General features: G+C 40.7%; 2 protein-coding genes across 2 annotated transcripts; both read right to left on the reverse strand.

Annotated features, from left to right (window-relative positions):
• Positions 1-10,021: 10,021 nt before the first annotated feature.
• Positions 10,022-33,370, reverse strand: ERP27 (endoplasmic reticulum protein 27). Its single transcript, XM_030321810.1, has 7 exons — positions 32,994-33,370; positions 32,517-32,617; positions 30,503-30,640; positions 17,573-17,689; positions 13,436-13,561; positions 11,125-11,322; positions 10,022-10,734 (listed from the first exon to the last, which is right to left on the reverse strand). The coding sequence occupies exons 1-7, from the start codon at positions 33,085-33,087 to the stop codon at positions 10,687-10,689; spliced, it is 822 nt and encodes a 273-aa protein (XP_030177670.1). The 5' UTR covers positions 33,088-33,370; the 3' UTR covers positions 10,022-10,686.
• Positions 33,371-34,346: 976 nt separating this feature from the next.
• Positions 34,347-54,096, reverse strand: ARHGDIB (Rho GDP dissociation inhibitor beta). Its single transcript, XM_030321815.1, has 6 exons — positions 53,997-54,096; positions 43,599-43,782; positions 42,862-42,945; positions 39,985-40,061; positions 36,804-36,867; positions 34,347-35,054 (listed from the first exon to the last, which is right to left on the reverse strand). The coding sequence occupies exons 2-6, from the start codon at positions 43,774-43,776 to the stop codon at positions 34,855-34,857; spliced, it is 603 nt and encodes a 200-aa protein (XP_030177675.1). The 5' UTR covers positions 43,777-43,782; positions 53,997-54,096; the 3' UTR covers positions 34,347-34,854.
• Positions 54,097-72,089: the final 17,993 nt, after the last annotated feature.

The raw sequence follows: 72,089 nt of genomic DNA on the forward strand, positions 1-72,089 counted from the left end.
TTAATAAGTTGTAGAATCAGACTGTCTGACCCCAGAGCCCATGTGCCTAACTGTCATGATACATTGCCTTCCACCAGGCTCTTCCAGATATTTGTTCCAAATGAAGAACTAGAAATAATTATTAGTGTGGTTTCTTTGGCAAGTCCCTTGTGAACTTCACTAATCACAAACCCCTACATTTTAATAGCACTTCACATAATCTCCTGAGGAGAAAAGGAAGAGGCAGATTCGAGAGGAAAGGAAAATCTCTAAAAGGTGGAAGAGAGAGAACTGAAGGCAATCTCAATCCTGGCTCGCGTTACAGAATTGAGTGCCCTGTTGGAACAGGAAGTGATGAAGACCATCATCCTTAATTAAAGCTAGAAGGGCAGTGAGTGCCAAAAAATAGACTGCAAGATGCAGATAAAAATGGGTCTCCCTCACTGGGATTCATGTGCTAACTTTTATAAATGGAAGATCAAAGATCCTACCAGGGTTCAGGTAATTCATCTTTTATCGTGTCCAAATTGTATTATTGTTAGCTTCTGTTAAGAATTCCTTGTATTGGGGCGCCTGGGTGGCTCAGTTGGTTAAGCGTCCGACTTCGGCTCAGGTTGTGATCTCGCAGTCCATGAGTTCGAGCCCCGCGTCGGGCTCTGTGCTGACAGCTCAGAGCCTGGAGCCTGATTCAGATTCTGTGTCTCCCTCTCTCTCTGCCCCTCCCCTATTCACGCTCTGTTTCTCTCTGTCTCAAAAGTAAATAAACGTTAAAAAAAAAAAAGAATTCCTTGTATTGTTGGTGATATTATTCATGAAGGGGTTGAAATGTTCTTCAAGGATCTGGGGCAATAATCAGATAGTGGAGCCCCAGATTCTGAGGGCTTTGGGGAACAGATTTGTGAGAAAAGAGTGAAAAGGAAGAAAGAGGGAGGATGTTTATTTTTAATAAAGAGACCCTGCCCAAACTTCCTGAAGTCAAACCAGTCTAGACTTGTTTTTTCCATTTTACACAATGTCCGCAACAACAGAATAAATTTATTAAAACCAAACAAACTAGGGGTTGAGCTTTGGCACTGCAAGCCAGACAGAAATAGAATCAGCCGCTTTTGAGTTGAGTCTAATGGCTGATTTACAAACCAGTGGGAGATGTAGGCTGTGTTGGCCTTAACTGAACCAAAGTTATTTTCATTATGAGGAGACAATGGGGAGGTAGAATGTCTGGCCTGGCGCCCAGGACGTGAGCTAGTCAGTTCTGCCCTCCTTTTCCTTCAATTTTCAAAACCCAAAATGTCGGAGTTGAAAAGAACCTTTACAGTCATTTCCTTCATCCCCTTATTTTGTGTGGAGGAAATTGAGACTTGGAGAAGTCAGATGTCCTCCTGTGCCCATGACAGAAGTACATTCGAACCACGTATGCCTGTGCTGTCGGGTGGCACCTACAGATGAGGAGGTTCCATTCTTGGCTCTTCTGGGCTGGGAAAATAAATGTGGAGACATTTCAGTCTGCACACCCTTGACCACAAACTCACAGAGCCAAGTCTATCAATTAGATTAACTGTGTGTTGGAGGATTGCACAGCTCTCTCCCTTTCTTAGCCATTGAGGCTGAAGTGTTTCAGCATCAGGGATGTGTGTGTGTGTGTGTGTGTGTGTGTGTGTGTGTGTATTTGTAGAGCGCTTGTTCAGAGGAGTTTCTGGGTCCAGGCCAAAATCAGTGTGTGTTTTTACATCTCAGAGTGCTTTCCATTCCTCATTTCATTTTATCTTTGCTATGTATTTGTGAGGAGATAGAAAGTTAAAATTAACTCAATTTCACATGTTAATGGAGTGGGAAAGTGATGGGAATGGGAAAATAAGACAGTCACATTCCCAGGGGGACGTGCTAAACTTAATGGAGAAGTCGGAACTGTTTCAGCTTTCCTAATGGCAGGGCCACACTGTCCCCGCTCCTTCCATTAGTATGAATTAGACCAGTTGTACAATAAATGGATGCTGGAAAGTGCAGGTGCTCCTACCTTTGTTAGTTAATTTGCTTCAACACGTTGGGTCAATTTTGAAGAGATGTATGGCATTTGGAATCCTAAGAGTCACTTTTTTCTGGATGCCATTATTTTAAAATCTAAATCTTCACATCTAAAGAGGCAGATCCTTTGACAGTCCTCTTTGTGATGAACAGTACTCCATACCTTTCTCCTCTTATGGACAATCATTTTACTATGACAGATTATAAAAGACGAGATGCCTTAAATAAATGAAACCTCATAATAGTCTCTTAAGTGCAGAGCAGAGAAATAACAGATGGAAAAGATAGTTGCTTGGAGAAGTGACTTTTTCCTTAGATTTCCCATTCACTTAAAATTTTTTCACTTTCCTACAACTATGGCCACTTCTCTCCGATCTTAGAGGCTTGATCTCTCTAGAGGGAGAAAAAAATGAAATCTTTTATCTTGATGGATTTCTTAGTATCTGTTTATTTAAGGGATGTGTCCTTTACAGAATCGCGGTCAAGAATTCTTAGAAGTGCGTGAGAAATTAATATTAGCTTCACAAACACAACAGCCTTTGCTGTGGTTTGGGTTCTGTTGTTTTTGGTGACTAATAACTGTAACTGATATATGGCCTATTCCAAATGCATCTCTTTTAAGATCCTGCTTGATGGTTATCACAGCTTTCCTCATTGACTCATTAGTCATCTAGCGACAAAGTCCTTTTAAGTTTATTCTTAAAATGTCTATCTCTTACTGGAAATTGAAAACGTGCTTAAAAACAGACATTTGAGAACTATGTGGAAATTGTGTTTCGTGACTTGAGCTTTTCAGAAATTGTTATGCTAAGATACTGATATATACTTAAAATCACACAGATTGGAAAATGGTGAATTTCTCCTTCAGGAAACCCTGATGAACTTGAATATTCTATAATTTAGCAAATTGGAAAATAAGAAGGTGGAAGGAGAACTAGAAGGTCATAAGCTGATGACAGTTCTAAAACTGTAGCCCTAAGTAAATTGCCATTTTAACACTTGGTGTGGCTTCCATAATTATATCCAGCCTTAACCTCACTGGCTACCATTCTTTCCCAAACACGAGCTGACCCCAAGGGAGCAGTGGTTCTTTGACCCTTGGCCCTCACCTTACAGATCAACATCACATTATTGGCCACTACCATTCTTGCATTTCACAGTCATGTAAATACGTACCTTACCACAAACTACCTGCCTGCTGTGAACACCTAATATTTCCCTTTATTGACTGACTAGCTTCTTCCATCTCCAGCCCTGGCATATCATTTGTGGTGTGAAAGGAAAGAAGCATGTGGAGTGAACAGAATGAGTCAGTCCAAGAGAGGCTGCAGGTCTAAGGAATTAGATCACAAGTAATTATTTCCTACCTTCATTCTGTGGCATATTTGCCAAAGTGTGGTGGAGTGAGGGTTACTCTTTCTGTGGTATATTTGCCAAAGTGTGGGGGAGTGCCCTTTGAGAGCAGTGAGATTCTTATGATCCTGATGTAGAGTGTAGAGATTTCCGGACAGGGCCAAAACTTTCGATATACTGTTCAGTGTATACCACTTCCCTCCAGATACTTCCTTCCCTGGCCACACTCCTTTGTACTCAGCCTTGATACTATAACTCAACCTGATTCAATCTCTGCCCCATCCAGTGACCTGGAGCAACACCCTAGGATGAGGTGAAGATAGAGGAAGGAGTAAAGACAGAGGCCATGAGTTTGTAGGAAAACAATAAAGGATGGACTACTGGGTGGTAATTATTAGCAAGAAGGTTGATGTGCCAGAGGAAGTGAGCAGCAGGAAGTGGAGATAGCAAGATAAGGTACTAACAACTTTGGATAAAAAAGGAAAAGATATGTAGCAAGAAATATGATTGGGTGCACAAAATTTAGTTGGTCCAAATAAGCATCACGGTCACTATTTAGAGTTAAGCCTAACATCAATTTTTGCACAGTCACTAATTACTGTTCAAGTTTTCACTTTCTCTTTGTTGATATGTGTTATGACCACCATCACCAAAATATTTGAATATCTACTAAGTATATTAGAAATTCAGACCACTTCTCAAATTCCCAGTGAACTTCGTGTTTGTCCTGTAACCCATCTGGGGAACCAGATGGTGAGGATGGGAAGAGGTGAAGTTAACATTATGCTTTGGGTGTCTCATCTGTTTTCTGGTCCATCTTCATCTCATGGTAGAGGTACTCAATCAATATTTGATGAAGGGATGAATGAGTGATCATGTTGTACTGCCGCTGGAAGCCTACTCTAATCCTTTTAGTGAAGACAACATGGTCATATGTTCTGCCCCAACCCTGATTCAGTGAAGGTACTACGTATTTTATTTGATAAATAAATCCATTCTTTTGCATTGCATTGGTTCAGTGATTACGGTAATCTGAAAGAAAACACTGTTCCATCTGCTACAGTAGATACTATGGTGAGCCACATAGATCACCCCCAACTTCTTTAGATCAGATACACTCTTCACCTATGTCTTAGTCTGTTTGGGATGCCATAATAAAATATCACAGACTGAGTGACTTATAAACAAGTGAAATTTATTTCTCACAGTTCTGTAGACTGTAAGTTCAAGACCAGGGAGCCATCATGGTCGCGTGAGGTCCCTTTTCTGGGTTGCAGACTTCTAATTGTATTTTCACATGGGAGAAAAGGAAAGAATCTCTCTGGAGTCTCTTTTATAAAACACTCATCCCGTTCATGAGGGCTTCACTGTCCTGACCTAATTACTTCTCAAAGACCCCCCATCTCCTACTAACATCATATTAGGCATTATGATTTAATAAATGCATTTTGGGGACACACAAACATTCAGACCATGACCCCCCAGCTGCTGGTTGTATCGATTCAGCTCTTAGCTGAATCCCACTCACCGACCTCCAACACAGAGATTTCCCTCTGCTAAGGTGAGCTGCCTTTCCTGTGATCACACACCTTTCCTGTGTGCGGCCTGCATCAAACGATCACTGTGAGGGTATAAAGGCCTGGCCCCATTCTCCAGTTTTAGACAACTCTGCAAGTACATCCCAGCACTAAATATGCCCATGAGTTAATCTGAGCCCTTGTTGTGACTGTGTCATAGCCCAACTTTTCCTTCTGCCCAATCCTACATTCCTCATTTCCCCACAGGTCTCTAGGGTACTCTCCAATAAACTTCCTGCAAGGAAATTTAGTCTCAGAGTCTTCTTCTTGGGAAACATAACCTCTAACACAACATGTTTTTTAATTTCAAAGTTCTTACGTCACCACTGCTAGAATTATGTCAGATCTTTTCTATTTTTTCTTCTTCAAGCCTAGGCTAACACCATATGTTCCCATATTAAGACCAGTGGGCCTAATGTAGAATTGTATCCTGCTATTAAGACTTAGTGGAACCAAAATAACAACTGGATGTGGATGAGGATGTGGAGAAAAAAGAATGCTCTTGCACTGTCAGTGGGAATGTGAATTGGTGTGGTCACTAAGGAAAACAGTATGGAGGTTCCTCAAAAAATTAAAAATAGAACTACCATACAATCTAGCAATTCCACTTTTAGGTATTAATCTGAAGAAAACCAAAACACTGATTTGAAAAGACAAATGAACCCCTATGTTCACTGCAGCATTATTTGCAATAGCCATGATATGGAAGCAACCCAAGTGTCCATTGGTAGGTAAATGCATAAAGAAGATGTGATATATATAAAATGGAATATTACTCAGCCATGAAAAAGAAAGAAATATTGCCATTTACAACAGCATGGTTGGACCTAACGACTATTAATTACATAAGTGAAATAGACAGAAAAACAAATACCATTCAACTTCACTTATCTACATATAAAGGATGGAGTAGATTGGGAGACAAGGTAGGTGAAGGAGATTACGAGGTACAGTCTTTCAGTTATAAAATAAATAAGACATGGGATGTAAGGTACAGCACAGGGAATGCAGTTAATAATATTGTAATGTGACAAATGATAACTAGACTTCTTGCAGTGACCATAATGTATATAAAGATCAAATCATTATGTCTTATACCCAAAACGAATACAATATTTTATGTCAATTGTTCTTCAATTAAAAAAAAGACTAGTGTAACTAACTGTTTGCATAATGAAGCATTCAAGTTTGGATTCCACACTTTTCATAACCTATAGAAGTAACTTAACTCCTTCGCCCTTCACTGTCCCCTCCTTACCTTCACTCCTGGTGTAACTCAGGCGTTTCATTGTCAAGCCCATGGAAACAATGACAGAATGGAAAGAAAAGAGGGAGACACTGGGCTATTGTGGAAATGATTTGAAGGGTGGGGACTCCCCTTCAAATTTACAGGGGTAGAATTTTAAAATTCATTTGTTTGATTTCTAGAGTACTTTTTCTCCAAAGGTTCAAAACTCAAAACAGGTTTTTAATTAAGTTCTTCCTTTTTCTAAGCTCTAGAAATGTAAAAGTACTGTAATTAGGAGCATGGGTCAGATACATCCCACTCCCTGTTTTATTTTTCTTTGCTTAGAAAACCAGATACTTTCAGAAAGGTAGAATAAATAAATAGGGCTGGTTCCAAACGCATTGTGAAATAGTTTGTCCATGATGAGCCTCTTCCCTTTTGCGGCAGACTATTTTTCTTTGTGGCTACTCTTCCCCTAACATTGAGACTTCTTGGTTTATTGCCAGTCTCCTGTCCTCCTTCTCCTCCCTCTCCTGGCCATGACCTACAGTCAGTCTGATGGCCTCCCTGCTACCTGTTGTTACTATAACTGAAACGTCCCTATTGTACAGCTAACTTTTCTCTCTTAGGAAGCAATTTTGCTTGGCACGCTTATACTTGGTTAGTAAGTATTTAAATAGCTGGATGAGACTATGAATCAATAAACTGCTCCCTCACAATACACCACTTAGCACCCACCCTGCCCCCATCCACTCAAGGTAAACATGTATAAACAGGGGCCTGAAAGAAAACAACATGCCTTCCCTTGTAGCAGGACCAAACTATTTGAGTTGGGAGAGGAGTCCTATGACAGATGAATGTGAGAGTATTGTGTTAACCATGTGCTTCTGATGTTTTGATGTGACGTCTGGGGCCTTGCTGACCCTGGAGAGACTGCCCCTCATAAGGCTAGCTAATTCGCAGAGATGGTGAACAACTCACCCAGGGCTGTCTTTCATATGCAAACCAACCAAGCCAGAGACCATACCCTCCCAAACCTGCTTTAACTGAGCTCTCACTGGGCTCTCACACTCTGATCCACTATTCACCTGCTCTCATCACCTCAGGACCAGGTTCCGGACAGCTAGGGACAGATGACATTATTCAAAGCAGCCAATCTTAAGCCTGCTTACCTGGCCTTGACTGTTCCTTCCCACACAAAGCACAATAAAGGCTATTGCTTATATTTTCCCCTTGGTCCCTCTGCCTCCTGACCAACCCTGGTCCTTCCCCATGGTATGGCATGTCCCCCCCCCCCTCTTGGAAACCATAACAAACTACCTTTTCAATGTCAATTGCCTCCTGGTCTGTTGGCTTCACCATGCCTGAGCAACAATAAAACCTACATTTTATTATTTATTTATTTATTTAATTAATTTTATTTATTTAAAAAAAATTTTTTTTTCAACGTTTATTTATTTTTGGGACAGAGAGAGACAGAGCATGAACGGGGGAGGGGCAGAGAGAGAGGGAGACACAGAATCGGAAACAGGCTCCAGGCTCCGAACCATCAGCCCAGAGCCTGACGCGGGGCTCGAACTCACGGACCGCGAGATCGTGACCTGGTTGAAGTCGGACGCTTAACCGACTGCGCCACCCAGGCGCCCCTAATTTTATTTATTTATTTTTTTTTGAGACAGAGAGGGAGGGAGAAAGAATCCCAAGCAGGTTCCACACTGTCAGTACAGAACCCGATGTGGGGTTCGAACTCAAGGAACCGTGAGATCATGACCTGAGCTGGAACTAAGAGTCGGATGCTTAACTGACTGAGCCACCCAGGTGCTCCCCAAATCTATATTTTAAAATAGTTATTTCAAATACTTCTCTAATCTCAAGTGTGAGGCCTCCCGTGCTAATTCTTTTAAGACTCCGAAGGAAGTCTCTCCTTTTTTAAAAGTTCGGACGATTGGAGAAATAGCTGTTATCCAGAGAAGGCAGCATAGCATTCTGTTAAAAAACAAAAGCAATGACACACTTTACCTCATACGTATTATCAGCTTGGGGTCTCAAAAAATCCTGTGAATTATTGTATTGCCCTCAATGAACTGAAATTTAAAGATAGGGTTTTCCAAGGTCACAGAGTCCCATACACAGAAGACATGAGACTCACACACCAATTTTCCTGGCATTCCTTCCATCATGCCCTGTTTCTCTACTTCTTCTATCAAAGTCTTCTATCTTCTAGTATCCTTTTACAAAGTTCTATTGTATGACATCACCACTTCCTTCAAACTTTAAACGAAAGTATGGCAATTTCTTGCCAGCTAGGGCTAAAGAATGAGTCCATCGTGAAAAGTAGCTAACATATATCTAGATGTTTCAACAATAACATGACCTTGGGGAAAGAATGCAGAGTCTTAGGAAGATATTATCCAAAGACAGAGAAGATCTAGAAACTGTAGAACTTTATAATACTAAGTCTGATATTTAATGAAGAATGAGAAATTTTAGAAATTTCTTCTTTCTGAAAGAGTTCCCTTCTTTGGTCATGGGTTGCCAGAGCTACAAAAACCAGATTGGCTGTGAAACAGACAGGCAAAAATCTCTCCCAGTTCTGGAAAACCATAAACTGAAGGAACAATTCAATACAATAAAGATAAAAGATAAGCATTAAAAGACAATATATAATAAAATTTCTGTCGCATGTCATCAAGCAGCAAAATGCACTATAAAGATGCGGTCAGTGTTGACCAGTGTGGAATATTGGGTGAATTCATGGGAATTTATCTTTTGACATTCACCAAATTCTCACAGTGGTTTGGAATCTGCTATTTTTTAAGCAAAAAAAAGAAGGAAATTTGAGAAAGAGGGAAGAGGGAAAAATAATAAAGCCAATTAAGTGACTTGGAAATAAAGCAAATTAGCTGAAGAGTTGGATTGTAGGTAGGAAGAAAACAAGACTGGATAAGGAGGTTAAGAACACCCAATAAGAATTGGAGGTGCCACTTGGAGATGGTGATTGGCAGCTATTAAGAATTTCCATGGACTGCAGGTAAGAAGAAACGGGTTTGTGTGGCCAGAGGATTTCAGCTGAATATCAGGAAGAATTTCCTGACTGTAGACGTCAAGAGCTCTGGTTTACAGGATCAAAGAGAGGCTTCTGGGATGTGCCTACCCTAGGAATATATTTTAGCCTCGAGAGAGAAGACGGGGTGGTTTCCTCCCCATGGCTGAACTGGACGGCCTCCTCACAATCCTTCAGTCTCATGTTGCTGAGGGAGCATGCCATACACTGCTGCTTTCATAGTGTCCTTGCCAGCTGTCCACTCCCAGCTCAGAGGCTGTGGAGTTTTCCCCACAGAAAGAAACAACTAAGTCTTTCACTCCCTGTTCCGCACTTGGACCAATCCTTAAGGTGCACACTGTGGTTTTTCAACTCTTCGGCACTTAGGCCCTTTCCTTCTGAGCCAAGGGCCTCCTGGGAACAATGCAGCATCTGTGTGTTGACAGAAACAGCCTGTAGGCCAGAGACACTCAGCCAAACTCTCCCTCTGTTTCACATGGGCTGGATTGAACACCTTACCTGCAATAATCCGCTCCTAGTCAGCCCCAACCCCCCCCCCCCCCAGAGCCAAGTGCCCCCCTCCCTACCTATTCCCCAACCTTTTACATAATTCGACTCCTAGCTCTTTTGCCACATTTATACCAATCCTCATGGAGGATGGTCTCTACCCACTTTCCATCCCACCCACCAAGTTAACAATAACACATTAGTGGCTCATGGCCGGACGCTAAACAGTGGACACCGAAGGGTGAGGTGCCTACTGCTTAATTGGGCATCTGGGTATTTACAAAAGGTTTGGCCTGCAAAGAGATGCCAGTCTTTTCCTATAACATTATTGCTTTTTATTTATTATGCGGTTGTTGATTTACATGGGGAGTTAGGAACGCTACACAAGCATAGAGTTTTTACATAGTCTGTTTCTGCTGAGTTTAGAGACTTGGAAACACCGGTTCACCCCGGCAAAAATGCAGTTCTGCAAAGGTGTTTAAACCTTCCTTTTGTTCTCGGCTGGGAGTTAGAGAGGGACATGTGCTCATGAGGAAGGTAGAGTTTCAACCCTTAAACAACCACTAAAGAGCAGAAACTATGTTGCATGTACGTCCTGTGCAGTGTAAAGATTCAATATTAAATGACAAATCAGAATATCCTCCCTCCAGGAATGCCTCTCCTTCAAAGAAATATCACAATATTTCTCTTAAAGGCTCCATTCAGTGATGTGTGTTGCCGTGTATGGGACTACACAGTACGAATGTGTAGAAGAAGATCGGATGGGTAGTGAGAGAGTGTAGACAATTTAAAAGAAAGGATAAGGAGAGTAAATGAGATTTTAAGGAACAAAATGGAGGGGTGTGTGTGTGTGTGTGTGTGTGTGTGTGTGTGTGTTTAAGGCCTGTTCATCCTGTTGGTTAGCATCTCGAAGTTTGAGTTGCCCTTTTGTTATATCGTGTAAATTCTTAGTAGTATGCGGGAGTATCAGGGAGAGCTCAGAGTTCCACCTTTGGAGTCTTTTCTTCTGATTCATGATTTTCTCTCTGAAAAACATCACAACACTATTATTTAGATTTGGGGCTCTTGGTTTTGAGAGATTAGCAAAATGAGTTATGTAATTACTCCTGGAAGACCTAAATCCATCTTTAATTTTTATTTCACGACCTCTTATATATGGGAATCTTATTTATTTCCCATTAATAATGCAAACAGAATGGTAAAACCCCAAATTCAGCTCCTTTGCATGTGCAAGACATCTTCCAAAGATGCATGTGTAGTTCTATTCTCACGATTCTATCCTAACAAGCCTCCTGATCTTGTCCACCATATCCTCATGTACTTTTGCTCTTAGTCAAATCCAGTAGAGCTTAAAGAATTTTTATTCAACAGGAAATGAGAAGACACAGAGAGTAACACTCAACTCTCCCACTTACCAGCCGTTTCCCTCCTAGGAATCCATCACAAAAGTTCTGCACATTCTCCACTGAAACTTCCGCTCTGGGTAGTGTATCCCACTCCTCATCTAGAGTCCGGTAAATTGCCAAAGCGGGCAGTTGAGACTCCTTTAGTTTGAAAAATGAGATCACCTTCCCATTGGCCTTCACACCACTGTCCACCAGAATAAAAAGAATCTGCAGTTGGAGAGGTTTGAAAGGGAAACATCTATCTGAGGTCCGGAAGAGAAAGAGACTTTTCACGATTGTTGCAGGTTATACTGATTGAACTTATGGTCTGTGCCATCCAATTGAATGGATTGCTTCTTATTTTTCACTGCTTTGGTATTTTACTCCTTTGATCAAGTTTATTTAATTTTAAGAACAGAGAATTGGAAGCAACTTTAGTGATTAGCTAAATAAGCAAGGATAGCCTAATGGTTAAAAGCAGATGATACATTTTAAGTTTTGTGTCTGGTACTTTCTAGCTGTGTGACTTTGACACATTACTCAGCCTTTCTGAGGCTCAGTGTTCTCATCGGCAAAATAGGCTTTTGTTGGGGGAGATTAAATGAGAGGATCCATCTAGTATTTTCAGTACAGTTTTTAGCATATGATAAATGCTTGATAAATGTCAACTATTTTATATTATTAAATCAAACCTTCTACCCAAAGTAGAAATATTTAGAATATTCTTGTTAGAGGATCGTCTACATTTAGAAACACTGAAAACTGCCAGTGTTAGGGAAACAACCACCAGAAAGTCAACTTATGTTACTACCAGACAGATGTCAGTATTGAAAATGTCTCTAGTTTAATGCAGTAGCCTTGAAGTGGTTGAAGTTTTACTATTTCAGTCATACCAAACAGAACTGTACAAAGTAGAGAGGGGACAGAAATAAACATTTATGGGACATCTAGTAGGCCCCAGGTATGATAGGTGCTTTATATGGGAAATAAGTCCTGAGTTTAAAACTTTAAGAGGCAATGGCAGAGAATAAATAAATTGTGACTAAAAAGTGATTTTTATTTTCAGCATCTTTGGGTCTCTATTTTCTTCACTTTTCAATACAGAAAAAAAATAGACTTACCACCAAGGGAAGATATGGTTATATAGGTCTTTAATAGTATGAAATACATCTTTAACTTAATTTAATTTATTTTTGTTGAATTTGCAAGCAAAAAAGTTTATCTTTATTGCTTCATTTTATTCATATTGAAAATATTTGTACCTTTTTTAAGTTTTAATTTTTTTATTTTTAGGAAACTCATTCATCAGCCTTCTTTGTTTGTTTGTTGTTTGTTTGTTTTTGTTTTTCAGGAGTAGAATTCAGTGATTCACCACTTACATACAACACCCAGTGCTCATCACAAATGCCCTCTTTAGTACTCACCACCCATCTAGCCCACCTCCCACCCACCTCACTCTGGCAACCCATAGTTTGTTCTCTATCATTAAGAGTCTTTTGTGGTTTGTTTCCCTGTCGTCTCTTTTATTCCCTCCTTCCCATATATCCATCTGTTTTGTTTCTTAAATTCCACATATGAGTGAAATCATATGGTATTTGTCTTTTTTTGACTGACTTATTTCACTTAGCATAATACATTCTAGCTCCATCCACATCATTGCAAGTGACAAGATTTCATTCTTTTTGATGACTAACATTCCATTATACACACACACACACACACACACACACATATATATATATATATATATATATATATATAAATTCACATTTCCTTTATCCATTGATCAGTCGATGGACATTTGGGCTCTCTCCATAGGTTGGTTATTGTAGATAATGCTGCTATAAACATTAGGGTGCATGTACCCCTATTAATCTGTATTTTTGTATCTTTTGGGTAAATACCTAATACAGCAATCGCAACATCTTTATTTTTATTTATTTATTAAAAAAAATTTTTTTTAACGTTTATTTATTTTTGAGACAGAGAGAGACAGAGCATGAACGGGGGAGGGTCAGAGAGAGAGACACACAGAATCTGAAACAGGCTCCAGGCTCTGAGCTGTCAGCACAGAGCCCGACGCGGGGCTCGAACTCACGGACCGCAAGATCATGACCTGAGCCAAAGTCGGATGCTTAACCGACCCAGCCACCCAGGTGCCCCAATCGCAACATCTTTAATTTTAAAAAGGAGTAATGTGACTTATTATGTCCCAGTTCTTAATTCATGATCTCTTAATCATACTCACTTTCCCTATTTATCTAACCTCCCTGGACCCATCTCCTTTTTTTAGTGTCCTAGTACTGAGTATTCAAAAGGGTATCTGCCATTCCAGACTTACCTTCCCCTGGAAGAGCTTGGCAGCATTTTGGTATCTGTGCATGCTTTCCTCATACTCTGGGGAGGCCTTGTTCATCATCAGTAGAAGATGAATCTGAATCATGCTATTAAATAGGCCAATCGCAGTCTGGCAAATTGAAGTGTATTATAGTTAAATGGAATAGACAAGGAACAACAACAACAAACCATTAGTGGCAACCCAGTAAATAGGTAGGCTGAAATATAAATGAGAACTGTACACCCATAACACAAATGATAACTAGCCTCCATCTCGGCCCTCCATAAGTCTCCCCTTGGGCAGTCATGCAACTGTGTAGATCCCTATCATCCATGATGAAAAAGGCTGAACTGAGCAACCATTGGGATATTGCAGAAATGACAGAGTGTGACTTCCAAGGTTAAGTCATCAAAAACATAGGGGCATCTGCCTTCTCTCTTCTATCACTCATGCTGGGGAAAGCCAGTCCCAGTGTTGGACACACAAGTAGCCTTATGAAGAGATTCACACAGCACAAAATGAAGGTCTTCTAATAGCCAGCACTGACTTGCCAGGTATGTGAAGCAGATCCTATAGCCCTAGTCCAACCCTCAGATGACTGACTACCTCTCTGACCAATGACTACAACCTCACAAGAACCCCCAGATCAAAAGCACCTCGCCTAGCCTCTCCCAAATTGTTAACCCACAGAAACCGTGTGAGATAATCAAACTTTACTGTTTAAAAAAGCTGATAAATTTTGGGATAATCTGTTATACATCAATAGACAATGAATATATCATGTAACTTATCAGTTACTTCTTCTCAGTCCCTTTCCATGTCGCAAGAGCAGTCAGATACACTTTTGAATGCTTATTATGTGCTGGACACTGTTTCCAGGTCTTTACATATAATAACCAACTTGATCCTCAAAGTTTCAGTTTTATACATGAGGGAATTAAGGCATAAACTCTCCCAAAGTTACATAAATTGTGGACTGGGATTCACACCAGGCAGTCTGGCTCCAGAGTCCATGCTCTTTTTTTTTTTTTTTTTAATTTTTAGAGAGATAGAAAGCAAGAGGAGAGGAGAGGGGCAGTGGGAGGGGGAGTTGGGGAGAGAGCTTAAGCAGCTGCATGCTCAGTGTGGAGCCCGAACACAGGGCTTCCTCCCACGACTCTGGGATCATAACCTGAGCCAAAATCAAGAGTCAGAAGCTCAACCAACTGAGCCACTCAGGCACCCCAGAGTCCATGCTCTTAACCGTCAGGTTGTCCTGCCTTATACATAGTTAATTGCAAAACCCCATCTAAACCAACTCAAATGAAAGCCATTTGCCTGAAACCTCAGCAATAAGATAAGCTCTTCAGGAGGCCAGAAGCATTGGCCCTCTTTTGCTGATTAGAGATGGTGATTTCCCATGAAGTTATCAGTGCCGGAGGGGAGTGGTACAGCCATGAGCCAGAGTGAGGAGAAGAGAGAGCATGAAAATATGGCACTGGCTCTCTTCACTTTTTTTTTCTTTCTTTTCCTGAAACCGTGCTCCAGAGTCTCTTTTAAATAAATCCTATCCCTTTTCACCTCTCCTGCTTAAATACAGAAAGCATTTCTATAGAACTAGCATGTGTACAGGAAGCGAGAGTATGGTGGATGAATGAACTGCAAGACAGAGTCCCAGGATGCTGAGAAGGGGAGCCAGCTAGGTCGGATTCTTCTGGAAGCTACACACTACTCCGTAGAGATTTTCCAGCAGTATTGGCCAAGTAGGCAAGGAGTGTTCAATGAGCTCTTTTCCAAACCTTTCTTCCTGGAATTAATTAATTTATATTTTAGAGAGAGAGAGAGAATGAGCAGGGGAAAGGGGCAGAAGGAGAGAGAGAGAATCTTAAGCAGGCTTCACACTTAGGATGGAACCTGACACAGGGCTTAATCCCATGACCCTGGGATCTTGACCTGAAGGTTGCTCGACCAGCTGAGCCACCCAGGCGCCCCTCTACCTGGAGTTTAAAGCCAGTTCTTAGATTTTAAATTTGGGAGATTGGATGTTAAATAAGAGTCTCTTGTTTTACTAGATCCTGCTACCTAAACTTAAAGCATGCATGTATCCTCCTAGAGCTGAGCTGGAGAATAATTTTGGGGAAGTCAAGAAATCAAAGCTAAAGAGTCAAAAAGTACAGCTGTCTTACTTTTTGGGTATACCCAGCTGTCTTGGGTGTATCAGAAGTGATTAATTTAATCTTAACAGACAGTCTGATTTTCCACCTTGAAGCTAAGTATCAAGTGCGGGCATTAAACGTATACAGCTGGCTTAATACATGATTGTGAGTTTCTGCCTCCTCATTGTTACTGGTGCAAACCTCTGCATCAACAGCAGATGAGAAATAGCTATAGTAGAGGAGGCAGGTCTCCAAATAAGAAAAATATCACCTTTGGGAAATGTAGAAGTCACAACAAAAGGTGAACTTGCTTTTCTAAAGAAATTCTTACCTAATTTCTTCTTGATGTGATTTGCCTTCACTACTAATGTGGAGTGAAAGTAATTAAAGTACTTGTCATTAAAGTAATATGTCATTACTTTATAAGATAAGAGATGAACTAGGCACAAGAACTCAGGAAGGCCAGTCCTTGTTTAGTTAGCCTGCAGAACTCCAGGACCCTGGGGCCATAAACCTAGGGACTCTAAGATCATCTTTTCTTTTCCCACAAGCACTCCTGACCTCTACAAATATAATCATGAGAATGATGATGTCTAGGAGAAAACTGCCTTTTTGATTATTGCTGCCAATACCCCTGGGGTGCGTGTGTTTGGAATCTTAACAGAGGTGGAAATGGAGTCACCACTCTATGAAGACAAACGTGGTGTGAAAGATGGACAGGAATTTAGTCAACAGGAAAAGGGGTGTTTCCTATTGAAGGCTGTGTGGGGCAATGGAAAAACCACAGGATTCTGTCAGACTAGTCATGAAAAAAAAGCAGGGACAAGTGCAGAGAGCTGTTTCGGAAGCTCAAATTGCTAGTCATATGGCCTTGAGGAACTTCCCTTTTCTGAACTCTCTTTTCTTTCCTGTGAAATGGGAGTAGACAATATGAGCTAATCCATCTGGAGTTAAAATTTCTGCCTTCAGTTCTACCTTTCTGACTTAGTGACCTTGAATAAGTCACTTGGATCTTAAATGTGCTCCTTGATAAAATGGGCATAGTAATTTTCTCTCTTTGGCCTCAAAAAATCAATGTGAACATTAAGTGAGAAAATGGGTGTGAATTGGCTTTGTGAGTTCTAAAAACCATGATGTGCTCTAAAGTACCGTTATTAGAGAATGCACAGCATTTCAGAACTGATGAGATCACTGGAAATTAATACGCTATCACCTTATGTTCTACACCAGGGAAAAGAAAAGACAGGACATAGAAGGTAATTAATTCACTGTGTACGCTGTAGAATGTTAGACGACCAGAAGATGATCGGAATGGGTGGGCTGATGCCTTCACCCAGGTGGCATGCAGTGTGCAACACCATAAGAAGATAAACCTAGAAAGAAAGCTACGTCACCATGAGGGTCTAGGCATGTGTAGGGGGTGCCAGACCAAGAATTGTTAGTTACAGGTCCACAAGGAGGTAGGACGAAGTTTTAAAAACTTTTGTAGAAATTTTACATTGCTGTAACATCCAAGTATGTGATCAGTGGGCTTTATTTTTTAATATTTAATTTTTCTATTAAATTGTATTTTGCAAGTGGATTGGTCCCTGATGCCTTTGGAAAAGTGGATCTTCAGCATCGATTACAATTTTGTTTGAGAAGTGTGGTCTAGAGTGTTGCTTAGATGAGTTGCTTTTAGCGAACACTCTCAGACAGCAAAGCTCAGAAGTGTTTGACTCGGTCACCTTGACTCTACATTTTGGCTCTCTTCCTTACTAGTCGTCTGATGAGTGTTTAAGTTTTCTAACTCTGTTTCTTTCTTTGTTGAGGAGGGACAAGTCTATCAAACTTAAAGGGTTGGAGTAAAGTTTGCAACATAAACAGCTGAGTGTTCAGTTAATATCAGTTACTGTTATTATTGGTCAAAGGATTACAACTCCTGGAAGGAGAGATCTCTGTATGGAGACAAGTACCCTCCCTGACATAGGGACTTAAGGGTCTGGAGCCAAGGACTATTGTTTACCGCAGGGTTGTACTCTGTCACCAAGTGGAGGCTGTTGATCTCAATGAAGCGGCTTAATTTGGTGGCATCAATGCTTTCAATGTCTTTGCTCTCTAAATCCAATTGTTCGTTATCCACCTGGGTAACACAAAAAGGATAAAATTGTCACTGTTCTGATTTTATTTATTCATTGATAAATATTTCTGGACTATCTACCACGTGTCAGGCACTAAAACTCAAAAGACATAAAGGGAAATAAGAAATATTCTCCACTTTCAAAGAACACACTGTCCTGTGGGATACAGAAATGTCACCACAGGGGAATCATGGGCCCATATATCACCTAAAGGAAGAGCAGAGAAGTTTCCAGGAGGAAGTAAGTCTTGAAAAATAGCTAAAATTTGGTTAGATGAATGAGGATGGGGAGAGAGTTTTAATCCGAAAAACAGTATTTACAATGGACAAAAAGATGAGAGATCCTATGTTCTGGAAGCTGCAGTTAGTTTGTCATAACTATAACAGTAATTCTAGTTAAGTATGAGTAGCAGAGGGACAAGGTTAGTGGGGTAGGCTGGGGCAAACTTCTGAAGGGCCTTGAAGTCAAGCTAAATAGATTACACTCTAAGAACCTGAAGTCAAGGGTTTACATTTACATAATCAGATTTATGTATGTACCCTTTTAATGTGAAATAATATGCACATACAGAGAAAAGCATGAAACATAAAATGTAAAACTCAGTGTTTAAAAAATTATCACAGAGCAAACAACTGTGGAGCCACCACTTGGGTAAAGAAGTAGAATATTGCCAGAACTCCTGATGCCTTCTGTCTTCCCTTCTAATCCATAATTTGCCCTTTTCTTTTTTCTGCCAAAGTTGACCATTACCTGACTTTTATGGTGGGCATTTTCATCATTTTCTTTATAGCTTTAGATGCACTTAAAGATGCACTTTTTAATCCTATGGTTTAGTTTTCTTTTTTAAAACTTCATGAAAATAGAAATTAACAGTATATTTTATGTACACATATCTCATTTCTTTGCTTAACATTCTGTATATAGTCATTCATGTCATCACATGTAGCTGAAATTTGCTCATTTTCCTTGGCATATAATACTCCATTGTATAAATATGCAAAACTTACTCATTTTACACTGATGGATATTTAGGTTATTTCCAGTTTCTGATTATTAAAATAATGCTGCAGTGAACATTCTTGTTCATGGGACATAACCGTTGTCCATGTACCTTGGATTGGGATTTTTCATTAGAGAGTGTGTGTATTTTCAACTAACAACAACTGCCAAGCTATTGGGGCATCTGGGTGGCTCAGTTGGTTAAGCATCAAACTCTTGATTTTGGCTCAGTCATGATCTCATGGTCATAGATCCAGCCCCATTTTGGGCTCTGTGCTTGGGATACTTCTTCTCCCCCTCTCTCTGCCCTTCCCATACTCACACACACACACACACTCTCTCTCTCAAAATGGATAAATAAACTTAAAAAAATGCCAAACTATTTTCTAAAGTAGATAATAATTTCTGCTTACACCTATATTGTTTGAAAGCTCCCATTGGTCCAACACTTGGTATTACCAGCCTTTATAATTTTATTCATTCTGGTGAATGTGTGGTAATGTCTTATTGTGGCTTTAATTGCATTTCCCTGAGTAACCTCTCGTATGTCCTCTTTTACGAAGTGTCAATTCAAATCATTTGCTTATTGTTCTATTGAGCTGTCTATCTTTCTTTCACTGGTTTGAAGATGCTTCTATACACTTTGTTATGTGAGGCTTTTGTTGCTTCTGTATGGCATATCTTCCTTCACAGGGACCTTCCCTTTTGTTGGCTATTGCTCATGAACGGAAGGTAATTTCAATGTAGTTGAGGTTATCAATATTTTCCTTGGTAACTAGTGTGTATTTTTGTTTTGTTTTGTTTTTTCAACGTTTATTTATTTTTTTGGGACAGAGAGAGACAGAGCATGAACGGGGGAGGGGCAGAGAGAGAGGGAGACACAGAATCGGAGACAGGCTCCAGGCTCTGAGCCATCAGCCCAGAGCCTGACGCGGGGCTCGAACTCCCGGACCGCGAGATCGTGACCTGGCTGAAGTCGGACGCTTAACCGACTGCGCCACTCAGGCGCCCCTGTTTTGTTTTGTTTAAAAATCTTTGCACCAAAGTCATGAAGAAATTCCCTTATCTCCCATAAACATTACTATTTTATCTTTCACAATAGATCTAAGATCTACCTGGAACTTATTTCTCTCACTTTAAAATGGATGCTTAGATCCTTGATTTTTATCATCATCCTTCTCTAAAATATATATTAAAATCTACACATTTCCTCCTTACAGGGCTATAAATGTATCCATAAATTTTATATGTAGATTTCACTATCATTCAATCCAAATGTTTTCCAATTTCTGTTCTTATTTCTTCTCTAACCTATTGGCTCTTAAGAACTTAATTTAATCTTGTATTGATATGAATCAATATTAATCTTGTAATCAGTATTAACCTTGTAGCTTAATTTCTACATTTTATTTATAGCATTTGTCAACTTCTGCATGTGTTATATATGTCCTTAAAATTATGCATAATCTGCAGTTTTTTAACATAGTATTCTGTATAAACTAATGACTCATTTGGTTAATTTTATAATTCAAATTTTCTATATTCTTATTGAATTGTTTAACCAATTTATTTCATCAAGAGAGTAATATTAAAATCTCTGGGGTGCCTGGGTGGCTCAGTCTGTTAAGCGACTGACTTTTGTTTTGGCTCAGGTCGTGATCTCACAGTTCCTGAGTTCGAGCCCTGCGTCAGGCTCTGAAAGCCAATTCGCAGGCTGCTTAATATTCTTTCTCTTCCCCTCTCTCTTTGTCCTTCCCCCACCCCCAAATAAATAAATTAACTTTAGGGAAAAAAAAGTATTAAAATCTCCCAACATGATTGTGAATTTAACCATTTTTTCTTATAACCCTGTTAGATTTGCTTATATATTCTTAGGCCATGTATTAGACTCTATCCTTTTACTTTCAATCTATCTTTCTATTTTACATGTGTCCCTATGTTTTAAAATATGTCCTTTGTAAAAAGCTCAGAGTTGTATTTTTTAATCCAGTCTGCCAATCCTTGTCTTTGCATTGCATTATTTTTTATAGAATGTAATTACTAATATATTTATTTCCATATGCATTTCCCATTGTTTCTGCTTGTTCCAAATCCCACTTTCTTCCATTTCTGGACTACTTTGAATTGATTGAGCACTTTATATTATTCCTTCCTTCCCTTGATTGGCTTAGAAGTTACACAAGCTACGATCATTCTTTTGAAGATAACCAGCATGCACTACACAACATGCATTCTTTAGTTGTCAGAGTCTAATTTTAGCTGGCAATTTTGTCTCTTCCTGGACAATGTAGAGATTAGAACAATTTAATACAGTTTTCCTCCATCCAACTATATACCCTGACCCCACACTCAAGGCTTACAGATGATTATTATTGTGTATTATAATTTTAAATCTCATATTTTTTTGTGAGATTTCTTCATTTCTTCCTGTACTTTTGAGCTTCTGTCTGGGATGTTTTGCCCTCTGTCTAGAAAGCACCTTTTAGTATGAGTCAGATCTCTTGGGCGACATAATCTCTCAGTTTGGTTTCTGAAAATATCTTTATTTCAGCTTTATTTTTCAAGCCTATTTTTGCTGGAGGTAGAAGTCTATGTTCACAATTATTTTCTTTCTGTTTTTGCAAGATATAATTCTTTATATGTAACATTCCACTCTTTCCACTGAGAAGTCATCAGTGAAATTTAGTATTGCCTTTTGGATATTGCTTTGAGGGTAATCTCTTTTCTCTGATTTAAAATTATTCTCTTTTTTGGGGGGCCTGGGTGGCTCAGTCGGTTGAGCGTCCGACTTCAGCTCAGGTCATGATCTCACGGTCCGTGGGTTCGAGCCCCGCGTCGGGCTCTGTGCTGACAGCTCAGAGCCTGGAGCCTGCTTCAGATTCTGTGTCTCCCTCTTTCTCTGACCCTCCCCCATTCATGCTCTGTCTCTCTCTGTTTCAAAAATAAATAAACATTAAAAAAAATAAAATAAAATTATTCTCTTTTTCTTTGAGTCAGCTATTATACTATGGCATGGCTAAGGGTAGATTATATATATGATACATATGTATAATTATATATGTGTAGAGGTATATGTGTGTATATCTATGTGCATGGGTATGTGTATATATATTATATTCATATACGATCATCCTAATCCAATTTCAGGGATTGAGATGATTTGTTGTAGTCCTTGGGAAGGATGATTTACTTATGGTAAATCCTTGTTCTTAGGGTACTGTTCTTTAGGGTTCAAAGTGGGGCAAAGGCTGTTTTACTAAATCTACCTCCTACTTCCTCATCTGGGCCCTGGATTTCAACATTTACTTTTCAGGTTCCTTGAGTGTCACAAAAAAGCTATTACACTTCTCAGACTCTTGACTGCTTCTTCAAAAACTGTAAGAAGAGCCCCCTAGACAAAAAGCAGTACCAATACAGGGTTTTCCTTTTGGGGTTTTATCTTCTAGATCTTAGTCTAGTTATTTCTCTCTCTCTCTCACTCTCTCTCTCTTGCTAGTTCTCCAAAGACTCTTGCCCCCTTTACTATTTGCTTGGATTTTAAAATAAATTGTTATTGGTGAAAGGGATTATTTGGTTACCTAGTCTGTAATCCCAGATTAGCATTTTAGAGCTACCTTTCCACCATACTCAGATACATTAAAAGATAGGACTTCATTCACTCTGTCAATTCTTATCCCCAGAGTTTTCCATTCCCCTCCCCCAATCTACTCCTGTCCATAAAGCACAAGATAATACTTCCATCACCCAGAGCAACTATGCCTACAGACAAATGCTAGCTTCTGAACAGTTCTGTTTCTTAAAATAGTTTGAATCACTTTTGAGATCCTTGAGCTACCAACCCTTGGACATCTCAACCCCTTTCCCTTATGTCTGCTTTCTCATATTGGTCCTACCCAATCTGCTCTTGGTCTGGATCAGAACTATCCTTTTACCCCCCAAGCTCCTTTCTCTGAGTCAACCCAGCAAAGTCAGAGATAAGTGTCGTTTTAGTTTATGCAGGAAGGAATTCATTTAAAGGTAAATTAAAGGTAAATTAAACACTAGGAATCCAAGATTGCTCATTATGCCCTTCGCATGATGACTCCCAGTTGCATATTTTTCTCTTCTTTTGTTCAAGGCGGTTTCCCATTGGTTAGTTAAAAGTAATATGCACCTTTAAGAAGTCCAAGGCACGGTATGGTTAATATTATTAATTCTGTAATCTATTATTAATTCTGTAATCCTGTAATACATTTGCAAATGAATCATTTGTTGAATGCCTGTTGTATATTAGGCACTGAGGCACAGGAGTGCTGACATTCACTCAGATAGCGATTTCATTATTTTATGACTGTTTTGCACAACTCAAATTTAAGAAATAAATAAATGCTGAGGTACAAAAATATGTATTTCAAAATAAGAGTTTTGAAAAAAAATTCATCAAAACCATAGGATATTTTAATTTTTTTTTTTTTAGACGGAGAGAGACAGAGCATGAGCAGGGGAGGGGCAGAGAGAGAGGGAGACACAGAATCCAAAGCAGGCTCCAGGCTCTGAGCTGTCAGCACAGAGTCCGACCTGGGGCTTGAACTCATGGACCCTGAGATCATAACCCGAGCTGAGGTCAACCGCTTAACCGACTGAGCCACCCAGGCGCCCCCAAACCATAGGATATTTTAAAATGTGAAGTCGCGGGGCACCTGCGTGCTCAGTCGGTTAAGCATCTGCCTCTTGGTTTTGGCTCAGGTCACGATGTCATGGTTTGTGAGTTTGAGCCCGGAGTTGGGCTCTGCGCTGCTGCTGGTGCACAGCCTGCTGGGATTCTCTCTTCTTCTCTCTCTCTCTGCCCCTCCCCCCTGCGCATGCTCTATCTCTCTCAAAATAAATAAAAATAAAATGTGAACTCTCTCTCTCTCTGTATATTTAATTGTTTTAATATTCACAATGTGGAACCGAGGGGAAGGTTTGGGGCAGAAATATAAAAGCAAAAGGAAAAGTCTTCCTAGGGGGAGTCCTGGCCCAGCCTCTCTTATCCTCCTTCCCAGGGCACTAAGAGTGACGAAAGAAAGAAAATGAGCCCACGGGATCTTTGAGGCTGCTTAAGGCCTGCTTTGCCAGCTGGCATGTGTCCTTCGAACTTAAGCCTTTGCTAATTGCAAACATCAAACTCATCATTATTATAATCACAATCAGGGTCCTTTTACTATTTCATATGTCTGACTACTTCCTGATTATTTGTCTAGGAACTCTAGCGGCTGGGCCTCACCAACAGAGCTGTGCTGCGGTAAGGAAGCCCCTCCCTCTCTGCTCTTTTCCAGGCAGTCCTTCCCATTTCCCAGAACAGGGAGAGCAGGAAGCCCAGTTATTCCAGGTGTTTCTGGGCTTAAGGAATGCAGCATACTGGAGGCGGAGGATGTTAAGTGGTGATAACATTCTCGAAGTAGCAAAGAGTTTTAATAAAAACCACTCTCCTGAAGTCTCTCCAGTTTGTAGTGCTTCTTTTAATAAAACATGGCCGACTGGGTCACTCTTTCTTAAGCTAATAAACTCTGGAACGTCATGTGTAGGGCTCCTGGAAACAATATTCGAACAGGAAATCTCCCTCTGTAAAGGGAAGTATTTGCATAATGCCCTGGACAGAAAATCTGATCCTGAAACCAAGAGCTGGGGAAAGATTTTTTAATATATTTTTTTCCCCAGTGTTTGGAAAGAATTTTACTTGAGATATCATATTATTTTTCTTCCCCAAGAAAGAAGCACCAGAAGAAAAACAGAAACCGTAAACCAGAAGAGTTTCCACCTTACAATATAATTTTGAGACTCCCCAAAGAATATTTGAAGTGGATTATTTTGTTTTAGATACTACTATCATACCAAAAGATTAATCAGGTTTTTTTTTTCTGTTCATTAGTACTTCAGCAATATTCTTTTGAATTTCTATGTATTTCTTTAATTAACAACCCAGCACTTTTACAGCACAGTTACAGTATTAAATATCTTGAATAACACTGAGAAATCATTTGTTAAACAAAATCCCTCATGTCCCTGGGTTTGTTTTTATGAACCATTTAGCTTGCCATATAGTTCATAAAACTATACTTTAGAAAAAAAAAACTTAATAATTTGACATACCTTACTTCCTGCATTTATTAGTTTATTTTTATGCACTCATTCCTTTTGATTCTCTTTGTTTGGAAAGGTGCATTCCTTTTTTTTTCCTTCATTTCCTTCTTTCTTTCTTTCCTTCCTCCTTTTTCTTTCTTTCTTTCTTTCTTTCTTTCTTTCTTTCTTTCTTTCTTTCCTTCTTTCTTTCTCTCTGAGAGAGAAGAGGAGGGGCAGAGAGAGAGAATCCCCAGTAGGCTCTGCAGTGTCAGCATGGAACCCAACATGGAACTCAATCCTATGAACTGTGAGATCATGACCTGATCCAAATTCAAGTCAGAAGCTTAACTGACCTAAGCCACCCAGTGCCCCAAGGTGCTTTTTGTATAATAAGCAGCCAGCACATAACCATGTAAGGAATGGAAGAATGCTTTTACTGTGTTTCCATTACTATCCTATTGGGTCAAAGTTAGGCTAATTATATTTCTTAAAATAGAGGTGATTGAAGAAACCCAAAGCGGGATAAACATTCAAATAATATCTGAAATTCCATTTTAGAACAGGCTCATGGTTTATTCAACCCAGGATTATACCTCCATTAGGGCAACAATGAGAGCACTTGAGAGAGTGTAGAGGGTCTCCCTACAGTCACCCTCACAAAAGACAAGCTGTCGTACACACTAAACAAGTTGTCATACACAACTTATTATTGTTCCACTTAGTTCAATTCTTCCTGATCACGTTCGTATAGTTGTCCTGCCTGTTTTTGGAGAGTGGTGTATTCCATGAATATAACAGTTGCTGGCTTCTTATTGCTCAAACATTTCAAAGCACCCAGTCCTGTCAACTCATTGCAGTCTTACTGTGTTTTCACCTATCATTATTCCAGTTTATCTCCAAATATGTTCTTACCATTGAAAACTCTGTGTCTAAATCCTGAGATTTCTTTATCAAAATGTGTAATGCCTAGAGTAAATCTGGAGAAATGATGCTAGGGTTTAAGTAGTGCAAAGGCAAGGGTGGGGGTGGGGTTGAGGAATCGTTTAGGAGCAAGTGCTCTAAATAAGTAGGCTTTAGCATGAGAGGCATTAGAATAGATAGAATCTAGGAGTAAAAACAAAGGTTTTTGTCAGGGTTAAGTACTTTGGAAAGTCACTCTAGTATCACAGAAATGGCATGATTTGGAGACAGCTATGCTGGGTATGAATCAGATGTCTGTTTACTCTATAGACTTTTTCTTAATTATTTAAAAAAAATTTAACGTTTATTTATTTTTGAGAGACAGAGAGAGAGGGAGCATAAGCAGGGGAGAAGCAGAGAGAGAGGGAGACACAGAATCTGAAGCAGGATCCTGGCTCTGAGCAGTTGGCATAGAGCCTGACGTGGGGCTCAAACTCAGGAACTGTGAGATCATGATCTGAGCTGAAGTGGACGCTTAACCGACTGAGCCACCCAGGTGCCCCTACTCTATACACTTTTGACAACTGAATTGATCTCATGGAACTTTAGCTTCCTTCTTGATAATGCAGGGACCATAATAATGATTGCGTCAGATTTGTGCGAGAATTAAATGGTAGAACACTGAAAAACACCGCGCATAGTGTCTATGATAAATTAGGTACTAAAAACAAACATAAAAACAAACAGAATGAACTATACATTTAAGATGAAGGTAGGTACCAAGAAATTTGCAACAGGTTCCCATTTCCTCATTGAAAAATGCATGGTCTTGATGTTCTTTAAAAAAAAAAAAAAAGTCATCCCAAACTCCTGAATAATAATCCTGTTAAAATATGGACCAAATTTTTGAAAGTATAAACTGAGAAAAATATGTTTATCTAAAAGTTGGCGCAGCACAAGCCGAACCTCTCCCAGACCTGCCAGTGGAGTAGGGCGGAACCGGTGTGTTTGTTTTTGGTATGGTACAGCAATAATCTCATCCACAGGGTTCCCAGGAGTTCATTCAGAGTGGGGCTGCCCTTCGCGGTAAACAACAAGCAGATGCTAAGGGAGCATGAACAGCTCTGGGAAGTCATCTACGGGGCTTCACAAAGGATAGATTGTAAGCAAAGCTAATGTGCCTATTAGGGGTTATAAAATCTGTAGAGACATTGGAAGCAACAGCACTTGTTTTTTTCTTTCCCACATGTGTATCTTGGTAGTACTAAGACATTTACTTACTTATTTATTTATTTATTTATTTTAGTACCAAGACTTTTAAAATCAGTTCTTTATGAGGGGCACCTGGGTGGCTCAGTCGGTTAAGTGTCCAGCTTCGGCTCAGGTCATGATCTCACAGTTTGTGGGTTCGAGCCTGGAGTCAGGCTCTGTGCTGACAGCTCAGAGCCTGGAGCCTGCTTCGGATTCTGTGTCTCCCTCTCTCTCTGCTCCTCCCCCCACTCCCTCTCTCTCTCAAATAAATAAACATTAAAAACAAATAAAAAAATCAGTTCTTTATGAGACTTAAAATAACAAACTGGGAGAGAAGTACTTGTGGAGATGTAGCTGATTGGAATTTTTTTATTGTAGGGTTACTACCAGTGGTCCAACAGTCACGCAAAAGGCATTAGCCTAACTTTCCCTCTTTCCTACCAAAGCTTTTCATTGGAAGAGCTTCATTTAATCCAATTTCATAATGGTGAAATGCACACCTGCAACTACTGTCCAGGGGGGAAAGAACTGGTGAAGGGACTCCGATGTGCTTTTGGAGGTGAGTCAGTTTCTCAAGTACTTCTGAGGGTCTTTGTGACCAGAGGCATATTGTGGGCTTTGGAAAACAAATGTGAACAATTCGTGGTTCCTACCCTTGAACTGCTCATGGTCTAATGGAGTAGTAGGTGAGACAGACACAAAGATACATGACATGCACTATAAAGTGATAAATATAAATAGGGATATCAAAGTATAGAGGAATAGGCAGGCCAATTTGAAGATTCCTTGGAGGCTTTGTGTAGGATACAATGTCTGAACTCATTTACTGGAATCTGAGGAGTTAGCTGGGTGAGGCTAGGTGAAAGGGGGCATTGAGGGTGGTGGCCTTTTAGGCAGAGGAACAGCCTGTGTGAGTGAAATCATGGAGTTGTATCATCAAACTGTGTATACTTGGGAAGTGAGAGGATAAAGCCTATGGTAGGAGCATGTTGGAAAAGGGACTAGAGAAGCAGATAGTGGCCAGGTCATAAAAGACTATATGTAACATTAAATATGTCAGTTTTTCATCTTGTAAGAAATGGGGAATGTTGAAGAGGTTTTAAGAAGGCAATACCATGGCCCAATTTCCATTTGAAATACAGCATTGTGATACCAATCTAGAAACTGGATATGAAGTAACAAAGGGAGAGTAAGAAGCTATCGAAATTGTTTATGTCAAAGATGCTAAGAGACTAGGAAATAAAGTAGAAAAAGTAAAGGGGAATATAGATTCAATAAGATTGGAGGTGCAATGGGCAAAAATTAGACCAAATGAACATAACCATTCAATACAGTTGTTTTAGAGGAACAAATAAAATTTAGCAGGTGCAGATGATAAATCCAGTTTTGAACATGTTGGGATGGTAGTGCTTATGAGTGTATCCAAATAGTTATATACAACAAGCATTCGAATCATGAGAGAGGTCCAGGCTAGAGATAAAGCACTTCAAATCCTCAGCAGACCCATGATAGTCAACAATAAGAATTGTATTACCTAAGGAAAACTCATTCATTCATTCATTCATTCATTCAACAAACACTTAATGAGCACCTGCTATATGACAGACACTTTTTTTGGGCTCTGTGGTTGAAGTAATGGACAAAATAGTCTCTGCTTCTACAGAATGTGAATTCTATAAACCAGATTAGAAAGAGCACTGGGTCAGAAAGCAGTGTAGATGGAGGCAGAGAAGGTCTCAAGGAGACTAAGAAAAGCAGAAGAGGACCAGAAGTAGGCTCCTAGAAGTAATGGAAAGAAAGAATGTTAAAGAGACAGTCAACAATGTCAAACATGGCAGAGATGTTTACTTAAGTAAGACCTAAAGAATGTTCATTGGGTTTGGAAATATGGAAGCAATGCTGACATCATTAAAAGCAGTTTTGAGGGGGTGTGGGGCATAGATAAGATAGCAGTGTATTTAAGAGCTTAAAGAAAATTGGAGACACTGAATATAAAACACATTTAAAAGACACTGAATAAAAAACACATCCTATATGGATGGAGGCTGGAGGGAGAAGGCCATTTGTGCAGAAGTCTTGAAAACTTTATCTTTTGTCCCAATTTTGCATTTCCAGTGGATTCTGAACATCTTTATCTTGATATGCCACCAACAATACAAACTCAACAACTAACTAAAGCATCAGAAAACCCAATTTTTTGTGTATGCCCTCACTATTTCTACATACCCTGCCTTTAAACTGCCTCCTTTCCACAATTTTTATATTTAATCAGCAGCAGGACCTGCCTTTTCTTCATTTTCTATTGCTACCTCTCTACTGCAGACCCTCAGTACATGATTGATTTTGTCAACCTAACCAAAGTCCTCTCTAACTCTTGTGTTTTTGCTTAACAATCCATCCCAGCCATCACTGCCAAAATCATCTTGCTAAAAACACATTCCTGTTCATGTTACTCTCCTGATCTCAAGGCTTTAAGGGTTTTCTAGTGCCAACCCAGTTAAATGCAAACCCACTAAATTGGTATTCAAGTTTCTCCATAATATGGTTTCAATCAAACTTCTCTGTCTTATATTTTTTTTCTCCAAACTTGTACCCTGAGATCCAGTCAAAGTGGCTTGATCATTGTTTCTTAAGTTTAATTTTTTCCCCACCTTGGACGTGAATGCTCCTCTACTTCGTCCAAATTTTATCTACCCTTTAAATTCTAGTTCAGTCCAGTTCCTCATTAAAAAGTTTTTTTTAATGTTTATTTATTATTTTTGAGAGAGAGAGACAGAGACAGAGAGAGAGAGACAGAGACAGAGCAAGCGGAGAAGGGGCAGAGAGAAAAGGAGACACAGAATCTGAAGTAGGCTCCAAGATCTGAGCTGTCAGCACAGAGCCTAATGTGGGGTTTGAATTTGTGAATGCGAGATCATGACCTCAGCTGAAATTGGATGCTTAACTGACTGAGCCACCCAGGTGCCCCTCCTTCCTCATTTTTTTTTTTTTTGTCAGAATTCCTGCATTGCATTTATCCTTTTAACCATTATAATACTTTATCCACAGTGATGTTTTTTGCATTGTAGATACTTAGAAATTATGATTACATTCTCTACTATGTTTTAAGATCTATTGAGAGCAGGGGACATATTTAACATGTTTTTATTATCCGTATCTTGCAGATGACACAGATATTGTTTAATGCATGTTTGGTAAATGTAAGTGAACTCCCAGTGATATATAAAATTTTAGAGCTCAAAATGACCTTAGAGATGATATGGTCAAACTCTTTTATTTTACAGATGAAGGAATTGAAACTAAAAACTGCTAAGTGACTTGCCCATGTCGCATGGCTGGGCGATTAAAGCAGTGCTATAATCCTACCTCTTGACTCTCAGTCCAGTCTTCTTTCCAACTCATGACAGCACCTGTTTGGGAAGCTTGAGTTGATCCACCATCTTTGTCATTATCGTCCCTGACTTAATGGTCCCTGGCACCATCATTAGTGTTAAAGTCATAGAGCCCTTCCTAGTTGCACAAATTTGTGAATCCACAACCAAAGGAAAAACTGGAAGAAGGCTCGAGCAGCCCACCCAACTTACCAGGCGAAAGAGGGAAATGGTGTTCCCAGTGATGTTGTAGTGGGCCAGAACCTCAGAATGCGTGCTGATTCCAAATGACACGGCTTGGAATTTTTGCACCATACTGTGGAATAGGGACACTGCTGGGATTTCTAAATCCTGAAAACAAGAGGGGGAAAAAACCCACAGAGATTATTTTGGAGAGGAGACACATAGAAATAGAATAGGGAGTAGAAACGTGCTCACTCATATAAAAAAATAATAGACTTGATTTAGTGTCAAGTGAAACAACATTTACCTCTAAATTTGCAGTGGTATTGTTGAATTTTCCAGGCTTGGTGGGCTAATAGGTAACTACAAAATTGTAGCTAAGCCTGAAACTCCTGTCTGGCCTTACCATAAAACTTGCAGTTTATTAGCAGAGAAGGGCCTCAAAATCATAGATGCCTGTGGAGTTTGGCTGCACTGTCATGATATACCCGAGGAGGCAAATGTCTTGGGAACAATTTGTGGAGGAAAGAAGGAATGCAGAAATAAATAGGTACTGTCAAAGGTCCTGAAAGGAAAAAAAAATAATAATAAAGGAAATTAAAATGGAACTTAGAGGTTTTATTAACAAAAGTTTGTGCCGGATGTGGAAGAACAATCCTCTTCCCCTGCATTGAGCCTGAGGTATTGCCCATGAAGATACTGTTTCTGTGTTGTTCCAACTCTAGAACTCAGGCCTGCAGCAGAAAGCAGGGAAACCACATCTAAGTGATGATCCAGTCCTTCTATAGCAAGCTGGCATCATTTTCCCTGCTGTCACAGGACCTTTGCCTATAGCAGCTCCAGGCAATAAACAGGAGGGAGCATATTCTTTTCTGACATCTTTCTGGGCTGGAGGAAGAGATGTGCAAAAAGAAAGAAGCTGACTAACCTTGCATCTGGGGTAATTGGACAGGGTGTGTGGAGTTCATCCGAGGCTATGAACAATTGCTAATCTAGGCTTGCCCTTTTTTAATTCCCCTTAGAGTGGAATTACTCATGGATCAAATGACGGACGGCATCTGGTGGCTGTTTAAGTTATTGCAAATTCCTCTATTCCCACTTTGCCTCTCCCTGCCTTTCTGAAGGTGGCCGTTTCTGTCTACCGCTCAGATCTCTCATCACTGAGAAACATGCTCCCCTGTCTTCCTTCCCCACATGCATCTCACTGAAGCTATTTCCAGCTGTGTACACAGAATTGACAGGGTGATGGTGACTAATTAGTGGAAATAGATAAGAAGGTCTGCAATAAGAGTAGGGGCTTGATCTGTGAGAATAACCAGATGTTACCTTCAAAGAAAGATAAAAATGCTGGAATGGTGCCCTTTCATTTATGGCTGCTTTCATTAGTCAGGCAGCCAATCTGGAAGATGGAGGCTAATACCTCAAATATTCAAAATGTCATCCTTTTTCAACATTTCGGAACAAACAAAGAGAAAGACAAGTGAGGGACTACCTACTTGGTAAGGCTTTAGAAAGAGATTAACTATTGACTTATGTGTTCCCTGGATGATAGAGGTTGGGTTTACTCTGGTCTCTGCCTCAGCAATCCAGACACTGACTTAACATTGAAAGCATTTATAGATGAGAAGATCCAGAACTCTTTTTTGGGGGGGATGGGGGGAAGAGAGGGACAGAGGGAAAGAGAGAGAGAGAGAGGGAGAGAGAGAGAATCCCAAGAAGACTCCACACTCAGTGATGAAGCCCAATGAGGGGCTTGATCCCATGACCCTGGGATCATGACTTGAGCCAAAACTAACAGTTGGATGCTCAACTGACTGAGCCACGCAGGCACCCCAAGACTGAGAAGTCTTGAATCAAGTGTGAGAAAGACATAATTCAGAGACTGGGAATGTCTTGAAATTGAGAGGTCTAGATTGATAAGCTGAAAGTGAAGTCTGTGCCCCTTGACTTCTAGTGCAGTGGCCAGCAGGTGACTCTCATGTCTGCTCTGAGGTAGAATGTTTCCGGTTCTTTGGGGGAACAGAAATGGGGTCACTGGACAAACCTGGAAGAAACCTATGACAGCCACCTCAGCAGCAGCAATGAATTCCATGGTAGCTGGGACATCTGTGAGCTGCACAGTTTCCTGGGAAGCACCAGGATCATCTACAGAGAGAGAGAGAGAGAGAGAGAGGGAGAAGCAGAAGGTTTTGGGGTATCACATGCAGAAGAAACAGTTCTAAATGCTGAGGGTATCCATACTTTTTCTCTCCATACTAAGGCCAAGGAGATCACAGTCTCTAGGGGCACTGTCATCATCCCAAGGCTTTATTGTTTTATAAGGAAGGTGACTTCACCTCATGGTCTCTCTCTGAAGAATAATGCTAGGCTTCTCTTGTCTCTACTATGGAACACAAATCTTTATCCAGCCTTTCCTAGAAGATGTTCTACATTGGGAGGAACAACACCCAGATCACTACCATATTCCCTTTCCTTCACAATACTTTTGCCCTATGGTCACCCAAGTGCTTTTTTCTTTTACCTGAGGATTCCTGAACGTCTGCAGCAACTTCTGGAGATAGTTGGCACATGAAAAGAAATAATAGAAACAGGAATCTGCATTGGTCAGCTTCCATCCTTCTTTTTCTGCTCCTGCTCCAAGCCCTGGACCTGTTATGGGAGGCCAATTCACAGCAGCCTACTCCAGTTAACTGGCCATAGTGTTGTTAGTGTCCTGGGAACTTTGCAGCTGGTTCTATGGGAACCTTCAACTTCTGAGATTAAAGACCAGGTTCAGTGACAAGATCTCAGAACATAACCGGCCAGAAGAAAGTCAAGTCTGTTCATTTATAAATTTTTTTTTTTTTTTTACATTTTAAATTTATTTTTGAGAAACAGAGTGAGACAAAGAGTGAGCGGGGAAGGGGCAGAGAGAGAAGGAGACACAGAATCTGAAGCAGGCTCCAGGCTCTGAGCAAGCAGTCAGCACAGAGCCTGACGGGGGGCTAGAACCCACAAACTGTGAGATCATGACCTGAGCCGAAGTCTGACGCTCAACCGACTGAGCCACCCAGGCGCCCCAAGTCTGTTCATTTAGATTAAATAAAAAGGAAATATTCTCTGCAGGTATTGACCTAAGTACTAGGGATACGAAGATAAGTATGATCTGATCCAGCCTTTCCCAGATTGTTAGTGTGAAAGATGAACAAATAAACAGATCATTTAAATATAAAATGGGAGGTGATTAAAAATTGAGAAACTCATAGGATACTATGAAAATACAGACTTAAGGACACTTAGCACAATGGTGGAGTTCGGTGAAGGTTTTCTTCCTACAAGGGATGCCTAAGCAGAGTCCCCTGTAAATAGGATTTTTCCAGGCAACAGAGGTGGAAGGAGAGTTTCATGTAAAGAGCCCATTCATGTAAAGAGCCCAAACACGGAGATGCAAATGTAATGTGTGAGAGAATTATTAGTAATTGAATTTAGGCCAGATTGTAGGGGGCATTATACAATAAGTGTAGGATCTTATTCTCTAAGCAACTGGGATTATATTGGACGGTCGTAAGCAGGAGAGAAGCAGTGGCTGATTTGGCCCACATGTGCCCTCTGAAATCCAAGATAGGATTCCCATAGGTAGTAGGATATATGGGTCTCAAGCTCAGGAGAAAGTTCCATATGGTACTACTATAAAATAAAATATCTCAGGATTTCTACTATTCACATTCTGAATATTCATTGCTCATTGCACTAGAACAGGGAGACTAAACATTTCCTCGTGATGTAAATACTGTCTCTACTGTGTCCAGCCCACACATATGCTCTGAGGAAACTCACAAATGTAAACAATGTAGTTATCATATTTGTTCAAAGAAAGAAGGCAGGGAAATGAGGGTCTCAGTCAGATCATACAACTGTTTTATTTATTCTCTTGTGTTGTTTACAGTGTCTCCCATAAAAGAAGAACCCCAACTGGTAGGCAACGTGATTAGGGACCTTCACTGAGCCAGCAGCAACCACAGAAGAATGCAGGGATGGGAATGAGCTACTGGAACCCAAGGCAAAGGGCTGTTAGTGATAGTTTGCCTATTTCTTGGCCTCTAGTTGCTCACATGGGAAAAATAGAAGGAAATACTAAATGACCATGTATTGAAATGAAGAATTTTGAAGATCTGGCCATGATGAGGATTGGAAGGAATGGGCAGGATTAAAGTCTGGGTGTTAAGCATCTTGTGCCAGGGACCACTTTGAGAGACATTGCGGGACAAGAAGCATTGATAACAGAATGTGGGGAGTATTGGGGAAAGGACCTAGCTCCGAACAGGGAGGAGGGACAGGGTGATGAATATGACAGAGAGGGTACTTCTGAGTGGCAAGGTGGGGAAAAGGAAGGGCAGATGCACTCATTCTGTCCATTCCTTCTTAATAGACAGGTTCCACTCCCAGGTAAGGTGGTCATGCTTGTCATCGTCGGTGAAGAAGGACTTGTTGTGGTAAGTGCCTCGGGCCAGCATACCCTTGGGAGCCTCCTCAATCGGAGTCAGGAACTCATACTCCTCTGGCCGAGGCCCGTAGCTGCCAACCATAAATGTCGCTTTATCCACTAGGAAGAAAGGAAAGTTCATTAGGGTAAGAGTCTGAAAGAGAAAACAAACACAGCAAACTGGAAATTTCGGAGCACAGCTCACAGTGATCAACGCCAAGAGCCACAGTTTCCAATACTGGCAAAATGTCAGATTTACATGGGGCACCTTTTTATTTTCTTTAAAATACTTTTTTTTATCGGAGTACCTTTTAATAATACAGTTTTCTTTGACCCACTCTTAGATACTATGGACAAGTAATCTTCCATGGGTGGTCCCAAGAATCAGTGTTTTAAAAAGCATCACAGCTGATACTATCAGGAGAGTTGGGAAATCTGTGCCTTAAAGCTATGGGGATCAAGACTTTTTTATGGTAGATGTAGCAGATTATACCATAAAAAAAAACTCCACATTAACGGAAACCTGAGTTCTGATCTTAGCTCTGCAACTATTTAAGTCACATAACATTTCTGGGCCTCTGTTTCTTCCTATATGCAATTAACTTCTTCTAATCTACAAACTATCATTCTATGAACATATCAGTTGGGGGAGGCAAGGTAACAGAGGGTGATCAGAATGAACAATACTCATGGATGGAATCGTTGGATGGATGGGGAAAATCAATAATTTGGTAAAAAAAAAAAAAAAGTCTTCACAAATGTTGAAAATAGCCAACCCAAATTATTAACAGGTGAATAACTGGGATATATATTAAGTAGAGCATTAGAAACTGTAACTAAGGCTAGGTAGATAGACAGGCAGGCAAAGTGTAGTTAGCTGTAAAGTGTTGTGAAGAAGCTTAGAGGAACAGCTACAGACATATCATCGTCCTCTTGCCTAATTGAGGCAACATAGTCTCTATACCCAAGGAAAATAGGAAACAGAACTATTTTTTCATGAGACTTGGTATTGGGAAGACCAGTTAAGATCTTCCAGGTCAATAATCTTCTGTGGGGTTTGAGTCATTGAGTGGTTGTCTGTGTCCTGCAAATTTATCAGACAATTCTCTCCTAATCCTTTGTGTATTAATTCGATGGAACTGATCTGGGCAGTACTGTCTCACACCCCTGGAAGGAGACAGTCCCCAAGGTAAGATGGAACAGTAAAAGTACTTCTGTCATCTTTCCAAGTGTCATTTCTCCCTGCCCACAATAATGGAAGGAAACTGGAAGCAGTTCCCCAAGGCATGTACAGGTTAGGTACAATTTGTCAAGAGCAGCTGCAGATCAAGTAGTGTCACATTATGTCTCAAACACAGCTTTTCTCAACTCTAGAAAGATTCTATTTCTTCGTTTAAAAAATTCAGTGCCGCTCCCTGCTCCCCTACCTCCACTCCACAACTGCCCACATGCTACTTCCGTCTCCCATTTCCAAAAGACACACATACCACTAGATAGATCTTTCTGGTCTTGGATTTCTCTGACATATGTATACCTGTGAACTTTTTTTTTTTATTGAGAGTATTTTAATATACTCCATCTTTATTCAAACTTATCTTGGTTACTCTTCCCCTTTATGAATAATAAGCTTAAATTCCAGAAACTGAATGCTGAAGGTTAGTGGTGGACCCAGTCTAAACTGGATCTCTGGACGTAGGCCTTACCATTGGTGTCGAGGTCAGAGGTACATATGTGCTTTTTCCTAGGGGGAGCGCCCATAGCTTTTAATCAGATTCTTACATGAGCCTATGATTAAAATTGTTAATAAGCAGAAGATTAAGTATCAGTGGGGAGCAGAGTTTGGGACAATGTAAAGTGTGGGTCCCTTACCTTTCACCCCAGTCCGGTAGGTATGCTGAACATATTTCAGGCCTGACACAATATCTCTGTTCACCTGTAGGTGGGAAGGATCCAAGCAATTCAGATTAAAATAGGTCTTTCATTTTCCCTCATCTTTCATGCTTATCCTACCTAGCAGTCTTCTCTGAGGACGGAAGAAGATTGAGATTTAATTCAGAATAAGTGTTACTATTATCATTTCATGTGATGGTGAGGCAGAGATTGGAGAGATCACAAGACTCAACGTTGCCAATCTGGTTCTAATCATGGAATACTGTGCTGTTTGGTTTGGGGGAGGGGGGTGCTTAATTAAAACATTGTCTCAGTGTTCTTCATTACATTTATCCTTCCTCCAAAGGTCCTAAGAACAGTCTTGAGCTTCCCCTCCCTGATACTACTGGCCAGAAGACTGTCCTTGTCTTAGGAAAGGCTACAAAGGTACCAATGGAAAATATTATGTGAATACCTGAAAACCCTAACCTCAGAAATGATCTATCTAGCATGAAAAACAAACAACAAGGAGAAAAGCCGTAATGGAAAATCAGATTTAAAAGATGGTTGTGCCTGTAATGTCACTGAGACTGGAGTCTAAAGATGGGGAGATAGGCCTCATGGAAACATAGGCTTACTAAACTGATAAATAATGGGTGAAATCCACTCGTGTTTGGCAAGCATTTTGGATGTCTGTTATTTTCACATGTTGTCTGAGATGTCACCACTTTCCCAAGCCTTTCAGAGAAAGTTCACTAAAGTAGGATGAAAATATATATAGCCCAAGCACTTTGTTTTTCCATGATTCATTTTGCCTAGGACTGAACTGCATTGCCCATTAATTTTATACTGTGCTCATGTTCATACAAACAAATAAAGTGGACATTGCGTCATTAGCTGGAGGGCTTGGTTAATTGTTCACCAAGATGAAGAAGGAAAGCATCTTCAAATAATTTCTTCCAACAGTAATTATGGCTGCCTTCCTGTTTTGGACAGAATAATTAAACCAATTTATCAGTGCTATGTTTTGTTTTATTGGCAATGAGGTAGCTCAGCCATGAACCCTAGCTTAGGTTTTAGATGGTCACTCAGTAAAATCTGTCATACAAATCTATCAAAAGCATACAGAATGAAAACAACTCCATGGAAGAAATTGTGACAAAGTGATGCCCTAACTTTCTGATCACTCTGCCAGATGTGGCTCATACAAATAGAAAAAAGTGAATGCATTTTTCTAGAAGTCTCTAAGCTAGTCCTTTGGTCTTTGTAGGAGATATGGTCTGGTGGTAAAAAGACTGAAAAACAGGAATGGTGATTGCTACTCACCAATAAGGACTTCAAAACGGAGCCTCCTGTTTTTCTACTGCTCCATAGAGGGTTCATTTAATATAAATATGTTTGAGATGGGTAATAGAGAAGTACGAATATTCATAGAACTCTCTTGCTCTGTCTGCACGCCTTCCCATTGTTCCTCTCCACTTCCAGAGGAAGAAGCCTTGGTGACCAGAGGACTGTGAAAGTCAGAGACACTACATGTCCTTGGGAGCAGAAGGAAAAGGGGGAGAAACTAGAAGAACCATGCCCCCCAGGCCAGGTTTTGGGGGGAAGAAAGAGAAGAACACTGAACACCATTGAAAGACAGATAATGCAAGAGGACTTTTGGAATGTGTTGCTGGTGTTATAAATGCAAACTTTCTTGGATACTTTTCAGCAGATGTCAGTAAAGACTTAAAACGCTTCTCAGTTATTTCCAGTTTTGACCTGTTATTTCTTCTAACTGGAGCCCCTCGCTGGGACAGGCCACAGGTTGGTTAACATTGTGTGGGTTGCACACAGAGAATGGTTTTCTCTTGCTTGAGACAATGCTAAGTATCTGAAGCGGGTGGGACCTGAAAACTCCTTTCTGTGCCCTCCTCCTGCATCACCCTCATGTGTAACCCCGACCACTGCATCCTCTTCGGCTTTCCCACCACAGCAGAGGCCTATGCTCCAGACCTTTCCTTCTCATCTTACTCCCATCAAAATTTACCTTACCTCCTTCATTTGGTACAAATGGGCTTACTAAACTGACAAATTAAGGCAATAGCATTAATGATTAAAAATTCAACCGATGTGTAACCCCTTCTAAGCATATTCGGATGCAATGCCTTAGATATAATTCTAGGCATATTTAGATACAATACCAAACTCTCGGGTGCTTTGATAATGAATAATACTACACGAAACAAGCAAGTGAACCATGGCTCAGTGCATATTGTAGAGTAGGTATCAACAAGTATTTTCAGAATCAAATTATTTTGAGGCATAATTATACGTGGTACAGAGTGATTGTCCACAGACCCTGAATCAACCCTGCATTGAGGGGAAAGAAGAGCCCAGTGTGCAAACACAGAGGGCAGACGGGGTCTTCCTTGGTGGCCCTAAAGGTCCCTGAAGGATATGGCTGAGAAGGGCAACCAAGGCAAATATAAGCAACTGAGAGCAAACAGTACATCTCTGACTTATTTGTTTTCAGTCAAGATTATTTTTCTTCTTGCTTTTGGCTGTTCAATGGGGTATGCGTTCATTCTTTATATGTCAATTCCTGTTCAGTTTTTGCTGTTACCTGTTTGCTTGCTCCACAACTATAATTGTAGTTTCCAGTTATTTTCCGAGGTCCATACTCCTGGATTTATACAACCATTGAGCAATTAGAACTGTGGCTCCATCTGTTCCATTGTTTACTAATAATTGATTCATTCATTTATCGATTTCTCAATAAGTATTCACTAAATATCATTTACAAAGTTTCGGGTAAGATATTGGAAACAAGAGATAAATAATCTCTCCCTTTCTCAGGGCGCTTGGGCTGTACAGGGAAGAAATGCCACAAATGGTACAATACAAAATAGGGTGTGCTTCATAGACGGGAGCGTTGGGAGTTCACGGAACGGTCCTGTTGGTTGAGTTATCAATGGAGAATTCAAGGTGAGGGCTCTGGTTGGGAAAAGGCATGAAGCAAGGGTGGGCCTCAGCAGGTAGAGCTCAGAGTTGGGGAGAGGACAGTCTAGAGAGGGGAGGTCAAGGGGAAGGAAACACAAAAACTATGACAGCATGTTAATGCAAGACATTTGGGTTTTTTCCTTCTCTGATTATAGGAAGAATTTAAGCTTTATAAAAACATTCAGGGAAAGATACTCACTTTGAAGTTAATTTTGACTCTGTATTCAACACCTTCCTTTAGCACAAAAGTTTCTTTTTTGAGAGCTTCAAGATCCCCTGTAGAAGTAGATTTAGAAAGAGATTATTCTCCTCAGAAGGAGAAACACAAGAAGATGAATGATTTAAACTCCGGAGCTGTTTGCTGGGCTCATCAGAGCAACACAGTCCTCATGGCCTTCAATTCAAAGAATATTTGAGACTAGTTGCTACACACACACACACACACACACACACGCACACACACTTGAAAAGCTGAAATCTTATAGCTAGATATGGAAGAAATGTGATAGTACTTTTCCCCCAAGTTTGATGACAACCCTAAAATATATAAGGTATTAACAACAGTGAGTTGTGTGTGACGATGTCTTTTCTTTTTCTTTTTTAATGTTTATTTATTTTTGAGAGAGAGAGAGAGAGAAAGAGAAAGAGAAAGTATTAGTGGGGGAGGGGCAGAGAGAGAGAGAGGGAGATCCAGAATCTGAAGCGGGCTCCAGGCTCCGAGCTGCCAGCAGAAAGCCTGATGCAGGGCTCAAACCCACAAACTGTGAGATCATGACCTGAGCTGAAGTCGGACGCTTAACCGACTGAGCCACCCAGGCGCCCCTGACCATGTCTTTTCTAATTGTCAATAATAAAAACAAGCTTTAATCAGTGATCCTAGAGGAACATCTGAATGATCTTGCTATTTTCTCTATTGAAAATGATATCACACATGTGGCCAAACAAAAAGATGATTAAAGAATATGCCCTTACCTCTCAAATAGATAAATATAAGAAAAATATTATATGGTAGTACCACCTAATTGTTTTTGTAGATTTGGTGATGTTTATGGCATTTTCTAGCTTTAAAAAAATTTACTTCTCTTGGTTTCCCTTTTATCATTCTAGATATATATTCACTTTGTACTTAATTTTGCTTTTGCATTTGTAATTTCATATTATTTTCCTTAAGGAGAGTCCCTTAAGTAATAAAAGCTTCAGGACCCATAAAACCAGGATTTGACTCTAATTCCTGTACTTTAGGTATGGAGATAATCACTCTCTGTTCTTCTCCCAATGTGATCCTGTGTCATCTGACCTTCAGGGGTAAGTGTGTGTTTGTGTGTGTGTGTTTTGCTGTTTTGCATAGCTCTGTGCATGTGCTTCACACCATGTAGTATATATACTACAATACTACATAGTATATATACCATATACATATACCATATAGTATATATATGTGTGTGTGTGTGTGCATTTATATAGTATATATATATATACACACACAGTTTTGTATATATACTATATATATATATATAATGTATATTGTACATATGTACACATATATACACACACACACTGTTTTCTATATATACTCTATATTATGGGTATTATATATACGTATGTGTGTGTGTGTGTGTGTGTGTGTGTGTGTGTTTATACTGGGATTCACCTCAATAGCCTTTTTGTGACAGAAAACCAAACTTAGACATCCCAGTGCTAGGAAAGTAAAAGAAACTGAGTTTTCCCTGCAATACCATCAGGCCCTTAGATTTCCTCAGAGCTAATTCAGACCCCATCTAACAAATTGACAGTTGCACCTGGTAACATTACCCAATTTCACACAGGAAGAGGCCTGAGTCCTGGTGAGAAAGAAAGAGAAAGAGAGATTCTCCTAGAGAGATGCTAGAATGTGGGGGTAGCTGCACTTGTGTCTGCTGTAATGATTTCAGTTGAAGGGGAAGTGTGTCTTCTCAGCCTCTGATTTCCTCCCTCAGACAAGCCCATATAAGGCAAAGAGTGGATGTGTCCTGTGAGAAGGGAGCCACCTGGCCGCTGAGCCTACTGCTAGAATCATGCTTTGCTCTGTCTCATGAGTCCACCTTTTGAATCTGGTAATTTTATTTTTTGCTGAAGATCTACCTTGGACACCCTCAACCTCCTGGCTCTTCCCTCTCTACCCTGGGATGCACACATCACCCATAATACCTGACTTCTCAGCCTGTCTTTATCTCCTCAAGATTTAAGTTCCAGGAAAGGACTTGACCCTTGTCACAATAAGGGGAAAAGAAATAACATCTGAATTGGTACATCTTTAGTGGGGGAGGTTGCTTATACAAGAATCAGAGCTTTAGGCTAAAATAGTATGTATTTAACAGTAGAATTTCCAGCACTATTTTAAAGATTTTAGGGGTGCCTGGGTGGCTCAGTTGGGTAAGCGTCTGACTTCAGCTCAAGTCATGATCTCGTGATTCGTGGGTTTGAGCCCTGCATCAGGCTCTGTGTTGGCAGTTCAGAGCCTGGAGCCTGCTTTGGATTCTGTGTCTCCCTCTCTCTCTGTCTGCCCATCTCTTGCTTTTGCTCTGTCTGTCTGTCTGTCTCTCTCTCAAAAATAAAGATTAAACATTTTTAAAAAATTAATAAAAGATTTTAGATTGCTTCTTGCCTTCAAGTAAGGTCTCTAGGTGATGTAAGATGAATATTTTCTCTGATGTTTACAGTGTATAAATATTACATTTCAGAAGCATACATATTAAGAAGCTTGCTTCTTAATATTTCCATCATCAGTCGCTTTATATGGGTAGTAATTCCCCTGGTACTGTGTAGAGATAAAATTCTGAAGTAATTATGATACAAGTAAATACATCCAATGCTTATGACTGCAGTCCCTCCAATTAATTAGAGACAGAGATTGAGCTTTTCATTAAGCATGGTAAATACTGCACTCTGAGAGCAATGATTTGTGAACCGATGCCAGCATACATGTGTCTGGCATTCACCTTGCCGGCATTTCCTTTTGCTGGGAGAGGGGGCGGAGACTAAGTTTTCCCTGCGATATCGCTAGACGCCTTTGAACAGAACAGATGTGTCCACTTACCAGTGAGGTCCATGGTGATTGGTCCTGGGGCACTGTCACAAACCAGGCTAAGCCGGGTGACCTTGACATTGGGGGCTGTTGGGTCTGCAGGATTCAGAAAAGAATGTAATTTTAGGGAAGAGAACATGCGGGTGCAGTGTGTGTACATTTCAAGTAGGAGAGAAGGAATATAAAAAGAAAAGTGATATCTCTAATGTGGAGCGAATATACAGATGAAAGTGGCAGGTTCACTATGTTGGCCTTAATGGCCTCAGAAACTCGAGCAGGACTATTTCTGTGTCAAGCTTTTGGAGGCCCATCTTAGTTATCAACAGCAAACATTTCCTGAGTGGCTGTGGGTAAGTTCCTCTGCTAGATGGGCAGTGCCCATCTATATCCAATTCTGCTGTTGTGTATGTGGAAGAGAGGAACGGTTAAGTAAGGAGTAAGGAAGAGAAAGAGAAGAAGGAAAGAAAATGTGAGAGAATGGAGAGAATGCCATCTGAGTGGTAGTCTGAAGTTCTTTCTAAATCTTCCTTATGTGTAATTTTTGCCTATTTCAATGCCAGCTTGCACTTTATCTCCAAAAAGGACTTAATCCTGCAGTTGTCACTTTATGCAGCATATATAGATCGTGCCTCACTCACTGAGCCCTGGAAACACTTGGTATTCTTTCTTTTGCACCTGCTCCTGTGTTGCCAAAATGTATGCCTGATCGGGGCCCTCCCACCTCCCCCCATCCCCCTGTACACACACACCTGCCACCACAGGGCCATCCCCCAGGAGTGTTTTCTTGTACTTGATTAGGCTTTCGTCATCCTTGTCCATCTCCTGGAGCTCTTTCAGCGACTTCTGAGGTGGAGGCTTGTAATTGAGCTTGCTGTCCAGCTCATCAACATCTTCCTCCAGGTGTGCTTCTGGGTCCTTTTCAGTCATTTCGATCTATTTTAGAGACAGAGAGGATGATAGTCCATTAGCCAAAAGTTCACAGATATGGAAAATGTTTGTGGGGCTACTGGTAACACCATCCTTGCCCTAATGGACTTTTGTCATTGTCAGGGATTTTCCAGGATATTTTTTCCTAATTTAATCTCATATTTTTATGCAATGAGAATATAATGCATTTGGTCTTTTCTCGGATCTTCCTGAATTTCTCTGCACTGTGACAAATGTCTCCTGTTCACCGAATAAAACTGACAAGAAAGAAATAGCTCATTTGTGAGTAATGTGTAAGCGAAGCAACATAACACAGGCAGCCCCAAATAATGAGCAGAGAGCCCCAGTTCAAATAATTATAGAAATAACCACAGTTCTCTAAATCCAGCCACCACCCCTCCAGTGTCAAGGCTCTTAACGTTGTACAGTCTCGGTTATGATGGTTTCAAAACACAGGGAGCCAAAGAAAGAGTTGGCATCTTCCCATTAATTGAATCTTTCCCTGAACTCCTGCAATACTTCAAAGGTAAGTCATGCAACGTTGTAGACCCCTATGATACCTGCCTGACGTGTAGGAATGGTTCCCATCCAACACTCCTTGAGGGCGGGTACCAGGTTCTGTGTTTCTCTTGAATCTCCCATAATAATTGAATAGTGGAGGCATTTTATAAACATCCATTGTTTGATTTGTTTGGTTCTATAGCTAAAGATCTTCTGTTCTTTTGAAATGACATAAAATAACAAAATTAAATTCCTCCAGATGAAATGGTAAGGATTAGTATGTCTTTACTTTTACCTTCCACTGATCTCCCCTTTCTGGATCCCCTTCCCTTTTAGTACCTCCCCTACCCAGATTTCTAGTGACTTTATGCCCTAAGGCCTCATCTGGGCATACTCTGGAGTCTGTCTTCTTCCATTCTCACATTATAATCTACCTTTACTTGCTGTGTATTAAAATAGTGAGGGGAGATTGTTTTTTTTTTAATTGATTTATTTATTTTGAGAAAGAGAGAGAGAGAGGCAGAGAGAGAGAAGGAGAGAGAGAATCCCAAGCAGGCTCTGCACCACCAGTGCAGATTGGGTCAAACTCACGGAACCATGAGATCATGACCTGAGCCAAAATCAAGAGTCAAATGCCCAAATGACTGAGCCACCCAGGTGCCCTGAGGCATGATTCTAATTAAATTATTCACACTTGTTAGTGACTGAATAATAGATTTTTAAAAAATTACCCATTTTAGGGCGTGTGTAGTCAGAGATTTTCAGAGCAGAAAGGAAACTTAGAGGTGATATATTCCAACCCCTCATTGAATCATTGAAAAAATGGAAAGTCAGAGGTTAAGAGAAATGCTCAAATTCCTATAGCTGGAACTGCAGTGTCCTAATAAAGAGGAAGAAGTCTGTGCTGGAAGAATTTCAGGCCCATGGCTGGCAGCAATGGAGCTATTTGGGGGAAACACAGGAGGTATTTGGGCAAGGAGATAATTTCCTGATTTCCTTCAGTCCTCCCCCAAGAGTATGTCTCTTCTCTGCCATGTTAAAGGCTACATTGTTCCTGAGTGGCACAACTGTGAGACAATATCTAGCATATCTCATCTTAAATGACTCTGCAAACCTCTATAAAGTCCCCCAGGGGATGAAGCTATCTCTGGCCAAAACCAGTTATGGTTTTGAGTTTCGATGTCTCCATCATTGGCATCAGAAAGGAAAATAATTGGGAAGTGAAGCCAAACAAAAACAATTTTAAGAGAAAATGAAGGAAAAGAAAGAGAAGAGAAAGAAACACTATCTCTTGGCTCATCGATCCTCTGCTAGCAAAATAACAAGCCAAACACCATGCGCTTGATCAAGTCTGCAAACAGCATTGCAATGCCCAGGTCCACTTCCTGTGCAGGAAGGAAACAGGCAGGCTTGTTCCTATGGCAACTCTTGCTTCAGCCCAAGATTCAGCACCACTCAAAGCTGAGCCTCTCACAGCACAATAAACATCATGACCAGCTCAACTCATATTCCAAACAACACTCAGGGAAACTGAATGAATGGGTTAGAAAAACAATGAAGGGCACAGTGGGTCGAGATTGTAGATTGTAGGTAGTTTGAGGACAATCATGAAGCAGTGAGATGAAGAGCAAACCAGATAAGACTAATCAGAAGAGACAGGCTCTCCTCTGGTGACACCCAGGAGCCTGACTAGATACCCAGAATGGAAGTCACATAACAAACCTGTGGACAGGTCATCAGGAAGCCTATCTATAGATGAGGACATCTTGGCCCTCTTCAAAAGGCCTTTCTGGAATATATCGCTTGGCTCTAACAAATCATCTGCTTGAAGTCTGACCATCAAAAGATATCACACGTACCCACTAACTAGCCCAAGGTAATTTCCATAACCTGCAGGGAATTATTATTTTGCAGGCTGAAATCTCAATTTTGAAAGGAGAAAGAGAGGGAGAGAGAGAGAGAGAGAGAAGAAGGGAGAGACAAAGACAAAGACCTGATCTCAGGCAGGGTTTGACAACCTCTGTGTGATCATTGGCAAGTCAATTTATCTGTCATCTAGATCTTGATATTCTTACTAGTAAATCTGAGACTTACGTCAAGTCTAAATTTGCTTGATTCATTGCAAACAGGTATACAATAATTGCTTCACAAAAATGAAACAAATTTGTTTAAAAGAAATGTAAGAGCAGAGGATAGTATGAGGTTACTGTATAAAATTGCTGTAGTAAAGAGGAGAAAATTCAGGACCACATCAAAATAATTTGTTTGTTTTTTAATGTTCATTTATTTTTTGAGAGAGAGATTGACAGAGTGTGAGCAGGGGACAGGCAGAGAGAGAGACACAGAATCCGAAGCAGGCTCCAGGCTCTGAGCTGTCAGCACAGAACCTGATGCAGGGCTTGAACCCACCAACTGTGAGATCATGACCTGAGCTGAAGTTGGACGCTCAACCGACTGAGCCACCCAGGCGCCCCAAAATAATTTGGTTTAATCACATAGCATATAAAAAGGAGACATGAAGCTAGATGGTCACAAACCAGTTTAATCTGGAAAGCTGAGTAGAAAAAGATGAAAACATAATAATACAAGAAATAAAGAACTGGAAAAGCAATTCTCAAGGAAACTTCTTTAAAGCATAATGTTTGGTGAGCACCTACTATTTATAAGACACAGTGCTTTAGCACACTCATACTGGTGTTTAAGTTACTCTCCAAAGTGGAGAGGGCTGGGGGATGGACAACCACAGTGGTTTGGTTGGTTCATCTTTTCAGAAACTGTAGGTCTCTTGACAAATCTGGTGAAAGTCACAACTTAGAAAAAAGGAATACACCTATGAGATTGTGCTTGCAATCCAGAGGCTCCTAGGCTTTACTGGAGTCCAAGATTAGAAACATGACCTTGACACTGTGACTTCTTGGAAACATGAGGCAGAGAGAGTTGAGTGTTACAATGGAAGCTTGCCTGGCTGGGTCACTGACTCCACCTAGCTTTCAGCTGAGAATCATGTGTATCAAACCCCAAATGTTGGCTTATGTAGAAGCAGAAGGAGATACCGGGTAATGTCTATATCTGAGGGAATGACACAAAGCCTGGCAGAGGAGCAAAAGTGCAAAGGGCACAGCTCTTTAGGGGAAGAGTTCTGTTCAATATACTTGATTTTGGATAATTATCTCTGCTTTGAACTAGGACTTCATCACGTGTGGATTTTGGTTCTGGCTTTGCTACTGATCAGCTGTAACACCCTAAGAAGATGTTTCAAATACTGCAGATCTTACTCTCCTTATCTTGGGGTTTGGGGGGCTGGAGCACACAACCTCTAAGTGTACCTTTCCTAAGGTCTCCATCTGTAGATTTCTCCTGCCCTGCAGTCATGTGTCCACTAAGCCACAGTCATTCAGTTACCTTATTTCACTTGTGTACCCAAGAGACTTATCTATCTCTGTTTTACTATTTCAGATTTGCATGAATTCCCAAAAGGAACTGCATTTTTCATTTCACAGTTCATCTCTGCAGAACTTCAGATTCTGCCAAAGCCTCAGCCACAATAGCTCATATAGTTTGATGATGATTTCCCAAATTATACGTGTGCATATATTTAACCACAGATATCCGTTTTCTCTTTCTATCCCCCCATTTTATGGGTGCTTGCCAAATTGAGAATAGGCATGTCATGGAAATTCTATAGACTATCTTCAAGTATCATCTAAAGAACAACCGATTTTCGGGGTGCCTGGGTGGCTCAGTTGGTTAAGCGTCTGACTTTGGCTTAGGCCATGATCTCATGGTTTGTGGGTTCGAGCCTCTCATTGGGCTCTGTGCTGCCAGCTCCGAGCCTGGAGCCTGCTTTCGGATTCTGTGTCTCCCTCTTTCTCTGCTCCTCCCTCACTTGCGCTCTCAAAGATAAATAAATAAACATTAAAAAAAAAAAAAAAAAGAAAAACCGGTTCTCTTATTGATGGTAATAATTATAATAGTTAACTTACATAATGCTAAATGCTTTCCTGAGGATTATCTCATCATCCTCATGACAGCCTTGAGGACGGGTATTATCATTCTCTTCAGGAAACTAAAGCTCAGGTAAGTAACTTGCCCAAGATGACATGCTGTGTAAGGGGCAGAATTATATCTGAGCCCAGGTTGTCCGGCTTCCAGGAGCAATGATCTGTTGCTTCAGCCGTCTTTATTAAGAAGTAAAGATAAAATTATAGAACCCATTAGTCTTCTTGGGAATCTATCTTGAGGGTGCCCAGGCTGCGGTAAATGCTTCTTTGCAAAACTCTGCAGGCTTTAGCAAGGCAGGGAAGTGTCACATAAAGAGGGTTTCCATGCAACTCTGCCCAAGTCACCTGGCACAGGTCACCGAACCTCCCTGTGCTCCGGATTTTGTCCTCTGCAGAATGAAATCATTGCATTGGAAGGGTCTCTGAAACCTCTTCCTAATACAATGAATGCTCGAATGCTCCTTAATTTACAGAAGCCTCTGAAACGAGAAAAGAGGAAGTGGAGGTGGGGTAGGGGAGAACCCAGTCCATCTGTGTAGAACATTCTGGCTGGTCTTTTCTCACCTTCCTCTGCAGCTCACCCACTGTTCCACAAAGAGCAGAGCTGGGGTTTTTTTTTTTGTCGTTGTTGCTGTTTGTATGTTGTTTTGACTTTGGCTTTTTTAAACAGTAAAAGTGGAATGGACAATGAACAATTACATGTTTAACGAGGTTAGCGTGGGCTCCGTCAGGCCCTGAAGCACATACTGGTTTTGTGTGTGTGTGTTTACTACTCATTATCTTTATCTTCTGTTTCACTGATGCTTCCACAGATGAGTTTTCACAGTGAAACCCTCACACCCTTATATTTGCTACTCAGCAAAGCAGTGTAAACACGAAGGGTGTGCTGAGTTAGGAACTTAGTCCTCTCAGGCTCAATTAAAATGCCACATTAAATTAAGATGCTTCCTCATGGTGCAAGAATGCCATAGCACCAAACTCGTGGTTTTGCTTGCAAATTCAGTGAAATTTCCAAGACCTCGCAAGTGAAATACCCTTAAGAATTTGCACCCACCTCGGGATAGAGCACCCTTGTCTGGTTCACTAATGCAGTTCTAAATAAGCCGAGGGCCAGAAAAGGTGAAACTCGACTTTAGATAAAACAAATCACCTCGTTATGTCAAAGAAAGGTGATCCTCAGTGCCTACTAGAATACGGACTTTGAGTCTGATGGGTCGGAGATTCAAAACGCGGTTCTGCGGGACACCTGGGTGACTCAATGGATTGAGCATCCAAATTTGGCTCAGGTCATGGATCTCATGGTCCGTGAGTTCGAGCCCTGCATTGGGCTCTGTGCTGACAGCTCAGAGCCTGGAGCCAGCTTAAGATTCTGTATCTCCCTGCCCCTGCTTGGGTTCTCTCTCTCTCTCTCTCTCTTTTTCTCAAAAATAAATAAACATTAAAAAAGTAAAATAAAAACAAAATGTGGGTCTGCACTGAATTATTGCATGACACAAGTAAATTATCAACCTAGCTGAGCCCAAGATTTTCCACTAGTAGTGTGGGAGTAATAATCTTTCTTTATGGGGTTGAAGAATTGGAACAAAGACATGAAAAGTTCCCGGCTGTCCTGGCCAATGGTAGATGCTGAATAAAGGACCCATGCTCGTCCTCTGCTCCCTTCCCAGTGATGCCATCTGTTTTGCTGAACACTTTCAGCAAAGTGAGGTCACTGACTGCCTAGGCACCAAGTGCTTTCCCTTGGATCTGCGGTGTTGACAACGTCCACTTCTTCCTTCTTAAAAATAGATTTTGTTTCTTTGAGGCGTACAGAAGAGACAAGAAGTTCTGGGAATCGCAAGGATTGTTTATTAACTGGATCAACCTGAAAATGGGACTGTCACTATTCTATTTCTTTAAAAAAGCTTCCTCATGGGCAATTTAATTTTAGATTCTGTTTATTGCTCCCTTTCATAATTGAAGCCAGAGTTCACTCTGTGAATGATGAGAACTGATAAAAGACACAGGGGCGGCCAATAGAGAAAACTTCCTTTGGCTGTGGAGCAAAACACTGTGGAGATTTAACTTCTGTTCCGAAGTTGCCAGATCACTCACGTATCTAGACGCGCAGGCCATGAATATTATTAGATAGAAGTGGTGGGGATGAGAGAGGGAAGTACCAGAAGTAGGGGGATTTCCATCAGAGAAGTACCTATGCGAGTATGAGCATTCTCTGTCACCGTGTTCTGTCCCTTCCCTGCTGACCAGGACACGTCCCACTTTCCCCAGCTCTGGAGAGTTGGGCCATCCCTGAAGGACTGTCCACATGTCAGAGCTGGTCAAGGGTTCGGCTCTGCTTTCCTGGCTGCCTGGTGATTTGGCTTATCTGGGGGAATCCAAGGTCATCCCTCACGACACCACAAGCTGTCTGGGTTCTGGAGTCCTCTGTGGTTTCTCAGTATTCCATAGCACCATGGCGGGATTGGTGCTTCCCAGGCTCCTCAGGGCTGCTTTCTACCATCTTCGCTCTATGAAGAGCCTCCAAGAGAGCAAAGCTGGATGAGGGGAATCAACTAAATGCCTGAGAGTCCCTATTAGGGTCAGTAAACATTAAAATCAATCCAGAGGAGGGGACATATTACTAGATGCAGAATTCTTTAACATTTTCCTTGGTGGGAGAACCAATACATAATTTCTTCCCTGTGTATTCACAATACATCCTTCTAACCCAGATTCATACATGGAAGGAGAGAGGACTCAGTGGACCCATTCAACTTTTCTGGGTGTCTACCCTGTGAAGTTACTATGCTCAGTATTTTTGCAGATATTTATTTTATTTTTAAATTATTTTTAAAGGCTTATTTATTTTGGAGAGAGAGGGAGAGAGAGCGTGCACACACAGGGGAGGGGCAGAGAGGCCGGGGGCAGAGGATCTGAAGCGGGCTCTATGCTGAATCAGAGAGCCCGACATGGGTTTTGAACTCATCAACTGTGAGATCATGACCTGAGCCGAAGTAAGCCGCTTAACCAAATGAGCCACCCAGGCACCTCTGCAAATATTTATTTTAACATTTATTTATTTGAGACAGAGAGATAGAGAGCATGAACAGGGGAGGGTCAGAGAGGGAGACACAGAATCCGAAACAGGCTCCAGGCTCCAAGCTGTCAGCACAGAGCCCGACGCGGGGCTCGAACCCATGGACCGCAAGATCATGACCTGAGCCAATGTCGGACGCCCAACTGACTGAGCCACCCAGGCGCCCCTGCAAATATTTACTTTAAATGATCCTCAACAAAAACTGCATTAAGCCGTTATTAAGCAAAATACTACACTGCCATAACTCAATACAGTCACAGAAGTTTTAAATTAAGCATGAAAATAAGTAAAGACACTCTCTATAATCCCTTGTGCCGACAAGATCAGGCCCTTTAAGAAAGCTTTACTGACGTTTTACCAGCTCTGGCTATGGTGACCACAGTACAGGGGACTCAGTAAGTGCTTGCTGAGGGGATAAACATTGAAGTTTCGGGAGCAACATGAGACCCATCTCCGGGTATGCCAGTATGGACTTTCATCCAGGGTCCCTGACAACATAACACTGACCTACAAACAAGGGATTAAAAACAATTTCTCCCATGAGACATTTCTTAAAATGTCCTTCTAAGGCATTGTAGCTGTTGGTTCTTTTTTTTTTTTTTTTTTTTTTTCGCACCAGTATATGACTTTAGTCAAATAATTTAACACTTCTGAGCCTTACTGTCTCCTCTGAGTCCTCTCAGGATTCAGAGTTGAGTTTCTACCAAGAAAGCACTTGACAGATGCTGGTTCTTTCTCTATCTGCTTATCTGCTTAGGTTTTCCTCCCTGGGGCTTCTCTCCCTGCTAGCTGCAGTTTGTTACATTTTGTGCTCCCAGGCCAATCTTTCTGTCAGGGTGACTTTGCTGAAAACAGAACCTCGATGCTGCTCACAGCACACTTCCCTAGGGACAGATTCATGCTCTCCCAAACAAGGAAGGACGAAATTCCAGTCCCTGGAACACTCCAGTCAGCTTCTGTACATCTGTGACATAGCTCTTCCACAAGTGCTGGGACTGTGTAGCATACATGAAGAATGAATTCTTCTCTCAGAATTCTACACATCTTACAAGAGAGCAAGATGATCTTACTACTATGCTTGTGTCGTATTTGGATTTGGGAGGGATATTTTCTTGTCCACTTAACAAAACAAAGCAATGGCAATGATCAAGGATGTCTACCTGTGCCTGAACCTCCTGGGCCAACACCGGCCTCTTGATTTCCCTTGCTTGATCGTTCCTGCAGTGAGGATCCAACACGCTCACCTCGATTTCAGTGGCTCTTGGTCTCCACGTGAAGGGGTGACTATGGGACCTCTCTATGAAAGCAGTCTGCCTTCCCTAGGACTTATCAGACCCAGGATAAATTACCCTAGGTCTAGAGTTTAATTACAGACAAGATCTATAAGACATGCTGACTGGAGCGTGCTCTAAAGGGAAGAAAGAATTTCAGGTCATGCCTAAAACACTTCTTTCTAATGGTCTCCAAATTTAGTGGCTTCCCAGATCAGGTATCCTAACAGATCTATTTGGATTTTTGTAGAACCTCTATTTTTTAATGTTTATTTATTTATTTTGAGAGCGAGAGAAAGAGAGGGAGAGAGGGAGAGTGAGAGAGAGAGAGAGAAAGAGAGAGAGAGAGAGAGAGAGAGAGAGAGAGAGAATGTGCACACATGCATGAGCGGGGGAGGGAGAGAGGGAGAAGAAGAGAGAGAATCCCAAGCAGGCTCCACACTGACAGGAGCCTGACACGAGGCTCAACCCCACAAACCGTGAGATCATGACCTGATCTCAAATCAAGAGTCAGACGCTTAACTGACTGAGGCATCCAGGTGCCCCAGAATCTATCTCTTAATAAATTATTTGGTGCCTTCCATGTCTGCCTTCAGTTCTCTTGGATGTAAAGAGCTATTTTTTGGCAACAATACCCACTATCTTTCCCCCCGTCTGACTGCAGGCATTTAATAAACGGTTTCTGTTCATGGTGGAAATCTGTCTCTATATGACTGATAAGTAAATAACAATATGTTCTACCATACTTTCCCTTCGATTATTAAATCCCACCATACTCCAAGGGAGGCTTTCATTATGCGTTTCCCTCCTATCCCCAGAAAAGTTCTTTAGTGGCAACGAGTTTAATGTTTGACAGCTTTGAGTCTTTATCTTTTTTGCTTTGCAATCAGTCTCTTTCAATCTACTTAAAAACAGGAAACCACACATCTCCACCCCAGCAGCAACCCATCATCTACCAGCATGTTCCACACCAGTTTGTGTCCACAGTCTTTGTGCTTCTGAACTCGGCTAGATGCCCAGTCCTACCTTGTAGGAAACCCCTCCGGGCACTCCGCAGCAGTTACACTCATAGTCCTTTCCCCAGACACACAGGATTTCATCCCCAGGGCTGCAGGGCACACCCTCCCCTCCCTCACGGGGCTCTCTCCCCTGAGTCATTGCTAACATTCCCTGCTCTGACTTCCCCATTCTCTGCAGAACTGTTCCAACAGCCTCTTTGGTACTTTCTTATCATAAAGTTTGTTTTAAAGACGAATTGCCCTTCTAAAAAAAAAAATAATAAACTGGAGAGGGTCGTAGCCTAGTTGCAAGATTTACCACATTTCCCTGCGCCCACCTAGAGCCTCCCGCATCCGAGGTATTTCAACTTACATTCAGTGGCTCACAGCTCTCTGGGGTGCCTCTGTCTCTTACTCTGACTTCTGAGTACTGGCAGTTAGAACAGGAAGGAAGTTAGTGAGGGGAAAAAAAAATGTTTTAAACCTACTAGAAGAGGAAACCCTGGGCTGTCTCAAATTCTGTTCCTTTGGACTGCATATCTCTCGATCACTCAACTGAACAGTGTTCTTGTCAATTAATGGGACATGTGGGAGCATGACTGCCTGTGTGAGTGTGAACTCGGGTATGCATGAGTGTCCATGCAAGGGCATCGAGGCCATAGCCTTGAGCACTACGAATAATTGTGTGGGTGTGTCTAAAAATCAAGTCATTTCAGTGCATAAGCTTCTTGAGGCAAGTATCCTTGAAACCAGTGGCAATAAATTCGCACCAGCGTCACTTCATAGCACTGACGTCTCATCCTATATGGTCTCTGCCAGCTTTCTCATCAGCCAGATATCTTGAAAGTTTGCTGGCTGTGAATACAGAGTGCTAAGGAATTATGAATGTTAACTGCATATACTTGGCCCTAAACTTAAAAAATTGTCCTCAAACAGATTTTGGGGGTTTTGTTGGTATAATTTCAAAATGCAGCTCTGTACTGCAGCACAATCAAATGTTGCTTGTCGTTTTGGCCAAATGTTTTAAGTAAAAAATGTAAAGCACTGCTTTTGATTAAACCTAGGAATGAAGATCACAAAATAGCATCTAACTTCATTAGTTCGTTGTATTCTACCTCAGAATTTGTGATAATTTAACAAGTACTGAAATTGACTTTGTACCATATCTAGGGAATTGGTCTGTGAAGTAATTTAAATGGGAACGAGTTGCGGAGGCCATATTGAAACCATTTAAAGGAACACTTTTTAGGCATTCAAACCACATTTATTCCATACACTTCCATAGCTGCTGCCAATAAACAATGCTTATTTATACTAACATTTCAATATTCACTATTTATATCATTTCAGTACATTTAGAGCTGACTAATCAAGCAAATATATTTGAAGAAATGGACATCTATTTTGCTGTCATTTAAGCGTACTGCATTTTGCTCCCTTTAATTTGTAAACGGATGCCGCCAAACATACGTTACCTTTAGTCACTGGAACTGAAACAATCGAGATGGTGGTCATTTGGTGGGAGAAAAGCGGTTAATCTAGAAAAATAGAAAAAGGACAGCAGTGTATGATTAAAATTGGCAAAAGCGCTGAAAACCAAATACAGACTTAGTGTGTAAATTTGAAAATGATGTAGAGAGAAGATAGCCCTTGAAACAAAGCATCTGACTGCATCATAAATCAAAGCAAATATTAGTCTGCAGGGAAGAGATTTTGTAGCTTAGTATTCTCAAGAGGGGACACATTTCTTCTTTCAATAGCATTTGTCGAGCACCTTTTTTCTGCCAGTTATTGTTCTAGGCACCACTGAAACATCAGTAGACAGCAGACAAAAATCTCTGCTCTCTTGTGGAAATTATGTTCCAGGGGAGACAGACAATTAAAAAATAACATAGGTAGAACAAATTATTTAGAACAAGAAAGATTTAAAAATTGGGAATGGTAGATTCATAGTCTCCATGCCATACCCATTTCTCATGCTATTTGGGAAGACGTCACGAGTCAAACAGGGATTTTTTTTTTTTTTCCTGCCAAGTCCAATGTGACTCCACAATTTTTCTTAATGCACTGCTCTAGGTATGGACATTAGAAGGTATAGACACCACTAGAAATTGTCTGTAAAATCAGTTTGTACGTGTGCAGTGTGTATGTATTTATTGGGGGAGGAGAGAGCATTCATAATTTTCATCAAATTCTCAAAAGAGTCCATGACCTCAAAAGGATTAAGAATTGCCAACTTAAAGCCTCTCTTTCTTTTTAATTTTAGAGAGAGAGAGAATGAGCAGGGGAGACAGGCAGAGGGAGAGAGAGAATCTTAAGCAGGCTCCGTGCTGAGCGTGGAGGCTGAGGAAGGAGCTAGATTCCACGACCCCAGGGTCATGACCTGAGCCAAAATCAAGAGTTGGATGTTCAACGGACTGAGTCACCCAGGCACCCCTAAAGCCTCTTCTTGATGATATAGCAGTGGACTTTCAGTAACTTGGGGGACAACTGTGATGTTCTCCTAAAATATCCTTTGGTATCGCAGTCAGGGCAGGGATCTATCCAAAATTCCCATTTCTCATTTTTCTTCCGTCATAGTTCATTGTTCACCTGTATTTATCGGATGGGAAAACCGATGAAGAGACTTTTCAAAGAAGTCTCGATGGGAGACACTGCTTCTAGCCCATGCTGACGAAGGTGTGTTATGCATCGAAACTTCCTTCCCCATATCTAAGCTTCCTCAGATGTAAGACGAGGCCAGTCGTGGCGGTAAGGATGCTCTCAGTCTAAGGACCTTAGCTCTGTGCTGCCAAACGAAATCAGCAGAACTTGGAAAACCGCCTAAGAATTTCTAGAGAAATGTTGGAAACTTTGAGGTATTTTCCAGCTTTCCTTTGTTGTTATAAGCACCGCCTGAAAGGTAAATTCTAGGCAGATCTTCCAAGGGGCGGTGCCTTTGCCACGGGCCTAAAAAAAGCAACAAAGGACTGCAGACTTAAAACTTCCCCTTTTTGCACAGACGTATTTCTCTGAGGCTACAAGTAGAGACAATAGACTCTCAGAGAAGACTTTCTGCCCTGAGAGCTATCCATTTTCAAATGTGCCCACGAGGCACCAACAGCAGGCTGGGGGTAGAGCTGCAGTTCAGACAGAGATCCTGGCTCTGTGTCTTCCCATCAGAGGATCCTTGGGCCACGGTTTTCATTTCTCTGAGCCTCAGTTTTCTCATCTGTGAAAGAGGAATGATGTCAACCTTCAGCATTGCTAGAAGGGTTGGAAATAACGTGTGAGAAAGCATCCAGCAAGGTTTCCACCTCAGAAAAGTGCTCAATACTCAACAAATGGTGGAGGCTAGGAAAATCATCACCATCATCATTTCCACATTAATTTTTTATTTTTATTTTTATTTTTAGAGAGAATCCGATGCAGACTCCACGCCCGGCGCGGAGGCCAATGCGGGGCTCGATCCCATGACCCTGGGATCATGACCTGAGCTGAAATCAAGAGTCAGGCGCTTAATGACTGAGCCACCCAGGCGCCCCCCCCCACTTTACATTTTGATCCTTATTTTTGCATAACACATATTAGAATAAGTAGGAAAGAGGCATTTTCATCTAAGTACTCACAATCAGCATCCATAAATCTCAAATATAAATATCTTATATAGTAACTCCTTCTTCTTTGAAGCTTTCCAGCACCGATCCAGGACAAGTGTGTTGTATTTTTTTTTCCCTAGAGTGTGCACTGTTTATACAATTATAATTTAGACCTTTAGTGAGCGCTGCTTTGTGTTAAGCGATTCTTTTCTGAGCATTAGACTTATCTCTCCACCCAAATATAAAATGTGTGAGGAAAGGCCGGTGTCGTTCGTATCGTGTAATGCTTGGAGTGGCTCGCATAATGCTTGTCAGACTCATGCAAGACATTGAGTAAAATTCTTTAGTAGATATGTATATGTCTAAATTAGACAGGAATGCCTACACTATGCACCCCACTCCATCTCTTTCCTCTGGTGAGAGCGTTGCCTTGGCGAAGAAAGAATACAAATATAAGCAAGGTCGTGTGTCCACAGGGAATCACTGAAACCAAATTCTCTGTTTCTTCCTTTCTTCTATATATGTGACACAGCGGACTACATTCTGCAGGGGTTCAGAGCCTTGACGTAAAGGCTTATTTCCGAATTCGACAAGCCCTTAAGAATTCCCGGCTACATCCCAGGACCTGTGCACAGGAGCAGAGATAAACACGGTCCTGAGGCACAATCCTAGACCTCATGTTACTAACAATGTAATGAGGAAGATAGAAATAAACAAATGAAATTTTTTATGTATGCTTAGGAAAAGAAATGCACATGGGGTAGTATGAGAGAAGTAGTAAGGACATCAAAGAAGGCTTCTTGGAGGAAGTGACTGCAACGCTAAATCTCAAAGGGTAGTATACATTGGTACATTGGGGAGGGTTGGAAGTGGAGGGCAAGGCAATTGAGGAAAGGGAGACCATGAGCAGTGGCATGGCAACCTAAAATGGTGTGGTATGTCCAGGAAATTATAAAGAAGAAGCTCAAGGTTGCTGGACTTCCAAAGTGAACATTATATAAGGATACGAAATGTGTCTAGAGGAGGGCAGGCACAGGGTTCACATCACAGTAGATCTCTTATGCTACGCAAATAAGGAACGTAGTCTTGATCCTGTCAGTGACTATAGAGCTATTGAGACTAAAAGAGGCGCATGAACAGTTTTGTATTTTATTCTATAGTTTATTCTGGTAGCTGTGTTGATGGATTGGATGGGAACAAAACCAGTTTAGAGACTGTTTAGGTCTGAACTAGAGCGTTCACAGGAGGGATGGACAGAGGCTGTCGGATACAAGAAATACTTAGGTAAAATTGGCACGACCTTGTAATTGGAGGGGTGTCAAGGATGAAGGTGAGGAGGAGTGAGGACTTACGGGTTTCTTGCAACAATGTCCTTGGGGGTACCATCAACTGAGATAGAAAATACAAAAGAAAGAATAAATGTTTTGGGGGAGATTATGGCCTGAATTTGGACATATCGAGTGTTGAGTTTGAAAAACCTGTGCTATTTCTAGGAGGCGATTTTTTGACAGACAGATATATATATCTATGCCAGGATTTCAACTCTAAACTAATGATTTATACTTCATCAGGCTAGGGATAGTAGTTTAAACCAAGTTACCCAAAGTGTGGTCCGTGGATCAGCAAATTGGCATCACCCAGGAATTTGTTAGAAATGCAAATTGTTAGGTCAACTGCAGGCCTATGGTATCAGAATGTCTAGTGTTGGAGTCAGGAATCTATTTTAAAAAACTCTGCAGGTAAATTGTGAAGTTTGAGAAACAGTGGTTTAAACCATAGACCCTGGATAGACCCTCAGGATGAGATCATCCTGAAAGAGTATAAAAAGAGAAGTTGGCCACGCATAGGAAAATCCTGTTTTATGAAAGCTCTACTTTCAATATAGAAGCTGCTGACTACTTCTCATCTCCTCCTCTGCTGGAAGCCTAGTCCTCCTCTCACCGTGCCGGCAGTGCAAGGAAGCAACAGCTTCCTTGTAGGCATTATTGTCTTCAAAGTAGTCAGAGTACGAAGCATTCTTATGACCAGATCATTCCTTCTTTCTGAAACTTCTAGGCACATTTTACCCATTTACACTAACATTGAAGCATTTACCATGGCCAGCAGGTTTTCTCATTGTGGTAACCACCCTCCAGGATGGCCCCGTTGATCCTGATATCAGCCCTGATCACACTGTATCAGGGTTGGTCTGTGTGACCAATACAGCATGGCGGAAGTGATGCTATATCAGTTCTGAGGCTGTTATAAAAGACACTGTGCCTCTCTATCTCTTAGATCACCTGTTCTGTGGGAAGCTAGGTGACATGTCGTAAGGACACTGAAGCGACATAGGAAAGACATGGTGAGAAGCTGAGGATTTCTGCTAACAGCCATGCGTGTGAGCTCTGTTGGAAGTGAACCCTCCAGCTCCAGATGACCGCAGCCCCGGCTGAAAGCTTGCCTGCCACCTCATGAAAGACTGAGCAGGAGCCAGCCAGCTCCACTCCTCCCGGACAGACCCTCAGAAACCGTGGGATATTAACAAAGGTTTATTGCTATGAGTTGCCAAATTTTGAGGCAATTTTTATGTTATTAGATAACTAATGCACTCATGATCGGGCCCGTTGCACCACTCCAGACTGCTTTCCCTACTGTTTTATTCTCTCCATTCCAGTCCCTGCTCTCTTGCTAATCCTTACATCAGAAGAAGATTCCTATTTCAGCAATTACTCTCCCTGTAGGAATCCTCTTCTCCCAGATGTCCATACCTGATTCATTTCCTCATTGTGGTGTTTTTTTTTTTTAATGTTTATTTATTTTTGCATGACAGAGGGAGAAAGAGAGAGAGAGAGAGACAGAGCACAAGCAAGGGAGGGGCAGAGATAGAGGGAGACACAGAATCTGAAATGGGTTCCAGGCTCTGAGCTGTCAGCATGGAGCCCGATGTGGGGCTCAAACTCACAGACCGTGAGATTATGACCTGAGCTGAAGTCGGACACTGGACGCTTAACCTACTGAGCCACCTAGGTACTCCTCCTCATTGAGGTACTCCTCCTCATTGTGGTTTTAATTTGCATTTCCCTTAGGGGTGATTATGGTGAACATCTTTTTATGTGCTTATTGCCATTTGTATATTCTCTTCAGTGAAATGTTTATTTGTATTCTTTGTCCATTTTCTTTTTTTTTTTTTAATTTTTTTTTCAACGTTTATTTATTTTTGGGACAGAGAGAGACAGAGCATGAACGGGGGAGCGGCAGAGAGAGAGGGAGACACAGAATCTGAAACAGGCTCCAGGCTCTGAGCCATCAGCCCAGAGCCTGACGCGGGGCTCGAACTCCCGGACCGCGAGATCGTGACCTGGCTGAGGTCGGACGCTTAACCAACTGCGCCACCCAGGCGCCCCTTTGTCCATTTTCTAATGGGAATGTTTGCCTTTTTTTGTTTGTTTGTTTGTTTTTTTAACGTTTATTTATTTTTGAGACAGAGACAGAGCATGAACAGGGGAGGGTCAGAGAGAGGGAGACACAGAATCTGAAACAGGCTCCAGGCTCTGGGCTGTCAGCACAGAGCCCGACGCGGGGCTTGAACTCACGGACTGTGAGATCATGACTTGAGCCGAAGTCGGCCGCTTAACCGACTCAGCCACCCAGGCGCCCCGATGTTTGCCTTTTGAATATTGAACTTTGAGAGTTCTTTGTGTATTCTAGATGCAAATCCTTTGTTGGGTATGTAATTTGCAAATATTTTCTCCCAGCATGTAATTTGTCTTTTTATCCTCCTATCAGAGTTTTTCACGGAGCAAAAGTTTTAAATTTTGATGATGTCACATCTATCAGTTTTTCCCGCCAAGTACTTTTGCTGGCAACTCTAAGACCTCTTTGCTTAGTCCAAGGCCCTGAAGATTTTCTTCTATTTTTTTTCCTAAATGTTCATAGATTTACATTGTACATTTAAGTCTGTGATACATTTTGAGATGGTTTTTAGACAAGGTGTGTGGGTTGGGTGTGGAATTTTAGGTGCATAAGGTGTGAGGTTTAGATTAAGATTCACTTTTTTTTTGTTTCTTTATGGATGTCCATGGACAAAATATCCATGCTTAGCACCATTTGCCCAAGCTTTAGCTACTCATTCTCCAGAACCATTTGTTGGGCAGGCTATCCCTTCTCCATTTAATTGCTTTTGCACCTTTGTCAAGAAGTACCTGGGCATATTTGTGTGGGTCTACACCTGGGTTCTTTACTTGGTTTCACTGATGTGTGTGTCTATCACTCTGTCAATAGCATACTATCTTGACTACTGTAACAATACAGCAAGCCTTAACATCAGGAAGACTGATTCCTTCCCACCCTACTTCCTTCTTTTTCAAACTTGTTTTGGCCATACATTTTGGAATAAACTTATCTATGTCTCCAGAAAAGCTTGCTAAAAGTTTGATAAGAATTGCAATAAATATAGATCAATTTAGTGAGGATTGACATATTTACTACGTTGAGTCTTCTAATCCATAAGCGTGGTATGTTTTTTCAACTATTTAGGTCTGCTTTGGTTTCTTTTTAATTCGATTTCGTAGTTTCTAATTATACAAATCTTGTGCATCCTTTGTTAGATTTACACCTAAGTATTTCATTGTCTTTAGAGCAGTGACAAATGACACTACTGTTTAAGTTTCAGTTTCCATTTGTTCATTGTTAAATATAAATGCAACTGATTTTTTCTACATTAACCTAGTATGTTTCAACCTTGCTGAACTCACTTATTAATTATAGAATAGCTTTAAAATACAGATTCCTTAGGATTTTCTATGTAGATAGTCATGTCATCTGTAAATAGAAAGTTCTGTTTCTTTATTTCCAAGCTGTATGCTTTCTATTTTTCTGATGCCTAATTGCATTGGCCAGAACTTTCAGTATCATGTTAAATAAGAATCATGAAAGCAGACATTCTTGACTTGTTCCTGATCTTAGAGAAAAAGCATTCAGTCTTTCACAATTAAGTATGAGGTTAACTGTAGGGGTTTTTTGGTAGATGCTCTTTATGAGTTGCTATTTCTAGTTTGCAGAGAGTTGTCATAAATGGGCACAGGGTTTTGCCAAATGCATTTTCTGTGTCAATTGATATGATCATATAATTTTTCTTCTTTAGCCTGTTGATACAGTGCATTATGTTAGTTGGGTTTTAAATAGTCTTGCATACGTGGAATAAATCCACTTGATCATGGGGTGCTATTTTTATGTACTTCTGTATCTGATTTGATAATATTTTGTTAAGGATTTTTACATCTAAATTCATGAGAGAGATTGATCAGTATTTTTCCTTTTTGCTATCTTTGGTTTTCGTGTTAAAAAAGTTTATGAAGGTCAAACTGGCTTCATGCAATGAGTTGATAACTGTTCCCTCTTCTCCATTTTCTGAAAGAGAGTATTGTATTTTTATTTAATAAGTTATTTTTTTTAAGATTTGCACTGTTGGTCTGGAAAATGCATAATATGATGAGATATTAAGATATTAAGAGAAGGTAACTTCTTCCTTCACGTTTACGGTGTTCCTCTCTGGAGTCCACTATGTATTGATTAGAGATGGAATCTCAGACTAGAAAAATCCAAATGTGGAAGGAATGTGTCTCTGATGTCTGTCTTCCTACTCAAAGGTATTTTAAGAAACACTAAAGAAGGATTAGAGATTAGCACTTGTGTAAGGAGCTTATCAGACAGCTAAAATTTTAATCACTTTCTAATTACTTAGTACCTGCCCTTTGAGTCTTTTCCTGTATATGATTAATAATATTTTCCCATCTGTCAGAAAGTATCAAGAACCAAGGATTATAGAGCTATGAAACATAATTTTTAAAAAGTATTTTATGATATTTAAGTTTTAAATTTGCATATAGCAAAACTCATTTTCTGTGGTGTGGACTTCTATGGGTTTAGACAAATGCATAGACTTATAGATCCACCACTATAATCAAGATGCCAAATAACTTCATCACCCTTTAAAATCCCTTGCATCGTCCCTTTACATGCAGTCAGCTTCTCTAAACCCTTGGCAGCCACGGATTTGTTCTTCAACATTATTGTTTTGTCTTTTCTGAATGTCATTAATTAAATCAGACAGTATAGAGCCTTCCAGTTCTGGGTTCTTTCACTTAGTGAAATGTGCTTACTATTTATCTATGTTATTACATCTATCAATAATAATTCCTTTTCTTTTCCCAGCATGGTTCTTGTTGGTTTTATTTCTTATGTCTTGGAAATCTTAGTGTCCAGCACAACCAAAGTTCGTCTAGAGAAATTTCTTGGTCATCATTCAGCTTGCTTAGTGCCATGTGACTCCATTACCTGAATGATAAGATCTTGAGATAGGCAACCAATTAAAAGTCAGTCATCACTAACCTAGCCAATGACCAATGAAGTGATCTGGTAGAATTGTTCTGACAGAGGCAGTGTGTATTTACTGCTGATAGGCCAGGCTACTCAAATCCTCTAAGACTCAGTGGCAACAGGAGGAATAGTTAGAAAGAACAGCCCCTTGGAACAGGGAACAATGGATACATTTCCTAAAGGTACAAAATGACCAGATCTTTAGAACTTCACAGAGTCTGGAACACTGTTTCATTCTCCACAAGACCTTGCTGAATGTGGTTGAGGGTCCTATCTTCCACACTTCCCTTGTATCCCATACTATCTCTTTTTGTTGTTGTTCTTTTTTTCTAGATGTTCAAAATTCTCTTTCTTTCTTTCTTTCTTCTTTCTTTCTTTCTTTCTCTTTCTTTCTTTCTCTTTCTTCTTTCATATAATGTCCATTCTGTTTTGAGACTTCCTTTATCATTTATTTTAGTATAAGTCTTCTGGGGATAGATTGCCTTAGCCTTTCTTTATTATGATGTCTTTATTTCCTTTCATTCCTGAAGGATAAATTTCTGGACAGAGGTGACAGGTTTTTTGTTTTTGTTTTTTGTGTTTTTTGGGGGTCAGATCTAGGAAAGTGTTGTGCTTCTTTCGTTTTGACCCATGGTTTCTTTTTTTTTTTATATATATATATATGAAATTTATTGACAAGTTGGTTTCCATACAACACCCAGTGCTCATCCCAAAAGGTGCCCTCCTCAATACCCATCACCCACCCTCCCCTCCCTCCCACCCCCCCATCAACCCTCAGTTTGTTCTCAGTTTTTAACAGTCTCTTATGCTTTGGCTCTCTCCCACTCTAACCTCTTTTTTTTTTTTTTCCTTCCCCTCCCCCATGGGTTCCTGTTAAGTTTCTCAGGATCCACATAAGAGTGAAACCATATGGTATCTGTCTTTCTCTGTATGGCTTATTTCACTTAGCATCACACTCTCCAGTTCCATCCACGTTGCTACAAAAGGCCATATTTCATTTTTTCTCATTGCCACGTAGTATTCCATTGTGTATATAAACCACAATTTCTTTATCCATTCATCAGTTGATGGACATTTAGGCTCTTTCCATAATTTGGCTATTGTTGAGAGTGCTGCTATGAACATTGGGGTACAAGTGCCCCTATGCATCAGTACTCCTGTATCCCTTGGATAAATTCCTAGCAGTGCTATTGCTGGGTCATAGGGTAGGTCTATTTTTAATTTTCTGAGGAACCTCCACACTGCTTTCCAGAGCGGCTGCACCAAGACCCATGGTTTCTGATGAGAAATCCTCTGTCATTCTATTTTTTTTTCACGTCTAGGTAAGGTGGCATATATATACATATATATATTTATATATATATACACACACGCACAGGTATACATATATACATATGTATACACATATACATACATATATACATATGTATATACATATGTACATATATACATATATATATACATATATATATTTAAGTTGCTTTCAAAAGCAAATATATATAAATATATATATTTTTAATTGCTTTCAAAATTTGTTTTGTCTTTTAGTTTCTTGAAGTTTGATTATGATGTGCTTTGGCATACTTTTCTTTGGGGTTATCTCATTGGGGTTTGCTAGCTTCTTGATTCCGTAGACTTATGTCTTTCACCAGATTTGGGAAATTTTTAGTCATTATTTCTTCAAGTACTTTTTTAGCCTTATCCTTTTCTCCTCTCCCAGAACTCTGATGACAAGAATATTAGATCTTTTAGTTTCCCAGGTCCCAGGCTGTCCTCCTCCTCCACCTCCACCACCCCCTTCCTCCTCTCTTTCTTCTTCTTCTTCTTCTTCTTCTTCTTCTTCTTCTTCTTTTCTGTTGTCAAGCCCATCCATTGAGTTTTTTATGCTGGTTGTTTTATTTTTCAGTTGTAAATTTTCATTTTGTTCTTCTTTAGATACCTTGCTATTGCTGAATAGTGATGAAAATTAAGATTCCTCATTTGGCCTCCTCTGATACCATTCTGGTAGAAAGGAAGAGGGTGCCTCGTTATCACTGGTAGGAGATGAAAGTTTAATATCCCCATATGGCCTTCTCTGATACTACCCAGGTAGGGATGGGGTAGGATTACCTAATTATAGCTGGGCCAGGATGGAAGTCTCTTTACTCTGCTTGTGCTGAGGGGGTTGATGTTGGCCTTTTTTTCTTCCCATGATATTGGATTTGTTGATGTTGGATTTGTTTCCACGGCATCGAGATTTTGTTCTACTTATTTTCTGCCTTACTAGATTCTCTTTCCTGGTTATTTGTCTAGAGAGAGTAGGCTTTTTGAGAGGATATATATATATATATATATATATATATATAATTTTTTTTGTCTGCTCCTGTTTGTGTTTCCCTAGATGCTTCCCTTGCATCTAGGTCAGGATATACAAGGCAAAAAGAGAACTCAAAGAATTTGCTGCCACATTGTTCCTTGAGTCCCAAGTTGCCTATTTGATCTATCTTCTTTTGAACATTTAAAATATTCTTATGTTTGTTCCATATGTAATATCCAGGAGTTTTAGCTGTACTTAGCAGGAGAAATGGAAAGAAGTATATTTACCCCATTCTTGTCCAGAACTGGATACGATAGAAGCTTTTAAATCTTTAAAGCAATTTAAGATTTTTCTAATCATAAACCATCGAGAGCTATATTAGAATCATTTTAGGAGAGTTTTTTCCAACTATAGACTTTGCCTTGCCCCACACATCCCACTCTTCACTCTCCATTCTCCTGGGTCTCCCTGGGAGGGAGAAGAGTCGTGGCACAACAGCCCTCATCCTCCTTCTAACATTGGGAAATCACTGGTTGCAAATCCTGCTACTGATCAGTATGGTTTATCTCTCTCAGATGTTGTTGGGATGGCAGAAACTGAGAACCTTGGCACATTATGGAATATGACATATGAGGAAACTGAGACCTGAAGAGGTGGTGATCTTGTCACATAGCAGAGATGTGGTAAAACGGGTCTGCACATGGGTCTATAATAGTACTTTTCAGACATTAATATGCAAACAAATCATCTTGATACCTTGTAACAATGCGGCTTCTGGTTCAGGCAGTCTGGAGCGGGGCCTGAGGTCCTGCATTTCTAACAAATGCCCAGGTGGTGTGCATGCCATTACACTTTGAGTAGCAACACTCGAGAACATTCCGCTTATTGTTCTATTCACCGCCTGTATGAATTGCAGTCCTTCAACAAAGAAACAGAGAATGGGTGAGGGTTTGACAGATAAGAATCTCAGTTTCCATGTGCCCAGTGTGTAAGAGTAGAGGAAGATCTCAATGGTAATGGAGACACAGAGGTGGGAGTGGAAAGACTCATCCAGACACCAAACACTCTGCCAGCTCTGTGAGGTGTCTGCTGCTTCAGAACTCCTCTAAGTTTGGTAAAGACCAGAGGAAAGCTCATCAAAATACCCTGTGAGCTGTTTAGCTGCCCCTTTAATCTGCTCGGGGCCCCTGGTTGAGAAGCTTTCCCTGCCCGAGAAGGATGAATTGACCTTCTTTCTCTATCATCTTACGGAGTGCAATTCTCTAACAAGTAATGATTTAGGGAAGGCACGTCACAATCCGCTGGTAAGGTTTTAGAGAGACCAGCAACAGATACATCTTGGTCTATGTCTGCTTCGCTCTACTACAGTAGACAGATGGCTGAAATATGTAAGGTGTGCTCAGATTTTTTTCTCCTGGATTCACTACTAACTTCATCGGCAGTTTTGAATCAATCACTTTATTTCTCTATGCTAAGTATGTCAAAAGAGCCTGATGATATTAACATTAGGCTAAGATCTATACAAACTGATGTCCAAACTAACACCAGTGGTTCAATGTAATTGAAAGACTGAAGCCAAGTGTACCAATGAATTGAATTGCAGCCTGGGTCTTGCTCCTGAAGCCTTTGGGTACGAAGATCCAGCAATCATTTCAAATAAATGCCATCAGTTAGCAGTTATTCTGTGTCTTTTTTGATTTGTGGTTCTGTCTTACTGAGGAAATATATACAGTACCTGTTAGGGAGAGATGCTGAATACTTTTCAGTGTCATGGCTCACACAATCAGCATCCCAGTGTCCCCATGGGGTGTAGGGGGACACGATGGTTGACACTCTTCTTTCCAGCTATCTAGAGTCCCAGGAGAATTATGACACGATGTGCATATGGTGGGGATTGATTTATGATTGGGGATGTGTGTGTCAGGGAAAGGGCAGGAATGGGAGGATAACAAGGACTAACGGTGGGAATGGAGGAGGCACAAACTGGAAATATACTCCTGGATATCAACACTTTGTGTGTGTGTTTGTGGATTCAATACCTATTTACTGACAGGAGAGAGACCAAGTAAGTTTTGTGAGAGTATTCAATTGTCAGAAAACTCCTAAGTCTGTCCCAGTCTCACCCCTTGTTCTTCCAACTTCTTTGCACCTGGGCTGGTTCTCTAAGCTCCTAACAGTGGGATTAAGAAGCATGTGGGTATTATAGGGAGATAAATCGGGGTGCAAAGATCCTTTATTCATCTCCTGTGAAGAAGGCAACTGGGCAGTTTATGAGAGCAACATTCAACTCTGTGAGTATTTCTCAACTTGTGGTGTTTAGGCAGATTATAACTGAAGGGCTTTTGGTGGGGGGGGGGCAGGGGTAGGGGTTGATCTGGCTCTAAAATAAAGAAATGGAAGAAGAGGACACACTGAACCTGTGGGCCTGGACTGGGGCTGGGAATGAAACTAGGAGAAAACATGAAAGAAATACACCCAAATAGCCTTATAATGTCATGTAGCAAGCTTATAAGTAAAACTTGATCGTTACAAGGTCATTGCAAAACTTGATTACTAAATTCATTTGGAAAGAACTCCAAACTGACCCTCCTTTTTTCTGTGGTTCCATGGCAAACAGTTTTCTGGGAAAGGAGGGATTTGGGGCACTAAATGACCACAGAGAAAACAGTTATTTATTCCTAGGATGTGCTTAAAAAGACCAAGGCACAAGACGGGGGACATGAGAGTGTGAGGATAAGGAGGAAGAAAGCCAAGAGCCAGCACAGGCATGACCTCGGTGCAGTGTGGGTGGCTTAGCCTTCTCTTTCTGAGGTCAAAGTGTTTGTTTGTTCCAGTCTGAAGGAGGGCACTTGTTGGATTTTTGTTTTTATCTTTTCGTGACTTTGGTTTGGGTCTTCCTTGGCTCTCCAAATTATTTGATTCACTCTGCTTCAGCAGACTCCTTATGGGTTCCACCCCATCAGTGCAGAGAGAACACCCCTGCATCTATCTCCTCCCCAACCCTTCTCTTATAGCCCCTCAGCCTATATCTTTGCTGAGGAGAGACCGGAAGTCTGGGGTGATAGCAGCAGCATCAGAGATCCTGACTCAAGAACCTTCTGAAACTGCTCTTCCTTAGCTGGAATTTATAAACGATCATCCTCTGTAGCTTCCTACAACTGAGCTCCATTGCCTTGGCTCTAAGGCGACACCAACCCTGGTTTCCTACCAAACTGCGCCTTGATGTATTACTCTGTGGCATCCACTTCTTCCTGAAGAACAACGCTTCATAACCTTCAAAAGCAGAAGACCTAGCATCACCTTAAAAATAGAAAGCCATTCTGCCTCACAAAGGAATGGATTGCTTGACACTTTGGGGAGGCAAAAATGTGAAACGTCCTTTTTAGGTAAAATCGAGTCTGACTCTAGATTCAGGATTATTTAGCCCGGGAGATACCCTTTTAATTCCTAGGAAAGCATGGCCAGGATAAGTTTAGCTATGGTGATATCTATGGCAGACAACACTAACTTCCACCCAGGAAAGGGTCATATTTGTCTGCTCCTCCCAAAGGTTGAACAGGGAGAACTACAGGGCATATCTATGACAGAAACACTCTAGGGGTTAGTACTCAACCTATGTACTCCTATGTACTCAAAAATGAAATATCGTACATGAAATGCACACGAAACATAAACTTATTTTCCACAGTGCAAACCCTGAGGGTTATCTTCATGATCCAGGGATTAACCAGGCAACTGTTATGTAACTCTTTCTGAAGAGAATTCTTTTACATAATGCATCACACCTAGCATAGACAGGAAGTCTGTGCAAGCTCAGAGGTGCAACTTCAAAATTATATGTGAAAACATGCAAAAGAAACTTATAAGAAAAAAGGGGAAGTATAATCAGGGAAAGATGGAAATCAAGTGTAATTTTTACGTTCTTTGGGACTGCTGTTAGGGATGTCAAAGGAATCCAAGGAAGGTTTAAGACAGAATTTCAAGACGAGGCTTAAATTAATAGTCAGGGTTTTTGAGGGATGCAGCAAGTGCTGAATGATGGTCACCTCTCTGGTACATGACAGGGGATCTTCAGCAGTTGGCCCAGGAGAATGAGTGTAGGAGTGCAGGTGAACCTGTGTCATAATTATAGATTTACTTGCCTGGTTTCCACTACTTATAGAAGGTCTATTGCATAGTTACTCTTTTTCTTATTTCTTATTTACTTTATGCCCTTTAATTTTCCCTGTAACTCTAAAAAAGAAGTTATATTTGATTGACTCTATAGATGGAATGAGGAACAGAGAAGTTACGCAACTTATCCAAGGTCACATAGACAGTTTTGTGGAGCAGGGATTTGAAACTATGTCTATTTGATTCTAAAACACATTCTCTGTTTTTTAAATTAATTTATTTAGTTTTGAGAGAGAGAGAGAGAGAGAGAGAGAGAGAGAGTACAAGCAGGGGAGGAGCAGAGAGGAGCGACAGAATACCAAGCAGACTCCACGCCATCAGGGCAGAGCCTGATGTGGGGCTTGAACCCATGAACTATGAGATCATGACCTGAGCCAAGATCAAGAGTAGGACTCTTAATCGACTGTGCCACCCAGGAACCCCAAGCACATACCTTTTACATTGCACTGCCCTCAAAGTGTAATTTGACTGATTAGTTTACCTTAGGCCCTCATATTGTAGACTCTAGATCTCACATGGTGGGATCCTAATTAGACTTGCTAGATAAAATAAAATATTTCCAGTAAAATTAGAACTTCAGATAAACAATGAATAATTCTCTTAGTATAAGTATATACCATACAATATTTGGGATATACTTATACTAAAAATATTTGTTATTTATCTGAAATTCAAATTTAACTGGGTGCCCTGTATTTTTATTTGCTAAATCTGGTAATCCTAGTCCTAGTAAACTCTCCAGATGAGAGAAAGGAAAGTTTGTGGTATGTTAACATTTTGAAAGAATTGAGAAGTCAGAAAAACTTGATCTGGGAGAAATTGTCTAGTTTTCCTCTATGACTTTGTCAGAGTTGGGATGTGTCAGTTAGCGGTGGTAAACTCTGACAATAATGTGTCTCTTGGCTGCCTACTAGCAAGTTACATGGTCCCAACCACATTCGGATGAGGCACAAACTTTGGCTGTTTACTAGGGCAGAAGAGGGACCATAGCACAAGGACTGGATTCAGTGAGCAAAGGAGCTGGCAGCCTATTTCCAAAAGCCACTGAGAGCTTTGTGAGATGAAGGCCAAATGATGCCTTCTCTATGGTTTGACGGCGAAGTCACAGGGTCAGGATCTTGCAACCCAATATCCCAAGCAAGTATTAGTTCAATTTTTTCACTTATTTATTCACCCACTCGACAAATATATATGGCACACCTGCTATGCTCCAGGCACTGTTGTAGGTTCTAAGGTCACAGAAATGAATGAAAACTGAAAAAAAACCAACAGGCTTATGGAACACATTCCAGTGGGGAACTTAGATAAAATCCATGGCATAAGCAAGTGATCCAGAGCCCTAGCCAGGTGCACCACCCCTGGTACCCACTCACAGATTAGTCAACGTGTTTCTATTGAAGAACTTGAGAATCAGCAAGAGAAAATGAAAATAGTAAGTGGGGAAAAGAAGATAAGGAAAAAATATCTTTTGGCAAAGATAGTAATTTGACCTTATTTGAAAGTAATCGGAAAAAGTTGATGAACTCAAAGTCATACAATATAAGATTTGAGGGATGTTCAGTGTGGCAGAAAAAGAGAAAGATGGTTAGCACGGGCCAAAGAGTGTCAGGGAGAGTTGAAGCTGATAATATTAGCATAGGTCTATAATTTACAGATTATATAAATCTTCCAGGTAGCAGAGTATGAGATGGTTTTGCTCAGAGTAAGTGATTAAGGCTACTGAGAAGTTGTTCAGCACTTTCTAGAATCTTCCTTCCGAGGATAGGTGTTATCAACTTTTGTGATAGAAAAGGAGAAAGAAAAAAAGTCATCCTTTGGCCTAGCATATGTATTTTTTAATTTTATCTTTTTAACACACCTCTGTTTTTACTTGAAGAATGACAATGTACATTTCTGTAGCTAAAATCAAAGTCTGTGAAAGTCACATTGGATAAGTTCCATGATTTGGATAGAAGAAAATATTGGACATTTCAGAGAAATGGGTGACTTAAGAACCTCACGTCTGGATATGGAGCTAAAGCACAAATTTACTACTTAATCACCCTCCATTGATGTGTGTGTG

The sequence above is a fragment of the Lynx canadensis genome, chromosome B4 (assembly GCF_007474595.2).
Source record: "Lynx canadensis isolate LIC74 chromosome B4, mLynCan4.pri.v2, whole genome shotgun sequence".
Taxonomy (NCBI): domain Eukaryota; kingdom Metazoa; phylum Chordata; class Mammalia; order Carnivora; family Felidae; genus Lynx; species Lynx canadensis.

Coding starts and splice junctions, on each gene's coding strand:
- ARHGDIB (XM_030321815.1), bottom strand. CDS start 43,776: ATGACTGAAAAGGACCCAGAAGCACACCTGGAGGAAGATGTTGATGAG. Junction 40,062..42,861: donor AATCACCATGGACCTCACTG/GTAAGTGGACAC, acceptor CTACTTCTACAG/GGGATCTTGAAGCTCTCAAA. Junction 36,868..39,984: donor GAGTCAAAATTAACTTCAAA/GTGAGTATCTTT, acceptor TCCCACCTACAG/GTGAACAGAGATATTGTGTC.
- ERP27 (XM_030321810.1), bottom strand. CDS start 33,087: ATGGAAGCTGACCAATGCAGATTCCTGTTTCTATTATTTCTTTTCATG. Junction 30,641..32,516: donor CTGTCATAGGTTTCTTCCAG/GTTTGTCCAGTG, acceptor TCTTGTTTTCAG/GATTTAGAAATCCCAGCAGT. Junction 11,323..13,435: donor CCAAGCTCTTCCAGGGGAAG/GTAAGTCTGGAA, acceptor CTCCAACTGCAG/ATTCTTTTTATTCTGGTGGA.